The sequence below is a fragment of the Alosa pseudoharengus genome, unplaced genomic scaffold, assembly GCF_046254945.1.
Source record: "Alosa pseudoharengus isolate Yale_2024_CS ecotype anadromous, Long Island Sound unplaced genomic scaffold, YU_APseudo_1.1 YU_APseudo_1.1_scf_1, whole genome shotgun sequence".
Taxonomy (NCBI): Eukaryota; Metazoa; Chordata; class Actinopteri; order Clupeiformes; family Clupeidae; genus Alosa; species Alosa pseudoharengus.
This window is the reverse complement of record NW_027468564.1, coordinates 14,931,808-15,003,896: the sequence shown is the minus strand read 5'-3', so window position 1 is coordinate 15,003,896 and position 72,089 is coordinate 14,931,808. Positions and strand designations below refer to the sequence as shown.

Below are 72,089 nucleotides of genomic sequence, written 5' to 3'. Positions count from 1 at the left end.
GGTGGATCCAGAAGGCCTCTCTCTCTTTTTAGAAGCAGGTTGTCTGTGTCTCCTCCTCTGCGGTGTTGTTTTACATGTTCTATCCCTATAAATCTCAAGGTTGAGAGTGGGTGTCCTGATTGGTTAAAGTGAACCGCCAAAGGGCTCTTTTCATTGTTGTTTCTGATGTTACTCCTATGTTCACTTATTCTTATCTTCAGGGCCCGGCATGTTTTACCTACATAGGCTTTCCCACAGGGACATTTGATCAAGTAAACCACATTGGTAGTGCTGCATGTGATTTTACCTTTAACATGTAAATTCTTTCCTGTTGTTGGGTGGGTGAAGGAGTGACATTTGTATGTGAAGCTGTCTTGTGCACAACGGCCACAAGGGTAATTTCCATCTGGAATGTCGCTTAGGAAATGCTGTGGTGTTGGTGCTGGTGGACAGTCTGCCTTCACTACATAGTCCCTGATGTTGCGTGGCCTCTTGTAGATAAAAAACTAAAAAACTTGACCCTTTTTTTGTTCAGCACCTGGGATGTGCACAAAGTCTCCTTGGAAGTAAACATAATCTTTTTTTGAAGGCACTCCCATACATACCTTGGATTTTAATTGAAGCACAGAGCAAAATGGGGGAAGAAGGTAAGACTTTTGAGTTCACTCCTGAAGATTACGACCGCATCATTTTAAAAGATTCCCTGTTTGATGATGCAAACACCATAGTGAACAGCAACTGTGAACACCTTAAGAAGGATTTAAAACGCCTCCAGGATAAGGAAACCCGTCTTTATCTTCATGCAGTGACTCTAAGTGATTATTTAAGACAAAAAAGAATCCCGAGAGGCCTTCGTATCACAAAAGCCCCTACCATAGACAATGAGACCTTCTGTGATCGATGGTGTGAAAACACAAAGCAAATGTTCCTTCGATTTGATGATCTTGATAATAGAAGAGACAAAGAGCCAGCTAAGTAAAATTAAAGGCAATATCCAACAAATCACTGAAGAAATGTCTCAAAAAATGGATCAGAAGATGCTGGATGATCTAAAAATTGAGTGTGAACAGTACAAAATCCAGATGGAAAAGGAATTGAAAGCCCAGAAAATGCGAAAGTTTGAGAGGGATACAGAAGACTACAAGTCAAACACATGGAGATACCTTGAGAACACCAATTCCCAGGATGCTCCACAGAGAAGACCACCATCTGGACATTTTCAAAGGCAGTCCTCTTTCTCTTCACTGGATCGGGATTCTGATTCAAGCACTCATAATGACCGAGCAAGATCTTCTTCATTTTTACTGGATCGGGATTCTGATTCAAGCACTCATAATGACCGAGCAAGATCTTCTTCATTTTTAGGAGAGTGGGCCCACAAGGGAGGCCAAAAGACATCAATCAGAGGAAGAGGAAGAAAATCCGGCGGGGCAAAGGAAAACACTCAAAATGGAGGACCCATGTACCAGACAAGGAGTTGGAGAAAGCGAATGTGACAAACATCTCCAGCAAGCAACTCACTGACTCCTGCATATCAGCACTAGGTAAAGGCCTCTCTTTTGCACCTACATCTCAGTGTAAAGATTTTGATGTTTACATCAGCCTTCAGAAATTTTTCAGAACTTTAAGAATTCAAGATTTCTTTGGACCAAAGCAGAACTTATCACCTTCAACTCTGTCCACAGCAGCCCCCCCTATGGCAAGACCACGCAGTGAGCAAACATCCAGCCAGACAGCTGACCTTGAGAGTCAGAACACAGAAAAAACACAAGTTACGGTTAAAGGGAAGTCAAAGTTTATGCCCCCTAAGAATAAAAACATGTTTATTGAAACTTTTTGTCGGCTGGTCGAAAAATGATGTCTCACATTTATGCAAGAGTAAAAAAGAATATAACGTACAAAACAACTTAACTTGTTGAGAGAAAAGCTCTAGAAGAACTGATGGAGGATACCAGTGTAACGGTCAAACCATGTCATAAAGGGGGAGGTATATGCGTGTTAAACACCAAAGACCAATTACTTAAAACCCTTAACAGCACAAACGATAATTTTTACGTCACGAACTGGCACAAACGTAGCACAAACGAATAGCAGTGTTTTTAATCATTATTGAATAACGGGGGGCCAGCTTCACGCAGGTAAGAATTGGCATGCACATTGTACACACATTTCTGTGAGCATTTTAATGTAGGGCCTAGTGTGGCTCGGACATGCTTATATGGAAATGTGTTACTAATGTAACAAGGTCGGTTTGTTGGCCGCTCACGGGCCTCGAACCCGCCACACACACCGGCATGGGAGACGAACGCTCTAACCACTGAGCTAAAAGCCCAGGCTTCCAACTCAGCGGTTAGAAGCGTTCTTAAGGTTAGGGCCAGTGTTCGAATTATACCGTGAGCTTCGGGGGGTACAGCTATTTTGACTGGTGACGTCACTCTCCATTTTATATAGGCTTACACATGATTTCAAACTTGTGGTTCACAGTCAAATTTCCTTCGAAATATAGGTCATATGACCGTGGCTGGCTGGTCGACAAGTTAAAAGAAACTAATCATACTAGCAAGCACAACATACCTTGCACGTTATGGGAAGGGTTGAATTTGGGTAAACACTGTTTCAAGGTGCGCCCCGTGCGTAAAGTTGCGCGCCACAGTCAAAAAATATGTTTTGGTATAGCATTGCAATGCAAACATGGACATGCATAGACCAATAGCACGGAAATGGCAAACATACTACTTAAATTTAAGACCCAGAATTGTTTACAGATGGGCCACAGAAAGTCTCCCGTTTAATAGCCAAGTTCACCTAGCCTAATTCAAGGCCTGCCTTTGGTTCATTTGATTCTTTTTTCTTGGATAGCTAAGCCTACCAAACGTCAAGCAAATAAAAAAATGACTTGTTTGCGGTTGGAAAACAAATATCTTCACGTTATTTAGCCTAGGCATTTCATATGTAGCCTAGTAGTTGTGCGCCTGGTGTTCTATCACAAAACGTTTGTGCAGCAATACGCTTTTAAGAAAGGCTGATCTCTAATAATGGCAACAAGGAAAGAAATTTCAGGTCCAATTGATTCTTATATGTTCACCTAGCGTTTCAAACAAACTGTAGGTAACGTTGCAATTATGGGTGTATGGGCATTTGCTTAAAAAAGGTTGAGAACCATGTACATGCGAAATTCCCTGAATATTAGTGCAGATTCCCTCTTGTTAAGACATTAAGAATGAAACTGCACAAAATGATAAATCGACTCATTAAACCTCTCCCCATGTCAGTATATCTATGGAACTCCTCCTATGGCGTGTGATTGTAGGCCTGATTTTTAAGCTAAGCAGCAGCGATGGTCGTGACCGCTGAGTGGAAGGGAGACCTCCGGTTAAACCATAGCGATCTTGCTACTCAATGTTTTTCTAAGGTTTCTATCAATATGTTACAAAGGCAGTGAAATATCAGACAAATGTATGGCCAGTTGGCCACCACTTGTATATCAGGCGTTCGCAGCCTACACGGTGCATTTGTTTTTAATTCGTCAGTATTATATCATAGCAAAGAACACAGTCTGAACGTACCAGAGAAATGGTACAGCTCAATGGGGATGAGGGTTTGAAAATCGTATTTTATTAGATTATATCCTGAATTGTTGGTATGTGATGGTAATACATTTAATTACATGCAATATAGGATAACATTACATTTTATTACATTTTTTCAGTACCCCCCCAAACTATTATTATGACCGCCGCTAGCATAGCTAGCGAAGCGGTCATATAAGGGATTGGTAGAGTTTTTTTTTTTTTCCCGTCATCTACTTCCTGAATTTTTGGTCAACGAGACCTGGGGCACCGAAACACCGGGGCACATGAAATTTGGTGGGTATGTAGCCCCACTAGACTTTTACGGAAACATTTCGTTTGGTCCCCGGGGTCCACCCCCCCCCCCCCCCCCCCCCCCCGCGCTGGGCCCCCCGAAACCCAAAAATCCTAAATAACTACCTGAACCGTGGCACTGAGGATGAAGACATTTTTATGGTATGTTGGTTTCAAGGGCCCACATCAATCTAGCCCATAATCACTCATTTGTGTACCCCCCCGGTAAAAAATGAAAATGCAATATCATTCTGCTAATTCTTCAATTAAGATGTTCAGAACTGCACCACATTTTATGTGTATGATTAACCTGGCATTCTCTGGGGGTATGCCAAGTTTCGTAGAATTTCATCCATGGGGGCCCATACAAAAATGTGATATATGGCAATATATGTAAATCACATATATTATGTATATGTCAATGTATGCTTCACACATATAAGTCACATATATACACATACATGTCACATATATTTCAAAATATAGCAAAATTGGCTTTTTTTTAAATATGTCACATATATTTTCCCAGATATACAAATATAGTACAAATATATGGCAGTTGCATATATGTTAATATATGATACGTTATGTATTTGTACGCATACTAGGGATACCAATATATTGCAAATATATGTCTATGGACATATATTTGCACTCATATAAGGTAAATATATTGCAAAATATATGTAATGTTCTGCTATGTCACATTTATAGAATTATGTCACAATATATGTATCAGAAATATAACATTGTTGATGTTCCAAAGAAAACACACAAAATATTTGTTTAACCTTTTATTAAAGTTTAGTTTTTCCACACAAACAGTGAGTACACTCTCCAGGTAGAAACTTTTTTCCCCTTTATGGAAGTCGCACACATTGATTTGGCATATGATGCACTCAGTGTTCTCAGGGCAGCAGTCATTGTGCATTGACAATAAAGCTGAATATCATATGAACTAGATGACTAAACTTATGCATATGTAGAAGAAACATTCACAAAAATCCATGACATGACCTCTCTTCTTGATAGCTGTTGAAAACTGCATTAATAAATAAATAAATAAATGATGCTGCTACCTTCTGCTTTTCCCAAATACAATGTAGCCTACAGGTGTAAGTGACCTTTCATCAATCCAGTTGCAATGGATGAACTGTGATGAACTGCCCTACTTGTAATTGTTTAGAGATTTTAAAGGTTTTATAACAATGCTACAACTTTTTTGGCTATTCTACACCTAACCTGCATAGCCTAGTCAAAAACCTGGGCGTTCAGTTAGATGGGTCCTTGAATTTTAACAAGCAAGTCAGCAGTGTAGTCAAAGCCAGTTTTTACCAATTAAGAATCATAGCCAAGCTGAAGCCCATTCTGTCCGCAACTGATCTTGAAACCATTGTCCATGCCTTCATCTCCTCCCGCTTAGATTACTGCAATTCTCTGTACATTGGCATTTCACAATTAAATCTAAACAAACTCCAGCTGGTACAAAACGCTGCTGCTAGGCTCCTCACCAACACCAAAAAAAGTGAGCACATAACACCAATTTTAGCTCAGCTACACTGGCTTCCGGTCAAATTCAGGATTGAGTTTAAAATTTTACTTTTTGTTTTTAAAGCCCTTAAAGGTTTAGCCCCACCTTACATCTCTGAACTTCTGCCCCCACACTCCACTACCAGGTCACTCAGGTCACAAGACCAACTACTGCTTGCTGTCCCACGTACACGCCTCAAAACCCGTGGCGACCGAGCTTTTTCTGTAGCTGCTCCAAAGCTCTGGAATACCCTTCCTCCACATATCAAATCCTCCCCTACAATTACTTCCTTCAAATCCAATCTCAAGACATATTTTTTCTCAATAGCTTTTAATACAGTATGATGTTCTTGGTCTTGTTTTAATTTTCTTATTTATTTTTATTTATCTTATCTATTTTTTTTTTCTTTTTTTGTCACTGCTACTAATCACACTTAGTTTGTGTTGATGTATGGCCTTTTGTGTAGATGTATGGTCTTATTGTTATGACTTATTATTTAACCTTTACTTTGTGTTTGTTCAGCACTTTGGCTCAACCCCTGTTGTTTTTAAATGTGCTATATAAATAAATGACTTGACTTGACTACAATCTATTCACCTTTGCAGCGCCAGTAGGCTACTTTCTGTGCAGCCGCGCACACACAAACAAGCATACACAAACGTGTCAAGAGTGGGGGATGGAGTAAAAGATGGAGACAAATTGATTAGTGTGATTTATTTTCATGGAACGGATGTACAGGACTGAGCGGCGGTCATATTTTGTATAAAAAAAAAAAAAAAAAAAGTTTATGGCTTCTCTCCTGTGTGAGTGCGCTGGTGGGTTTTAAGATCGCCTGATTGGTTGAAGCTCTTGTCACACTCACTACAGGGGTACAGCTTCTCTCCTGTGTGAATGCGCTGGTGGGTTTTGAGACTGTATACTCGGCTGAAAGTCTTGTCACACTCACTACAGTGGTACGGCTTCTCTCCTGTGTGAATGCGCTGGTGGGTTTTGAGATGGCCTGATTGGCTGAAGCTCTTGCCACACTCACTACAGGGGTACGGCTTCTCTCCTGTGTGAATGCGCTGGTGGGCTTTGAGACTGCTTAATTGGCTGAAGCTCTTGTCACACTCACTACAGGGGTACGGCTTCTCTCCTGTGTGAATGCGCTGGTGGGTTTTGAGACTGCTTAATTGGCTGAAGCTCTTGTCACACTCACTACAGGGGTACTGCTTCTCTCCTGTATGAATGCGCTGGTGGGTTTTGAGGGCACCACTCTCAGTGAAAGTCTTGCCACACAGAGTGCAATGATATGGCTTCTCTCCTGTGTGAGTGCGCTGGTGGGTTTTGAGATGTTTTAATTGGCTGAAGCTCTTGTCACACTCACGACAGGGGTACGGCTTCTCTCCTGTGTGAATGCGCTGGTGGGTTTTAAGACTGTATACTCGGCTGAAGCTCTTGTCACACTCACTACAGGGGTATGGCTTCTCTCCTGTGTGAATGCGCTTGTGGGTTTTAAGACTGTATACTCGGCTGAAGCTCTTGTCACACTCACTACAGGGGTATGGCTTCTCTCCTGTGTGAATGCGCTGGTGGGCTTTGAGAGTGCCTAATTGGTTGAAGCTCTTGTCACACACACTACATTGGTACAGCTTCTCTCCTGTGTGAATGCGCTGGTGGGTTTTAAGACTGTCTACTCGGCTGAAAGTCTTGTCACACTCACTACAGGGGTACGGCTTCTCTCCTGTGTGAATGCGCTGGTGGGTTTTGAGATGGCCTATTTGTCTGAAGCTCGTGTCACACTCACTACAGGTGTACAGCTTCTCTCCTGTGTGAATGCGCTGGTGTATTTTTAACCTTGACATAACAGTAAAGCTCTTGCCACACAGAGTGCAGTGATACAGCTTCTCTCCTGTGTGGATGCGCTGGTGGGTTTTGGTACTTCCTCCAAGAGTAAAACTAGAAGGTGCCAGAGTCTCTGGTTTGATCTCTCCAGACCTCAGCTGGAGCACGTACTCGTCCGTGTGGCTCCTCTTGATGTGCTCGTGGAGGTAGAGCTGAGCCGTGTAAGAACATGGACACAGGGAGCAGGTGAACACCTGAGATGCTGTCACCTCTGAAAGAAATAATAAAGAGGAAGATACAATATAGGTTCAGAAAAGAAGCACGCTGCACAACATTGTGTAACATCATCAACATCAATTGAGAAGGGTCTGGCGTCAACAAGGCTATAAAACAAAGCAGCACAAGACATTAATGGCCCTTGGCTACCAAACTGTTACAAGTAGCAACGAGATTTGGTTGGTTTTGGCAACCAAAACCTCTTTATCCTCCTTGTATGAGCCATATTCATTTTGTATTATTTTATTTAATTTAGCTCGGTGCCACTAGGGGGCTGTATGTGCTTTGTGGCTCAGCCGACCTCGGGTCAGCCCAGGTAGGCCATTTAACCTACAGGAAACGCAGACACAGGTGTTGCTAATTTAGGAAGCAAACAGTTTTCGACTGTGCCTTTGTGCCTAGCCTTTGTGGTGAGCAATTCGGTTTGTTATTTTGGTTACATGTATTATTAGTTAAAGTTATTGCCGCTGTATGATATGGATGTAAAATAAAACTGCGAGATAATTGGAACAATTACTGAACTCTCCGTTTGCTATGTTCGAGTGCACTGGGTGCACGTCTAAAACTAATCCGCTATATTAGCAACCAGTACTAGACTTCGTTTAGGACTTAGTCAGTACACTCCTTATTACACAGCTATTTGACAAAACAAAAAAATAAACTCCACATGATATGACTCTTTCCATTCCCAAAACTCACAAAAGGGTAAGAGCATGCTCATGTTAACATCTAGGGTAGAAAATAAAACTGTAAACATCTCTACAAAACACATCTGGTATGATTACCAATCACTAAAAGATTACAAAACAGTTTAAAGTTTGTGTCTATGTGCCCAAGATCGAAAGTTACAGCATTCTGAAGATAATGGCAAGTGAAGTGTCGGGCAGTATCTTATTCTATTCTTGTATTCTAGTTAACTATTCATTTTATTCAGTTTATTGCTTTTAGCACACTTTGACAAACATCACAACAGCATGACCCTATGCAGTCTGTAAATATACCCAGGTCTAATAATTTGGGTCCTGCTGATCCTTGCCCTCCCTCTCATGTTATACAGTGGGTCCCCATTAAGTTTGGACGGGTTCCTTCATGAATCACGCACCCCATTTTTTCAGCAGAAATGGCACAAACTGCAGTTGACACAAACAACCACAAGGTGTCACTTGGGTGCCACTACTATTTTTGATGCGACTGACTTACTGCTTCCATGACGCAGCGGGGGTACGGGAACTTAAATTGATCACGGTAGTTTAAGCTTACACTTGACAAAACATTCTAATATGAAAATGTAGATGCAATTGTTGTAAAATGGTGCAGCTCCTTTAAGAAAGCACCGTGTGCAGGGATGGAGAGAGAGAAAGCGAGAGGGGATAGGCCTATGTGTGTTAGAATTTAGCGTGTGGAAAAAGTACGTGCTGTTGAGACTGGAGCGAGTCATATTCAAAATAATGCAAAAAAAAGCAATTATCCTCATTCATTGCAACCAAAGCATGCCTGCTTGCCAACGTTCAAACGAAAAATATATCAAAGCACCTTTTGCGTTTGAATGTAGCATGAAAAAATCTCCTTCACTGACGCCTATGGAAAAGGCTTAACGTCCCAAAATAACGATCAATGATCATCAAATTTCTCTCTCACATTGCTCCTCATAACCATCTATAAAAAAAGTGTTTTTTCTTTTCTTTTTGAGCACATCCGAATCCCAGGACATAACGCACTGGACCTTATAATAGGCTCGAGATATAATTCCAAAGGGGGCAGATAGGGGCCACTGCACTTAAAACTTAAAAAGATGAAGCTTTCCGAACTTTGTAATTGCGATCAGTGACTGGCATCGGTTGAACGAAGCTTTTCGAAGTTGAACAGGCTATTAAAAACTATTTGCGCACCTCCATGTCACAGGAGAGACTGGGCTCTCCCTTCTATGAAAAAGACGTTAGGCTACCTGCAAACTGGCCTATGATTTCATTGCTGAGTTTGCGGCAAAGCAAGAAAATGTTTTTTTTCCTGAGTCAGGATATGGCGAGGGCGAGTCAGTGTCATTTATTTGTCCAATGTTAGCCTATAGATACAGACCAGTACATCTTATCAATAGTTTGAATGTCGTGTGTGTTTCTGCTCATTGACAAATACCGTTCAGCACAATGATTCATGCCCAATTAATTCCCCCTGTTATAGTGTTCGCCTTTGTTACACTATTTGGTTTCGTGATGTAGCCTATGATAAACACTATATGGCCAAATATGTGACTCAGCTAATGTTATAGGCTATACAATTGAATTTCCCCTCTTAAAGGCATGCTGGTGTAGCTTATTAGACTAGGCTACTATTAAAATACACCGACGGTAGCCTTGGCTATGTGTAAAGTAAGCTGTCGCATGATTTCATGCACGTAAGTGAAAAGGGCCTTGCATCTGTCAAGTTCGCACAGGGCCTCGCATCCCCTTGCGACGGCCCTGCAGCTCCTCCTAAGATAGCGAGGAAAAAGTTAAAATACGCGATAAACCCGGGAAAAGTTGACAGGTTTGTTTCGGTCCCGGTGATTATTTGTGAAATTGTGCAAACGACAGCCTTTTCAAGGCATTTCAAGGAAGGAGTCGTAGCATGCAAGCTCCCAAATTGACCCAGTAGCCTAAGGCATCAATAAATTGTTGGGACTGGGGAGGGTCATGCGTTTTTCAATCACTTCGGAGGGTCATAGAAAAAATTCTTGCTGGCGAGGGAGGGTCACATCTTTTTTGACTAACGCTCCCAAAACGCCTCCGGTAGCCCCTTAATTAAATAAATAACGAACAGTCCCTAATTGATTAATAGCCTAGGCCTACACCAGCAATTGTTGAACATTGACCTGTACAGGACATTGACAGTAGCCCAGCCTAACAAGCAAATGTTGCAAAATACATCAAAAGACGCAATTAATCAGAAATAAATAATGTAATCTGCATCGCTTTATTTAACAAACTGCAAGCAACAAGAGCATTGAGTTCGCTGTAAGGCCAAACCCAAGAGCAAAGACTATCTGTTAAGGCAGTCGATAGGCTATATAACGAGCTGTGTGCCTGGAAAGACGATAGATGACGGCTCTGGTCATCCCATACCCTCCCCCCACTTCCTGTAGCCTACCATTATGAAGGCCTGTAGCCTAAAACGACTCGTTGCCATTTTGTGACATTAAGCTTTTTCACGTTAAGCCCCCCTCCCCCATCCCCTTCTTTCACAAGCAGTGGGGGAGCGTGGGGCACAAAGTAACACTTTTTGGTAGACAAAGGAGGGTTCTCCGAGCTTCTGTCGTTTGGCCACAATCCGTTGCAACCAGGCCAGAACAGATATTTTAGAGAGAAGGAGAGACGCCGGTGCAGCTCAGATGTCTTCTCAATTTTCTTTATTCTTTAGTAAAAGGTGCAGAACATTATTAAACTTTGACTAACATTTCGATGTGTCGATGTTTTTGACTAACGAACATCGAAACGTTAGTCAAAGTTTAATGACACTCAACGCATTTTGGCGCTCAACGCATGGGAAGGAAAGGCACTCAATGAGTCAAGGTCCTCCAGTAAATGTCTCCTCCCAATCCCCAGAATCAACACTAAGGCTGCACATGGTGCCTTCAGTTACTGTGCCCCAATCCTCTGGAATAGCCTACCTCTGGAATTAAGGTCATCACAAGCAATTCTCGCTTTTAAAAAGGGACTTAAAACGTATTTATTTAATTCATAACTCCAGGTCTCTGCTTTTAAAACACTCCATTTTATTATTATTATTTTTATGTATTAATTTTCTTTTTCTTCCTTTGTCTTTTCTTTTTCTTTTGCTAAGTGTGTTTTTTTTATTTTAGATCATTTAATGACAACTCTCCACTCAAAGCACATTGTGTTTATGTATGCCATATGAAATGTGCTATATAAATAAACTGACTTGACTTGACTTGTTTTATGAAGCACACATTTCCATATATACAGATGTGGTTTTGACATAAAAATTAAGAAAAAAATATATTTAAAGGGACAGCAGGCAAGCCTGAGAGCGTCTGTACGTGTCGATACGTGTGCGAGCCCTCGCTCGGTCTGAAGCTCTTTTCCTTTTCTTTGCATCTTCCGTCAAGGGTTTTCGCTGCTTCTTCGCCAGCTCTGCCATTATACACACATTTGCAACAAACACTAGTCGGGTTTCGTTAGCCTGCCTCTGTGCTGGTGATGCAGGATGTAAACTGATCCTGCTTCTCGCGATGTCTGAGACTTTGTGAGACTTAAGGTCGCGGGTAGGATACACCGAACTTGCAAGCAGGATATTCTTCCTACAGGCAGCAGGGGCGGGCGAGAGAGTCTTCACCCTGTAATGAGTCATTTAACCATATACCAACTTACGAAGATTGCCTGGTGTCCCTTTTAGGGATCGACCAATATGTTTTTTTCAGGGCCGATACCGATATCAATTATTAACAAAACAGGAGGCCGATAGCCGATATGTAAAACCGATATGTCAGTTGTCAAAAAGGAGGGTAGATAGTAAAGGCGATATGCTATGGGGGGTTTTTCCTGCCATTAATAAAATTAAAATGAAAACAGTGAAATTAAAATGAAAAACTCGTTTTGCCATTTAACTTTCAAAGTGTCAGTGCAATTATCCTGCCAAATTTAAAAATAAAATGAAATATATACATTTGGCTTTTAATTTTCCTGATAAACACGATACATTTGTGACAAAAATAAAAATAAATTGAAAACGTCTATTTGTCATTTCATTTTCATTACCATCCTGGTATATTACTGCCAAAAATGAAAATGAAAATGTTAGTTGGAAAATGAAAATGCAAACTTCACTTTGACTTTGCCTTTTCCTGACAATCCGCACAATGTATGCCAAAATGATAAATAAAATGAAAACTGACACCTGCTTGCGATTTATTTTCCATTTCTCGATTTTCATTTTCAAGTTCACAACATGCAAATGAGCTGCATTGTTAATGAGATGTATGTGGGTGCTGCTCTGGTGACGACAAATGCAAGTGGCTAAATTTTTCAAGTACAGCTCGCTGCAGCCTGCGGGAAGGCGAGGCTTGACATCAACCCATTTTAAATATTGATGACAATGTGTTCAAACGGAAAACAAGCCATATTTCATTTAATTTAGCCCTCAAAAGTAGAATGGTGTGTTGTTTCATTATCATGGACTATCAGAAACATGCATTGTGTAACGTTAACCGGTTAGATCAAGCTCGACATCCTCATCTCAAATATAGGCTACTGTCCAGATAGCAAGCAGCTATCGGACCACCGGTAGATAGGCTACTTGTCAGCAACCCGCGATGGTAACGTTAGGCCACCGGCAGTCCGCCGTATAAATGAATAAAGAAAAGGTTGTCAAATCTGAGGCTCGTTAGCCCAGCGGACCGCGGTAGACTATTGCCATCTGGGTGGTTAACTTTGCTGGCTAGCTCATCCACCTCCCAGTAGCAGCGTCCAGACGCCTCCTCTCTGCTCCACCTCCCAGTAGCAGCGTCCAGACGTCTCACTATCTGCAGAGGTGATCAGTAGGGCTGGGCGATAAAACGATAGCGATATACATCGCGATAGACATATCGATATCAATAAAAAATACAGTCTATGGGCTAGCTAGCCAGCTAGCTAGTTCCTATCTGACAAACGAGTAGTGTGACAACAGCGTTCTTATGGAAACGTTGGTGCTGTTGCGAGTTGCTGCACTGGTTTGAATCCACAGTTTATGTGTTGAATTACACAATAAAACGTGTTTTGCAGTAAGTTGCTGGTTTGTAGAACGTAGCACTAGCAGCTCGCCCAGTAGTCTCGTTGCGAGTCCTGGCTCTCTCTGCCGACTGCCTCCCTCCCTCTCGCCGCCAGCAATTAAAAATTTAGTCACTTGCATTTGTCGTCACCAGAGCACCACCCACATACATCTCATTAACAATGCAGCTCATTTGCATGTTGTGAACTTGAAAATGAAAATGAAAATCGAGAAATGGAAAATAAATCGCAAGCAGGTGTCAGTTTTCATTTTATTCATCATTTTGGCATACATTGTGCGCATTGTCAGGAAAAGGCAAAGTCAAAGTGAAGTTTTCATTTTCCAACTAACATTTTCATTTTCGGCAGTAATATACCAGGATGGTAATGAAAATGAAATGACAAATAGACGTTTTCAATTTATTTTTATTTTTGTCACAAATGTATCGTGTTTATCATTTCGTTTTATTTTTACATTTGGCAGGATAATTGCACTGACACTTTGAAAATGAAATGGCAAAACGAGTTTTTCATTTTAATTTCACTGTTTTAATTTTAATTTTATTAATGGCAGGAAAAAAACCCCATAATATGCTGCAAAAATTTCATTCAAAAGCATTTAATTATGCAAACTGTTTTTTTCAATTTAATTCAATTCAGTTTTATTTATAAAGCGCCTTTCGTGCAAACAGCAATATAAGGTGCTTAACAACAGCACTTAGAAATAAGGTAAAACAAAAAGAATGATAAGAGCAATAAAATAAGTGTAAAAATAAGAATAAAAATCAAGGTGCAAAAGTCATAAAATATGAAGAGATGTGTACACACGTGCATATGCATACAGAACAGACACATCAAGACCTAAAATTCCAGAACGGACAGGGATTTAAGAGAAAGCAAGGCTAAAAAGGTATGTCTTAAGATGTTTCTTAAAAAGTTCAACTGATTGGACCATCCTTAGCGCAAGTGGCAGGCTGTTCCACAGGGCAGGACCACGGTGAGCGAAGGCTGCCTCCCCATGTGTCTTGGTCCTCACCCTGGGAGTAACTAGGAGGCCGGAGTCTGAGGATCTGAGTGGCCATGACGGAAGGTACGGTGAGAGCAAGTCAGACAGATACACAGGCGCAAGTCCATTTAGGGCTTTAAAAACCAAGAGTAAGACCTTAAAATCAATTCTAAAACTGACAGGGAGCCAGTAAAGGGATTTTAGGATAGGGGTAATGTGAGCTCTCTTTTTGGTCTTGGTCAGCACACATGCTCAGGGTATCTGCACATTTTCCAAGTGCAAATTTAAAGACTTTTAAGACCTTTTCAAAACATCTAAATGGAAAAATTAAGACTATACCACGGCAAAAAGATACATACGACAACTTAAAACTGTTTTATGCAATAGTTTTTTTCCCCCTACTAATTTTAACCCCCACCCCATTTTGGATGTCTACAGAAGTTACCACATATATTTTGTCGAAAGAAAAATAATTGTGTGTGAATTACCTTCACAGCTATAAATGCCCAATTTTAGGGTCTGGGCTGCTTGCTTTTGAAGCTGGCTGTACATATCTGGTTGTGCTTACTGGCTGAGGCTGACTGTTCTTCACCTGTGTCTGTAGTAGCCTAGGCTACTTGCCAAAGACATGTGCACTGGACTGGATTCCTTTCAATATGTTTTTCAAAGTTAGACTAAGCTATTTAAATATTTTAATAGGCCTACTTTATATAATTTACTATGTGCATCTATTGTCCCATATGCAACACAGCAAATTAAAGTTAATCCACGACTTACATTTTGCAAACCAGTTGTATCTAAACCAACCAAAGCTTGACTGAAACATTGTAAAACCATTGACTTGTTTTAAATTAATTAAGAGACAGGTCCTCCTCGGATCCTGCTGAAAACTGCTGGTTTCATCTCAAGCATGCACGTATTATGAACGCACATTTTTTTTTTTTTTTATGTAGCCAGTCACTGACATAAAAAAAAAATGCAGCTATATTTCACAACTTTTGCTTAGTAGGTCTACTGGGAATGGCTGGCAAGAAAGCTGCTGACAGATATTACAGGTATTATAACTTAGATATTTTCTTCCCTAGGCTAGGCCAGCAACACACGCTGGAAAGATGCAAACAGATCAACTTAACATGTACAGTATTTCCTCCTCATTGCGAAAACGTTTGTTTTCTTTTTCTGTTAGTCCGTGGTTCCTTCCTTCGCAGCATATTATCAGACGAGTGACAGAAGCACTGCGCATAATTTGACCAGCAGTCTTCGCGTCCATAGTTTGTGAAACCATAATGCCCAGCACACTCCAAAAAGGACAAATGAGCGTCCGGCTTGAGGCTGCGCCGGACAGGGCTTTTAAAATCCATAGGCTATGTCCTGCCTAAATTCGAACGTATGGCCACCCTATCGCTGACTGGCTTACCAACTTTCTCCCGCTCATTCTACCACTCACGTAGGCTACCTGCGTATGTCTCAGGCCTCGGCTACACCACGAACACGTCAGGCATATTTGTACATATTATTACCGTTTTCACACATTTAACCACACCCGTGAAAAACATCTTCACTCTGCAACCACTACACTTCCTCCAGTAGCCGTATAGTCACTTATACAATTGCGTTTTAAATACACAAAAAAACGAATGGAGACATTTCACTCGCTCTCTTGCACTCGCTTACTCGCTGACGGTCCCATACGCAAATTTAATACCTACCTTTCAAAAATTCAAGACATCCCAGAAAATGTAAGACTTTTTTAGACCTTAAAAACCGAAAGTTGTATTTAAGACTTTTTAAGGATCCGCGGGAACCCTGGTGCTGCTGCATTCTGAATTAACTTATTAGTTAATAATTAATATATAATAATAAATATATATATATAATAATAAATAATTTAAAAAAAAATTTGATAGGCCAGTGAAGAGGGCGTTACAGTAATCAAGCCTGCTAGTAATAAAAGCATGTACCAGCTTTTCTGTGTCAGCCTGGGTGAGCAGAGGCCGCATTTTAGAAATATTTCTTAGATGGTAAAAAGCACAACTGGTGACATGATTTATATGTGACTCAAAGTTTAGGTCCGGGTCAAGGAGCACACCAAGGTTTTTGGCCAGGGGTTTGATGTTCTGTGCCAGGGTGCTTAAATTTTTACTGATAAGTTCCCTCTGAGGCTTAGGGCCAATGACTAAAACTAATGTCTTGTCTTTGTTCAGTTGTAGGAAGTTATTAGACATCCAGGTATTCATTCGTTCAATGCACTGAATGAGATTGGCAATAGGGCTGGTGTCGTTGGGGGAGACAGAAAGGTAAAGCTGGGTGTCGTCAGCATAGCTATGGAAGTCAATCCCATGTCTCCTGATAATGTTTCCCAGTGGGAGCATGTACAGACTAAATAGAACTGGCCCGAGAATGGACCCTTGAGGGACACCCACCGCATGTGATGGGAGTGGTGGCAGAGGAGTGGTCACTAATGGCTTCTACATACCTGACGCAACCGACCGGTAGCGCGACAATGTGACGTCAAAATGACGTAGATCTCTCTGGCGCGCCAGGGTTTTGGCCGTGTAGCACACGGTAGCGCACCACTCATTTTTTTTCAGACGAGCGCGACAAGGCGGAAACAGGAAGATGGACTAGTTCGAGGGCAAGCGAGTTGCAGTATTTTGTTACAGTCGTGAATTTTTAATAGTTTGCTGGATAAGTTAACAAAGTTACCAGTGAGAGTTGCAACACATGGAATTAAGAGTTAAGAATAGAAACGATTTATTTTCAAACAAAGGATATCTATTAAGGCCTGAACAAAATCTCTTTCCACTTCAGGAAATTACACAAACTCAGCCAGCTGCTAGCTAGCTAGCCAGCTAACTAAACTGTTTAAATTATAAAAATTTCCCTCGGGATGATAAAGTACCTATCTATATATCGATCGATCTATCTATCTATCTACCTGTGCACACACCTTGGAAACTACATGATAATGATGATGGTAGTTGTGAATAGTAGCAACCAAAGTCTGAAGTACCATCACAGAGGCTAGCTACTGGTGTTTCTTACTGCAGCTTCTTCTGCTGTGTAAGTAGTTAATGTTAGTCTTTTCACAACAGCGACACCTCTGTTCAGGAGAATATTGCAAGTAGTGTCGCGACCACCACGCACGAGTATAAATGGTTACGGCGCTTCTGTGACGTCACATTGTCGTGCTACAGGTCGGGTGCGTCGAGTATGTGGGACGTTTAAGGGAGACAAAGAAATCTTTGCCGGAAAGATATGTCCTGAACCAATTAAGGACAGACCCAGATAGGCCAACATGATGCTGTAACCTGCTGAGAAGCAAGGCATGGGCTACCGTATCAAAGGCAGCGATCAAGCAGTACAAGTATGGAGGGCAGGTTGTTGTCCATGTTTAATCTAATATCATTGACTACTTTAAGTAGGGCTGTCTCTGTGCTATGGTGGGGGCGCAAACCAGACTGTAGCTTCTCAAAAATGCTGTTCAAGTTTAAGTGGTCAGAAGTTTCTTCTTTTTTGATACACAATTGTCTATCAACTTGCATCACAAGTGTATATCCAGTGTATCATGTTAATCCAAGAGCTGAGTGATGGCAACTATTTCTGTTTTTATTTGCGTTTTACACAACATCCCAACTTTTTCTGTTTTGGGGTTGTATATTGGTCAAGAAAAAAATCAACATTAAATCAATATTTGCCAGGGGTATGAATAAACATAAATGGGCTCTTTTTTAATATTTGGAATGCTGTGTTGTTGTAATCAGTATTGGTCATTCAAGATAAATTAATTAAGTGTGTGTATGTGTTTGTGTGTGCACGCAATCTCTTACGGCAGTCTACTAGCACCACTGATACCCTCTTCAACTGGAAGACTGGAGACTCTGGGTCTGTAGGAGACAGGTCCATTTCTGTAGGGACAAGGCACAGACACATAAGAATAGAACATCATGGAACAATTCATGTATTCTAGAATAGTGGTGGTAGTGGAGTGGTTAAGGGGCTGGGCTAGGTGGCTATGTGATTAGGCTATGTGAAAGATGCTTTATTGTAAAACAGTGAAATGTATCATGACATGTGTTGTCACCAGCACTTACTCCTATTAGAAAATCAAAATTGAAATAATGTGAGAGAGAATAGGCTATGTTAAGTGTATTAATCCCCCTATGTGAAGCACAGAAGGGGGAAATTCCACCCATTTTGAATTTTTTACATTTTTAAGCCCTGAAACTTTAACAGTGGTTGGTGTAAAGCAGGACATTTTAGCATCCCGACAGGCTTTTGTTGGGACTCGAGACACGCAACTCAAAACCGGGACATTTTAGCATCCCGACAGGCTTTTGTTGGGACTCGAGACACGCAACTCAAAACCGGGACATTTTAGCATCCCGACAGGCTTTTGTTGGGACTCGAGACACGCAACTCAAAACCGGGACGGGACGTCACGTCTGGTCACCCTATTCTTTGTGCTAGTTGAATAACTTGCCTTTCCAGATTAAACGTCCATACTGGCTAAGAAAGGCATGTGAACAGTCTCTAAAAATAAGGGTAGCTTCCTCAGTAAAGCGTTTATGCATCTTTTTTTTCTCTCGCTCTCTCGATGGTGAAGGTAGCCTGCCGAGCATTTGCTCTGCTTGATTGCATTGCGTTCTCTACATTTTTATCTAAATTTTCATGTACCACATCAGCATTTTTATTCAGTGAATCTTTTGTAAAGTGCTTTACAATTAGCGCCGAGCCCTCGTTAGCAGCCTGGCTCTCCTCAGTTGGCAGCCATTCACTCCTTCCTCTGCATGTTCTTTTAAAAGCATCTTTTTCTCTCTCGTTCTCAGATTGCACTGCATTCTCCACATTTGTAGCTAAATTTTCATGTACCACATCAGCATTTTTGTTCGGTGAATCTTTTGTAAATTGTTAGCCGACGCTAACTTAAAGGAACCATATGTAAGGTTGTGGCCAAAACTGGTACTGCAATCCCCCTGACTCAAGGTGGCCAACCCAGATGCCAAAACACTACTGACTTTGTGATTAGTAGATAGGTAGAGGGTGGCGCATCAAGCCAAAACACAACATGACATAACAAAACAGAACATCAACATCAGTTGAGGGCTGCAACTTCACTTTTTAAATGACAACCCAGACAGCAAGGTGATATTGAAAATATATAATGTGACAATGTTGATCTATAGTTAGCGTATAGACCAACGCCGCCCCATTTCTGAGTCCATATCAGGTAAGCATGCATTTTATCTCATATTTGCTCAATTGTAGGCTACTAAATTGAATATTCATGTTTATTTACATGGTGCAACATTATGCAGGCATTCGTATGCCTATCATAAGTAGGGTACCATCATTAAAATTTACATAGTGTCACTTAAGCAAACAATTACATTTAGTAACGTTAGTTCTGCCAAAATTATACCGTGATAAGTTCACTACAGACACAGAGCTTCATAAACCTACAGTGACTTAATTAAGTTAAGCAAGAATTGCTTTCATCGTTTATTTTGTGGTCAGATGTTAGATGTAGGCTACATGGATGTTGCTGTCAAAGTTGTGGACGCTCCTGTAACGTTAACGCTGCTGCTAGATAACGGGAAACTAGGATCAGAGGCATCGTTCATCACGATCATCTGAACGTTTAAATGTAACGTAGCCTACACATGCTGTGTATAAGCCTTACGATGTTTGCAGTCATTGTCAAGTTAGGTTAACTTTTCTGATAAAGTTAGCATTTATGCTAGTGGAATGTCAGATGATCGGATGTTGTGCTTTTAAGTCGGTATAAAATGTTTAGCCTACATTGTCGAACACTTCCCAATATCATCACCACCATGTTATCCATTGTATTATTTCTGTGTTAACTTTGCACAATAAGTTAACCTAAATTTGACGGAAAGCCATCACAACCCACACAGTAGTAGACTACTAGGCGGATCCGCCTTCAAGTCGCCAAACCCGCATGACTGTCGCATTCGTTTTGGTGCCGCACAGAGGATCAGCTCCGCCTCCAGGCGGCTCCGTAAATTCTACTGTCAAACAGCGGATCCTTAGTGGACCCATGTCGGACGCGCCTTTACTGTAACGGTTGAACATGACTGTACACCAAGAGCCGAGAAGAGTCATACTAGTGGATATTTTCTTTGCTGGGACACGGTTGCGCTGAACCCTCTCGAGTAAGTGATATTTATTAATATATTGTGACATTCACAATAGCTAAACATTGGCCTTTGTGGTTTTATACTGATCATGTTTATTGATTGTAATGACGTTGTTTGATATTAGGACTAACGTTAACGTTAGTGCAACCAGAGACGTTTGTAATTTTGTGCAACAGGCTAAGTTAACGTTATTGTTAGCTGTGATGCTCATATGAGTCTGTAGCCTATTTGATTTAAAATGGGTTAGCAATTTCGGCAGAATATGTTATGGTAGTGTGATTTAAAAAACACACATTGTTATTTAACGTTAGTCTGGTCTTGTCTGTTTTAATGTGTTGCTGTTGTCCATAGTCCATAGTGCTACTATGCTAGCGGCATATAGCTGCTAGCTAGCATGCTGCTAGGCGCAATTGCATAAGTTATTGCTAATGTCTATTATATATATATATGTTTGAGATCACGTTTGCGATGCAAACCTTGATTAAGCTGATACATTGGCACTGGTATTTCAGTCAGTGAAGCACTCGTCTGCTATGAAAGCTACCTACAACTTTAGCATGTTGACTCACTGATAATGGTTTAGCCCTAGCTTCTAGCTAGCTGTGCATTAACGTTTGCATTTTGCCAAGTTTGGTCTCATACGTAACTTTAGTGTCCCTCTGCCATCTTTGTAATGAAAACCTCGGCATTTTAATCACTGTTTAAGTCGGTTCAGACAACTAATGGGTATTGGCGTCTGTTTGTGATTTATTATGCTAACGTAACTTAACTGTATGGAACTTGGTCCCCATCTTCTATTTTGTTTGTTCTGCAGCATCAACTTTTATCGGCTGGATTCTACCATCTAACGTTACGATTGCCTCTGTTGGGTTCGCTTGATGAAGATACTTTCTGGGTTGTTAAAATGTAATGTGAATACATTCCCGTAGCATTCCAAAATAGACCAGAGATGCTTGTACTATATGTATATTTGGAAATTCTGGGATTGCAATAACCATAATGATATGGTTATGTAACAGCCATCGTTTCAGGGACTCTGATGAGAGTGAAGAAGAGCCAGAAAATGGTGACTTTGCATCTCTGAGGTACCTTCCAACTCGCCTGGTATATCAGTTGAAGCCTCAAGCCCAAGCCAATTGCACTGGCAAAGTAAGTAATAATCTCTTAACATTGAAATAACTAAATCATAATATTAATATTAGAGATATGGTTAACATTCTTAGTGCTAAAGACATTCCCCTCTCCTTGTATCTATTCCTCCAGCTCCACCATCTTGCCGAGTGCCAGGCAGCCGAGTCACTACCCCTCAACCTGGAGAAAACTGTTAAGGTAAAGACTGATCTCTGAAATAAAATTGAATACAGTGGCCCCATCTATATTAACACAGCAGTAGTCACTCTATTAAACATCTCCATATAACTTTTTATTTATTATTTTTTATTTCTCCTCCATATACCCATGTCCTTGATTGTCTAGCCTCTCTTCAAGTAGACATCAAGTAAAATCATGATGCTAATAAATCGACCATAACGTTAACGATAACTGTTTGGGCCATCAACTGCATAACGTGGCTGATGCGTTTCTGAATTACCACCGGAGCCTGACGGCTTTTCCTTCATAATTCCTCAGAAAATGGCATGTAAAATATGGCAAGGACTGACCAAAAACCCTGGATGTAGACAGAACCGTGGCATTAGCCTACCATTATAAGTTAATGCACATGTGGCATCTGTGTAACAGGTCACATTTCTGTTTTATAATTACACAAAGATGTTTTTTGCCTTGACACACTGCCTTGTATCGCCAGTACAGTGAGAGTCCTAGTGGGCCTCCGTAGTCTCCTGCCCCCTCTAATGTATCAATTTTTCATATTCATTTCGCTGTGCCCTTCACCTCTTCCCTGTCTCTGTCACTCTGGGGAAGAGGTATGTTATCTGTCTATCCCTCCTTTCATATTATATTAAATATCTTCACCCTATACTGTCTTTCACTACTATCATATCACTTTACCTATATTTACTTTCTGTACACTTTGTTTTATCTATTATGGAGCTTTCTTGTATATTTCTTTATATTTTGTACTTTCGTGTCACATGGTGTAAAATGAACATGTGACTAGCCTGTGGCTGTAGTCTGTATCTTGTATGCTATGTTGCTAGCGATTAGCAATCGCGATTGCTTAGCATACTATTTGTAATTCACCACAGGAGTTGAGGGAAGGAGACAAACCCACTGCTTGACTGTACACTGTATGTCATCTTTTTTCTGTTTGTTTATCGCTTTGTGATGGTGTTCTCTTGTTTGTGACCTTGTCCAGCTAATTAGCATGCTAGCTCCCGCTAGCGTAGTTACTAACTAGCTTAGCTAGACTAGCTAGCTACTCCCATTAGGTCTCTATCAGGAGCTAGGCTAGGTAGCATAGTTTAATGGTTAAATCCTAGCGACCAGCTGTGTTGACCTTTTAAATGTAGTGTTTGTAGTGTTTGATGTTACTTATGTTTTATATCTTGTATTTTGTATTCAGTATGTTTTGTGTGGGTTACCTGTGTTATTTTGCCCTGTCTCGGTCACTCTGGGGAAGAGGAGTTGAGGGAAGGAGACAAACCCACTGCTTGACTGTACACTGTATGTCATCTTGCAGAGAATAAAAGCCCGCGAATACATCGTCATCCCGTGTCACGTCAGTCACTCAAATAGGGAGGGAAAGTGAAAACCAGCGCCCCAAGTGGTTGCGTTCCTATCGAAGAGCAGCTCCAATGTTAAGTCCCATAGACCTATTTTAAAAAAAATACTGTGAAGCCAAATCAGCGATCTTATCCACCAAAAATATTTTTCAGTGTCTATACAGTAATAATCTTCTAACTGTGAAAATGTCAGACCCTATTTTGCCTTATTTAAAAAAATTGAAATTGCTCTTTTGTTTCATAAACGAACTACAAAAAAGCCACGTGACTTTACCCTTCGACGTTACTCATGGTAGCATGGTTTGTTTATTAGCCTGGTTAGCATTGACACTTAACACTTACTGCCAGCTCTTCATGTGAGTAGAAGCACAACACCAGTTATCCAGACATAAAGGTTATCACCACGCGGTTTACATCACCTTCCGTTATTACAAAAATATGTAAGCCAGTTAAGCAAATTGCCGTATTGATCAGTTAGAGATTAAGCGCCCAAACCTGTGCACTCTAAAAAATACTGGGTTATTTTCTCAACCCAAACGTTGGGTTGAGGCTGTCAGGGCATTTTGTGGGGTTGTTTTTACTCATGTTGGGTTATTTTCTGTAACCCAGCTTGTTGGGTTGATAGTTTAGGATAGCGCCCCTCCTCTCTCCCACCTGACGTGGAGTACACTACCCAGCACCTGGGTGACTTTAACACAGCTGCATAGTTATTTGAGAGTTTGAAAAAACATCGTTATTCTTCCAACCGTCCAGTCCACCAGCTGTCAGCATGCAATGGAAATCAGGCGATTTCGTAAGGTATGTATCTTTAACTTTTTTTAAAATGTTTTATCCAGACTGATTTTAAAAGTCCACCCAGAGATGTAGAAGCTACCCTTCAAGATATGAATGGATATTCTGCCTGCCAATTTCGTTCAGCCTCAAACAGGTTAACAATTGTGTCATTCATGCTAACTAACGTTAGCTAACATTAACTTACAATTACTGTTCATGTTAAATATACACAAAGACAGACTCATAAAAACATAGTTCTTTGTTCACTGGGTATGAACTGCTGACAGAAACAAAACGAACTTTTACAACAAACTAAAATGAGCATACCAAGCTGGTTGACATTAGCAGACCATATAGCTAGCATCAATGCTAATTAAATATGCTTCGTGGTGTTTGTAGCCTAGACTATGGTTGCAGCTAACGTTTGTCAGCTAATATTAGCCAACACAGTTGAAGGTAATGTTAGTCTCTTCACAAGCCACACATACGGTAATAATAATGGCAAACAACATCTTATTAATTTATTCAGGGTAGCTTCATATAATAGCCATGTAACTTAACGTTACTGGGTGTTTTTGGTTGTAGCAGAGAAGACGGGCTCCGGTTGTAGTAGCACTATCAGACAGTCATTTAGAACTAGAAGCTACAAGTTATTATAACTGCATAGGTGGTCATGGTTTCCGAGTGTGTTGCGATAATATTTTGTCTCCTGGTGGATTTTTAATGTTTGTCAACATCATTCAATGATAATGGTTCATGAAAATCTTGAGATAAAGTTCTGTAAATAACAGTGATTAATGCACTCTTTTTTTTTCTTTGATTTACAGGGGTGATCCCCAAAACGGACGGTGGAATCTGCCTGCCTTCATGGAAGTATCACAAGCTTTTTCTAGCTATCTGTTCAAAAAACTGCCAAATAAATAAATGTCGAACTGTTTTATTTCATTGCATGGCTGTTGCCCATTGGATGGATTTTAAAACATTATATTGTAACATTAATGATTTGCAAACATTTATTTGAATTATTATTAATTAAAAGTGATTGGATTAAGGAGAAAAATAAGATCCTTAGAATAACCCATAAATTAGGTCAGCATAACCCAGAGATGACAGTGAAAATAATATAAATCCTGGGTTGTATAAAATAGCCTACCCAACAATTATGTAGGTTTAACCTAACCGTTTTGTTACGATAACCCAATGTTTGGGTTAGACTATCAACCCAACTCATTGGGTTAACCAAACAACCCAATTTTCGGGGCTAATATAACTCAGTGCTGGGCTCGACCACTATTTACCCAGTGGATGGGTTGAAATTGGGTTGTTTTTAACCCAATGTTTTTTAGAGTGTGACGTCACATGCAACTGTAGTTTGTTATGACCATGTTACGACAAAAACTCAAAACAATTCAACTTATCCTAAAAATAAGGTATGACCACTTGAAGCAATAGAGGTGACCCCAGTGCCTAACATATGGAAGGCATTAAATTAAGATCCCAATGTGCACCGAGATATATTTTTTCTAAAAAAAAATCCCATCCCCTCCGCTAAACTCTAGGAACGCAACCACTAGATGGCGATGAGATTACTTTCCCTCCCTATAGAGTGTGCAAGTGACGCCACTTCCACTTGCCTCCATGGGACCAGAGAATGTCTAATAAGGGGAGAACCTTCACTCTCGGAACTCTTCCGGTGTGGTACTGCATCTAGGGGCGCTCACGGGCGAGTCCAGAATGAATGGAGGTCTATGGAGCTGTACCCCTCAAAATCCACTTTTCTCGGGATATACATTTTTTTCAAGTAATTTGAATATTGTATTCGAAAGGGGAGGCAAAGACAATACACTTGGTTGAGTATTATATTTTTTAAAGTCTATTAATTGTTCTAAAAAGCCTTTCAAACGTGTCAATGACGTTATTCATTAGCGTGATCATAGCATAGCATAGCATCAATGCTAGCGTGTTATGGGCAACAACGACCCAACCTGTAAGAAAACGAAAGGACATGACTCCCGGATTATTTCACTTTTGATTGATAATCCATATCCATTTTGCGAAAAATAAAATAAAATCTGAGGGTTTCAGTTGTTAAATAGGTGAAAACAATAAATGTAGCCATGTAGCTCCATAGGACCCCATGTATTTTGGACTCGCCCGCGATCGCCATCTAGGTGAACTCTGGTGAACTGCAGCCAAATTCAGTTTGTATGGGATTAATAGAGAGTGGGGAGGCTCTCCGTAGACGGGCTCTGATGGGACCTATCTTTCAAAAAAATTTGAACGCCAGTCTATGGCGAAAAAGAAATTATTTTCTGGTCCCGGTTGACTTGTGCCTTGAATTACCCATTTGATGTTTGTCAATTTTAAAGACAATTTTTCATGTAAAGACATTTGCAGTTTGTTTCGTAACTATTGAATTACAACATTGTGAAAGATCGTAATTCCAACGACTACAAACCCATCAGTCGCGCTAGTGACGTTAGCTCATTCACAGCCACACTACATTGTACAAGCATACCAGCAACAGGTCTTAATTGGGCTTTCCTTGCCGATGAAAATACCATGAGTCAGAGGATTAAACACATCAGGTAAGTTGTATTCGTCCATAGACTGTACATTACATACTGTTAAGTGACAGCAGGCAGCAAGATGCAACCGTTAACTAGCATAACAGCTATCAGCTAGCTTCTAATCTTATCGTTTCATTACGTTGGTGACGTACATCGTTCGAGACGAGATGTAGTCCACTGAGCGGATTCGTACAAAACCAACATAACTTTTGAAGTCTATCGAACAACAGTACTTTCTTGACGTGAAAAATTATCTTTTAAATTCACACACACCATATGTGAAATTCGTGGCACAATTCAAACTGGACCAAAAAATAATTGTTATCTCTCCATTAACTCCCGTTCATATTTTTTTTAAAGACAGGTCCCTTGTAGCGGAAGTAAAACGGAAGTCACTTGCACAACGCAGAAGTCTGGATGTCCAGTTGAAAATGTTACGTCGTCGTAATCCAAAATGTTATTTACAATAACCGACTCCCGTATTTGCTTAGCATGTCCATTGGAGATCAAACCCATGCTTGTGCCTGGTTTAGCATGTCCATTGGAGATCAAACCCATGCTTGTGCCTGGTTTAGCATGTCCATTGGAGATCAAACCCATGCTTGTGCCTGGGTTAGCATGTCCATTGGAGATCAAACCCATGCTTGTGCCTGGTTTAGCATGTCCATTGGAGATCAAACCCATGCTTGTGCCTGGTTTAGCATGTCCATTGGAGATCAAACCCATGCTTGTGCCTGGTTGTGTAGCCATAACATTACATATGTCACATGAGCTGATTGGGCTCTTAGCATGTCCATTGGAGATCAAACCAATGCTTGTGCCTGCTGTGTTGCCATAACATTACTCATGTCACATCAAACCCATGCTTGTGCCTGGTTGTGTAGCCATAACATTACTCATGTCACATGAGCTGATTCGGCTCTCGCGATCATATCAGAGGAAGTTGCATTGGTATTTATAAAAACAAAGTTGGCTAATTTAATATTCAGAGTTACCAACGTTGGTATTGGTGATTGATGGTAATACACAAAAGAAATACTTGAAATATGATTTATTTATTTTAAGATATATTTTCAATTACTAATATATGAAGCAACATGCTCACACTTACTGACTTGGTGGTTTTAACTTAGGTGCTGAATCCCTCATATAGTGATAATGTATGAAGTAAGCACGGACAGCACTCACAGTTCTCTTTCAAATTGGTTGGCGATTACAAGTTTGAAAGAGAACTGAGTGCGCTGTCCTTGCTTACTTCATACATTATCAAGATATATTTTCAACAATATTATTGTTATAGGTGGGCCCACATGACTCGATCACATACAGAATAAGAGTGGAACATGGCATGCTTTTATTATCTTAAAACTGTACAAACAAATTGGCAAAAAAGTACTAGTTCCATTCAGACACTATAGCGTATGTGACAGAAAATTAGTAACATGATATAAGTACCTTAGATATAGTGAACGGAGTCCATTGTTCATGAATGAAAATTGTTCAGTCTTTAGAAAAATCTTTGCAAGCCCAGTTTAAAAGAACATGTCATCATCTGCTTTGTGGGGAAAATAGAACTAGTGGATGATTCTGAATTAAATTGCTGTTTACTGACACTGTGATTTACTTTTTGTCATTTTTTTTTCAGATCATTAATCCACATCGTTTTTCAAGTAAGCAAGTCTTTAGTATAATAAGCCTCATCTGAGAATCTTAAAATCCCTGTTTCTGATTCTGCACACCACATGCACTCACAATGGCATCACGCTGGTCAAAGAGGCGCAAATGTAGGTCAATGCTTAAGGTTACAGAGTCAGAGATACTAGAGCAGTTTGAGGAGACCTTTAATAATACAAATATACAAGGCAACACTGACACAGCACTGACACAGCATCGGAACATGTAGAGTGCCCAAGGGAAGTAGTGGATCCAATTGTTTCAACCTCTACTCAGTCAGTTGTAGAGGAGCTACCAGTTATAGGGAACTATGAGCTCCCTATGAGCTATGAGCTCCCTATGAGTTTAGAGTTCAACCTCTACTCAGTCAGTTGTAGAGGAGCTACCAGTTATAGGGAACTATGAGCTCCCTATGAGCTATGAGCTCCCTATGAGCTCCCTATGAGCTATGAGCTCCCTATGAGTTTAGAGTTCAGTGAGACCCATGAGTCAATAGACACAACTCATATTGATTCAGATGATACTGAAACTCCAACTACAGAGTTTTTGATGACTGGTCTGGGCAAAAGTGTGCTCGTTCATTTGCGATGCCCCTGCACGAGCCTTTATTCAAAATACCAAGGGTCACAATGGCTACTCGGGCTGCGATAAATGCATTCAAGTGGGTGAATGGCAGGGGAAAATGACCTTTCCTGAGGTCAATGCTAAATTAAGAGCCGACGCAGACTTCGCCTCCATGATCGATGAGGACCACCACCTGACTCGAACACCGTCTCCCCTAGTTAGTGTAGTGAAAATGGTGACAATGTTCCCAATTGATTACATGCATTCATGTTGTCTTGGGGTAACCAGAAATATGGATGCGGGGCAAATAAAACAATTGGGGAGATTTTTGTGAAGTTGAAGGCACTGACACCTTACACTCCAACTGAGTTCAGTCGCAAACCCAGAGAACTCGCAGAAATTGATAGGTGGAAAGCAACGGAGCTCCGGTATTTTATGCTATACGCTGGCCCTGTAGTGCTGAGAGATACGATTCCTTTGGAGATGTTTAACAACTTTATGTTGTTTTCTGTTGCTATGCATCTCCTTTTGTCTCCTGGGACATCAGCGAAAATGGTGGACTGTGCTCACGAATTGCTAATTTCATTTGTGAGTCACTTTGGGCTGCTATATGGCAGAAGTGAAATAACGTACAATGTCCACCAGCTGACACACCTGGCAGCAGAATATCGTCTCTATGGTCCCTTAGATAACATTGCTGCCTTTCCTTATGAGAACTATTTGGCCAAACTGAAACATTTACTGCGCACACCTCATTTGCCTTTACAGCAAATAGTTAAAAGGCTTTCTGAAAGACCTAGCCTGGCGAGCCAGACCCACATTAAAATGTAGGGTCTGGGCACTGACCGTTCACAGTGCTCAGTCCGAGGGGCAGGATAATCAGTTGTCTTTCAAATTCCCTCTGCACGCAATAGGACGCAATAGGATATTTGTTTTCAAGTAGCAGGGAATTCAAGCCAAACCGTTGCAACTCTGCCATTAATCATTATGTTAAGCCCAACTAACGCCTCTATACACGATTTCAATGCCTGATTAAGTTTCGATTTCTGGAGCTCACAAGTCAACGGAGAGTTGCTAGACTAGCCCTGGCAGCAAATGTAAAGGGGCACGTCTAGATTTCTAGGCTAAAAGAGACCCTCAGACACCCCAAATAAACAAAGGCCACAAATTAAATTCATGCACCTCCATCATGATGGTCCATTGGTGCCTCATTTGGGACATGGGGATCAGCATAGAAAGGTTGTAACTAAACATTTCACCTTGTCATGTAGGTTTGGGGATAATTGCATCCAGATAGTTGAGGACATCGCTCTTGTTGACAACATAGTAAAAGTAGCTGAGGAAACATATGTGATCTTCCGGAAATTTACAAACAAGGAATCTTATGTCCAATACCCCTTCGAATCAGCCAACATTGGCTGTTACAAAGTGTGGGACTTAAGCAGCGGTGTCGGTGTTGTAAAGCTCCAAATAATAAAAAACAAATATATACTTTTCCCCGATAAAAAAGAGTTCATAGCCATTCCCCTCATACATACAAAGTAAATAATTTTTCTAAAAATTCATAAAAAGCAGTTCATAAAAAGCAGTTCATAAAAATCAAAAATCAGTTAATGTGTTAATAACCAACCATCATCTTTACCATAAAAAAATAGCATGAAGCAGTGGTGCCTTGTAAGGTTCAACAGTGGTGGAACAGAAGTGGTGCCACACACATGGCTTCAGTGGTGGAACAGAAGTGGTGCCACACACATGGCTTCAGTGTTGGAACAGAAGTGGTGCCACACACATGGCTTCAGGGGGAAAAGGTGTTCAGGCCTCCATACCCTCACACACACACATGGCTTCAGGGGGAGAAGGTGTTCTGGCCTCCATACCCTCACACACACACATGGCTTCAGTGGTGGAACAGAAGTGGTGCCACACACATGGCTTCAGGGGGAGAAGCTTTAGGCCTCCATACCCTCACACACACACATGGCTTCAGGGGGAGAAGGTGTTCTGGCCTCCATACCCTCCAAAGGAGTCTGGCAAGGTCCTTGCTGCCATCAGGAGGAGGGAGGAACCAGATGAAAATTGGCAGACTTATGAGCCTGTCAGGGTCCTCATAAGCCGAGGTGGGTATTGTTATATATATTGACATTTTATCATAGCCCTTTGTATCAGTATCTCATAACAACTCTGTGTCTGCAGATACCTTCTGAGGAAGCTGAGAGATGCCTGGAGAGGTATTTGAAGCAGCAATGCGACACCACTGACATCCAGTCAGAGGAGGAGTGCCAACAGCCTCTGAAAAGGAGAAAGAAGTAATAATTTCCAAATTCACAGTGCAAAGTTGTTAAATTGTATGTGCACATGGCCATCCTCAGAAATATATTTGTTTGCTGTAACATCGGAATAGTTGACATTTTGAATATTTCAGCAACTACAGATGAACAAATGTAAATAATGCAGTGTATTTATAGTTTGTCCACGTTTACTTCTAGACCAAAATTTGGATGACTCTGAGGAAGATCAACCTCGGAGTAAATATCCCTGAGCTCCAAAAATTTTGTTCCCAGGTACAGTATAGTAGGTGTTACGGTTGTGATCCCTGTGTTGTCTGTTCTCCTACCATTCTCTACCTCTGCTCAGGTGCACTGCATCTGAGGACCTTGATTAGCAGCACCTGACCAGCTGACTGATTGGGAGTTAAAGGCTTCAGTATCGTGTTCTTGATGAGAGGCCTTTGGTGTGGGGACTGCTGGCTGTCTTGCTGCTTCTCAGCCCGTGATTTTGTCTGATTTTGATTTGGACTTTGTCACGTATTAGTTTAGTGTCTTGATCTTAATAAATCCCATTGGTTGGGTGATTTTAAAAGGTGTTATTATTAGGAATTTGGGTCAATAGTGGGTTTTTGTTTGCCCCTAAAGGGCTTTCTAAGGGTGGGGTGTAACATAGGCCACATTGTAGTTTGTGTAACAAAGTAAGCAGAGAAGCTAATTCAGCGTGATAACCTGTAACGTCTTTTATACCCCCCCCCCCCCCCCCACCCACCCCCCCACCCCTCTGTCATACACACCAACAGCCTCCGGCCCTCTGTAGTCTCCCTCTCCATCCTCCCAACTCCAACTCCAACCTCTAGCCCCAGTGGATTACCAGACGCTTACCACTCTGCAGTCTCCCTCTTCATCCTCCCAACTCCAACCTCTAGCCCCAGTGGATTACCAGACCACTTTTAGCAACCCAACCAACTACCAGACCCTGCCCACCCCAGCCAGCTGCCAGTCTCCGCTGCCCTACCCCAACAGCCAACCCATTACCTTCTCTGCTGAAGATTTTCAGTTCCCCCTCCAGTCATTCGTGCCAGTGCCTAACCATTTGTGTTCTGTGTACTTTATAACATTTTAAGGGCAATGGAGCGATCACAACAGAATAAGCATAACAATTCTTTTTATTCATTTTCATCTAAACGAGGCCATTGAAAGCCCTGATAGGTCTGGTCACCACTTTGGAATTGTTGTCTGATGGTTGAAACCACACAAGAGGGTAGAGGCTTCCTTATACTCCTGCCTAAAACCCCATAAGCCCAGCATATAGCCTGCCTGTACACAGTGTACCGGTATTGCATAGGGATAAGTAGGAAAGATTGTTCAGTTTAAAACTGTAAGTAGGTTGGAGACGTCATTTTAAGCCTGTGTCTTATGCATGTTTATTGTGTATGCAACACATCTCCTCTCTCCTATAACTGTTGGTTCAAAGAACTCCATCAAGGGGACCATGATCTTGCCTGAAGTGTGAGTATGCTATGTGTAGCACAAACGGATTCAGGCAGCATGCCTCAAATCCAGGACGCTGTGTTAGGCACGTTATTTGCTGGCCGCGGGGTGAGCTCCTCGACCAGCGACCAAAACGTGCCCTCCGTACAACACAAGCTCTCCACCACAGTTTCCATGGGACGACACCGCCCACACAGACACCAATTTGCCAAACACAGCGACACAGACACGCTTATTACTCTCTCCCGGTAAGCGGTACCCTGACGGTGTCAATGACAATGTCAATCACGGGGAAAACTAGCACTATAATCACACTGAAGACACGACCAGCCTACTCGGCGTCGGCTACGTTTGCAAACAACATTTTCACCAGAGAAAGAGGTAACCTGAAAGCTTAGAAATAAACACTAGGGGTTCACAGGTGGGTCAAGCTACATAGCTAGCATAATATGCCTTCTATTTCTAGATCTTCTGACTAAGTTTAGGGTACTTATCTGAGCCAACGACATAATCACTGTCACTAGATATAAAGAAAACGTTGACTTTCACTCGACAGTAAAAAAAGTTGTTATTGTAGGCCTTCCCACTGCTATTCATAGACTAGCTCTAGCGCTCGTTGCTGCGCTAGCAACTCACCAGGACACTTCACCAACTCTCCAGTGATTCTCCTCTGACCATGCATTTATTTCTCTTTGATGGCCATCAGCTCTCGGTATTTCCCCATTCGCCCTCTCACGTCTAACCGGTTCCAAATTATATGGGCCATCATAAATGTTAACTGTGGGTCTTGCCACCTCTTCCTCATCCCAGTTAGACGCCAGTGCTAGTTCTAGTAGCTGCTATAAGGCTGAGGCTACTTCCACAAAAGATCTTTTTTTTTTTAAGTATATTTTTTGGGCTTTTTGCCTTTATTTGTATAGGACAGTGAATAGTGAGACAGTAAGTAAGTGGGAGAGAGAGATGGGGTGGGACAGGGATATGACCGCAGGTCGGATTCCTTCTTATTTCTGCTTCCACCCATAGACTGTAAAAAATAGCTTCCACCACGTCTACCTCATATGACGTCATCGCCGAATAAATAAAAAATAACCGTTACTAACCAAAAACTACAAAAACTGGACTTTAACACCATTTTGGAGACATATCTAACTTTATATACATATATTGAGTGCTTAATGTATCCATTAATTGAAAGTGTTGTTTAACCTGCACCACAGGCTTTAAGTTCCACTTCGAGCTCTCCCAGATACAGCATGTGACGTCATCCACTCCACAATCGCAAGGCTTCAAACCCAACACAGTGATGCCTTTTTTGTGATCTCTGGCGACTTCAATCACATAACACTGGATTCCACACTCACACATTTCTACCAGTTTGTTGACTGCCCTACAAGGAAAAACAGGACAATAGAACTCATGTATCCAAACGTGAGGGATGCATACAGTGCAAACCCCCTTCCCCCTCTGGGGAAGTCAGACCACAACCTCATTCATCTCCAGCCAATGTACAAGCCCAAAGTACAGAGGCTACCAGCTGCCACACGCACCTTCAGAAAGTGGACACCTGAAGCAGATGAGGCTCTGAGAGACTGCTTTGAGTGCACTGACTGGAGTGTGTTACAGAATGGAGAGGACTTAGAGGAGGTCACACAGTGCACAACTGACTACCTGAATTTCTGTATGGACATTGTTGTTCCCACCAGAACTGTACGCTGCTTTCCCAACAACAAGCCTTGGATAACCAGCAATGTCAAGACCCTTCTTAATAGGAAAAAGATGGTGTTCAGAGAGGGGGACATGGCAGAGCTGTGTGCAGCAAGCAATGTGTGCAGCAAGCAATGTATGCAGCAAGCTCCTCAGGATGTTTTACCAGTCTGTTGTTGCCAGTGTCCTCTTCTATGCAGTGGTGTGTTGGGGAGGAAGCACAAAGAAGAAGGATGCGGGGCGAATTGACAGGCTGGTAAGGAAGGCTGGCTCTGTAGTGGGAGCTGAACTGGAGTGCATCACTTCAATATCTGACAAAAGGCTCCTGAACAAACTGATCAACATCTTGGACAATGAGTGTCATCCACTCCACAGCACTATTGTTAAGCAGAAGAGCCTGATCAGCTGGAGACTTCGCTCACTGCCTTGCACAACAGACAGACTGTGGAAGTCATTAATCCCCAGGGCCATTGAACTGTTTAATGCATCACAAGGGAAGAGGAGAAATAGACTTCTAAGCATAGTCTGTCTGCCTCTTCACCACCTCCATGTCTTGAACTGTCTGTCCACTAGCCACTTTACCATTGTCTTCTGCCTCACTGTTTGCATGCTTTATTAGCACATATGCACAACCCCTCCCTCCATGCCACAGCCGAACTGTGACCACACTTATACCTTTCTTAATATAGTTATTTATATATAGATATATAGACTTTATTCTTGCACTGTTGCACTGTTTGACTTACTTATTTGCACCATCACCATGACACCCATTCACAAAGAGCACCTTACCTTACCTTATGCACAGAGGACCACAGGCTCAGTCCCTGCTTCAGTCATTGCAAGCGCACCTGATTGATTATTCACCCACTATGTGGATACTGTTTTTTAGAATTGATTTAGATTAAGTTTTTAGTATAATTTGTATTTTAGTATATTTAGTATATTTATCTTCTACAGTCCTTATTGCATAGTTGTGTTTTTTATATTATATACTTTTAATTAGTAAATGTGTGTGTGTATGTTGTCTGTATGCTACTGTGACCTTGAATTTCCCCTAGGGATCAATAAAGTATCTATCTATCTATCTATCTATCTATCTATGTCAAACAGTGCTTGGGGTAGCCTGTATAGCCTAGACTAAAAATGGCAAAGCATTCTGCTTTGGGGAATTATTTGCTATGGTATGGCATGGCCATGGTATTCAAATATACTGTAGATATGTTCAACATAGGTTGAAAGTTATGTTTGATGTGCCATCTCCCAAAAATCTGCAAAGTTTTAGTTATTAATCTCTAAAGTAAGGAGTCAAAATAACGAACAACTTCAGGCGGCACTCTTCCACCCTCTAGCCTGGCCCAGCTAGATGGTGGTCTCCCCCCGGTGCTCTAACTCTAGCCTGGCCCAGCTAGATGGTGGTCTCCCCCCGGTGCTCTAACTCTAGCCTGGCCCAGCTAGATGGTGTTATCCCCCCGGTGCTCTAACTCTAGCCTGGCCCAGCTAGATGGTGGTCTCCCCCCGGTGCTCATGGTTCAGTCCAACCACAAGCGCAAAAAAGGAAAATTAGAAAAACTTCTGAACAGAAAACCGTAACAAAATAAGCAACAATAACCCATTTACTGTGCCGTCCTAAAGAATGGATAACAGATTTTTAAGCCTATTTTTATATTTTTTCATGTGAATTCTGCAAATAGAACGTTATACGCACTGCAAAGCGTTACTCGGACCTCTACTGGACCACTATGTAGGAGAAAAAGGATAGAAGTCATGGGCTGTGACCTGATACGAATAGTCGCCTCAAAAGAGCATAAAGTGATAAGGGAAAGGTAAGATGGATGTTGATGTATGGCTAATGAATACTTATTACGCGTAGATGAAACTTAGAATTGTGGAGGATAAGCCCTCACCTGCAAGGCCATCCAGAAGAGTTGAATAGTAATGCTTGCTTGAAACCTATATGACATGCTCTCAACCCAGGAGGCTAAATACAATCAACAAAACTAAACTAAATACAGAAACGCAGAGCAAAGGTTTGAACAGAGTTGTCTAGCCAGCCTGCTCACAGACCATTCTGCATTTCCCCGTCACATTTCATAGCCTTTCCCTATTCACAGCACATAGAGACACATCATTTCACATTTCATAGCCTTTCCCTATTCACAGCACATAGAGACACATCATTTCCCTATTCACAGCACATAGAGACACATCATTTCCCTATTCACAGCACATAGAGACACATCATTTCACATTTCATAGCTTTTCCCTATTCACAGCAAATAGAGACACATCATTTCACAATTCACAGAACATCAGAGTTCGTTTGAGCTTTTGCAAAAACATTGTTGTACCAAGCATAGTTGCAGTTCAAACAGTTCACATCTATTGCTGTACCCCAAGCACAATAATATAACATAATGTTACATAATTAATACTTTCTAAGTTTGCCTACATGATTTTTCCAACACCAATCTAAGAGGTTTAATCTCTTCAACCCATCTAAGGGCAGTTATTATTGCGGTCGCCTCCATTGAGTACACTGATAAAAAGTCAGTCACTCTACGTATATCCATAACTTTTTTTTTTCAAATTCTGGAATACCACATTGGCCTTTAGGTTCTTTGGGCCATCTGTAAATATTTTCAGATATTAAAACAACTTAAGCAGGCTCAGCAGAACTTTGCTTGGAGAGATGCTCATGTAACTTGGAAATTGGCATCTTTGCTGCCATCTTCAGGGGAAAGTCCGTATGAGTGTGGAGTAACATGTTCTGGAAATTCACAATTTCGTCGCCGTTTTTTTTATTTTTTTAAACATAGTCCAGTCCATACAACTTTATTTCAATTTCGAAAGAAATACTGGACTATGTTTAAAAAAAAAAAAAAAACGGCGACGAAATTGTGAATTTCCAGAGCGTGTTACCCCACACTCAAAGATGGTAACATTTCCGGAAAGGTACTGGCTTGATGAAATTCATTCTGAACTCTCTATCCGACCACATAAAGACCTCGGGATACTTTGGTTTGGCTTTAGGGACCCTCTACTCACTACCACATAAGTGTAATGTTGTTTGGAACTGTAGAAGAGGTATAAAAATAGCGTTTTGTAGCGGCGAAATGACATGCCCGCGTCACGTCCAGGCTAACGAGCTTTGACTAAAAACGGTAACATCGAACTTTCTCAAAACGCATCCGAATGACATGATTTGGGTGTCAACTCAACGTATGTACTCCCAATTATCCGTAAATTGATCTAAAGTGCATTTTACTCCGGATAATTCCTTTAAGGAGAAAACTTAAGGGTGTTTGTGCAACCGTTTTTATTTTAAGGGACCCTTAAATCAGATTTTAAGGGAAAAACTTAACTTAAGGTGCTTTGTGCAACCGGCCACAGGATCCCATGAGAAGGTCAGTAACTGTCAGGTCATCAGCATGTAAGGGGAGAGATTTAGCACATGCAAAGCACGTTTCTCACAAAGGGAAAGTTTGCGTTGGCCGCTCACCTTTTCACGTGTGTGAACAATGGACAGGCTTATGAGGCAATTAAAGTTATTTCGAGGAACAATCTTGTTTAATCTGACTCCATTTTATTAATAACTTGCATCTTGAATCAATTACCAAGTAATTAGTTTATCAACTATGGCAGAGTGTGGCATGGCATAGTCTATGAGAATTAGAGGCATACAACTGGTACACAAATTAACAATTTATTAGGCACTAAGCCTTAAAAGGTAACAGTAATCAATATCACATCAAATGAATAAGTAATTCAGGTAGGTAAAACTTAACAAAGTAACAAACAAAGGAAGCTTATCAAAAACAAACTTAAACTTAACATATTAACATGTTAGAATAACATACACCAGATGAAACTACCAAACGAGATTACAAACCCATATATTAAAAAGAGGGAGAGAGTGAGAGAAGGAACACAGAGAGAGAGAGAGAGAGAGAGAGAGAGAGAGAGAGAGAGAGAGAGAGAGAGGGAGAGAGAGAGAGAGAAGGGCCAGTGAGGCTGGGGGTCAGAGAGAATTGAAAGAGAAAAGACAAAGAGGTCAGAGACATACTCTCTTGTATGTGACCCCTTGCCCCCGTCCCAGCAGAATAAAGAAGAGGCCGAGCTGAGGCGGATCTCCCCTGTTATCAATCACTTGGGCCCCCCCCAAATCATCAGGGCCCCTGTTATCAATCACTTGGGCCCCCCCCAAATCATCAGGGCCCCTGTTATCAATCACTTGGGCCCCCCCCAAATCATCAGGGCCCCTGTTATCAATCACTTGGGCCACCCCCAAATCATCAGAGCCCCTGTTATCAATCACTTGGGCCACCCCCGAATCATCAGGGCCCCTGTTATTGGCCACCCCCAAATCATCAGAGCCCTTGTTATCGGCCACAATCTCAGCCTGTTTCCTGTGTGTTGGTTGTTGGATGGTAGCAGTGGGTGCGTTGTGGCTAAGGAGCTGGGCTAGCATGCAGTAGCCAAAAAAGGGTTCAATTCCTGTCTGCCAAGTATAGGGTCTAGTGTGAATGTGCAAAGTGAAAGTCAACCGCAGATAAAACATAACTTTTCAAACGTCAGAATGCCTTATAGTGTAACATTAAAGCTTGATAAACTTTGCTCTAACATCATGTACGTTTAACATTAACGTTAAGTTCCTTACACCTCGATTCAATATAGGTTAATGTTTCCACTAACGTCACATCAGTAAAATTACTATCGTGTTAATGAGGTCATCCTTAAAAATATTTTCGTTTGCCGTAACCCGACCGACCCTGTCAATTTAGAACCGACCCAAATATAATTTTTTTTCCCCTTTTAGTCCGACCGACTTGCCGGTTGTAAACTTGCGTTAATAAACCAATAGTCGTGAAGTGAAAGTAGGCCCGGTGCTTTATCTGATAATTTGACGAAAAAAGAAAACAAACGTTTCTGCTATCGATGTCATTAAACATGGAGCCCTTCAATTAAGTGGTGGTATGAGCATTCATTCAATGCGCGTCTGTGCGAGAGAAACTGAAACTAATCGATAACGTTGGTATCAAAGCTCCGCTTTAACCTGTTGGAAGGCTATTTATTTATTTATTTAATGAAACTTAATAGAACGACGTTGTTTTTTGGAACTTCCATAGAAACAGAGCAGAGACTGTATAATACACTGTATAGCATTGAGTATTGTATAGTCAAATTTCAATATAACATGGCCAAAAGCTATTGTAGCCTTCTTTCTGGGTACATGTAGATGAGCCCTATGACCCCAAAGTCTGCCATGACCGGGCCTCAGGTCAAAGAAGTTTGAGAAAGGCTGGTCTATATAACCTGCATCAGAATGAGGTTTGCAATGGTGCGCCTGAAGGCACGGGTTGAAGACCCAGCCAGTTACGTCACGATATGCACATTTGTGTAAATTCATTCCTACGTAATCACCATGACCAAAATTTTACTTTTTTTTTACTTTGAATCTTGCATTTTTTTTTTTTTTTTTTTAACATTTTTTTTTTTTTTTTGCCTGTTACTGCAAACAAGAATATTTTTAAGGATGGTCTGATAGTCAATCAATCACTTGCCCCAACAAGTGAGAGCGGTGGGTGTGGCCCAGGGGAATCTCTACCTATAGACTATTGTGTAGTTCTTAGTCTACTATGCACAAATACATTAAATGAAAATGTATCAATGTATGATAATTAATTATGTCTGGCACCCTGCAATTAGGAATGTCCTTTGTTAGGAATGGGGATAGCCATGTGGCAGACATTTTTGCGGCTTTTACTGAAATATTGGTAGTTTTTCGCCTAGAAATTCTTCCAGCAGCGGTGCTGTTAATCATAGGAAGGTTAGCATAGAACATTTTGAAAACAATACTCCTTAAATTATGACTTCTGGTGGAAATTGACAGATTGAGAGTTATATGACATAACCATCGACACAGGCATCTGCTGTGAAAAAAGATGTCAATTACAAAGCATGATTATTGCAGTACTTGAACTGGACAGGATTGTTAATGTTTTTCTTTCACCTTTTTCATTTACATTATTAGTAATTATTACTTACATTATTATTACACATTGAAATGAAACAAAAATGAAATAACGCACAACACAGAAAATTATTATTTACAATTATTACAAAAACTATATAGACTTCTCTTTCATGTCATTACACTGTATTGGTGCTGTGCAAGTTGAATTGAGTGCCTATCACTTTAATGCTGTGACAGCTCGTGAGGCTTGTTCGATTCTCATGGTTTTAAGCTAACTTAGTAGCGTTGTTGTGCATTGTGCATAAGGACGTGGATGAAATTAATTATGTTCATTGTACCAAATTATGTACAAGTGTACAAGTGTCTGGTAATGATAATTTCTATGATTTCGGTGAGCTCTACAGTAATTACAAATAACTATATCCAGATGTAAATGGTTGCATATCTTATTAAACCCACCAGTAGGCTAGACCCTAATTTCACAGCCTAGGTATGTTAGTAACACAGGACTTGAAAGCATTGACTGTATAGAACAAACAAAAACAAAACCCTGTGTGGAATTGGAATAGGCTATTGAAGGTAGGGGTAAGCTACCTCGATGGCATGTTTAATTTGGTTCCTTGGTTAAAATATAAAGAAACTACTTTTCTTGCACAAAATTGCATCTGCTAATAAAACAAACAAATGTGATTTCCTGTGAAATCTCTGACTAGGCCTTCAACGTTAGCCTAGTATTCATAAAGCAGTTTGGAAAAAGATCCCAGCTCCAGGCACTCAGTAGGATCATTTATTATTAGGGGCTAAACCATTAAAAAACACCAACGCGTGTCGGCTCACCAGCCTTCATCAGGGAGCATAATTATAGCATGGGTTTCAGGTGTGCCAATGAGGCACTTGCTATACATTTCTTCAGCCACTAGGGGCAGTCATTTTGGTCAAGCAGGTCAATAATCAAATACAACAAGACAGTTGGGAAAACACAATTGGGAAACTGGGTTAGCCTAGTATTATTAATACAACAACACAGTTGGGAAAACCCAATTGGGAAACTGGGTTAGCCTAGTATTATTTGGTCAAGCAGGTCAATAATCAAATACAACAAGACAGTTGGGAAGACGCTACATCTCCATTTCTAGAAATAAAACATGGATTTTGATGAAAACTAGCCACTGTTTAGCTTGGGATTTCTTAAGAACAGAGGCATGTAGAAATAAACAGTTTGTACCCACTGAGAGCTTAAAGTCTCACCTTTCAAACAAGCCATAGTATGTGTACATAGCTATAACATAGAATACGCTGTGGCTCTACAAAGATCGTCAACAATGATCAAGATTGCTGGCATTCTGGGCCAAAGCTTCCGAAAAACAGCGCAGCATTCAATGAGTTAATGTTCTTGCCACGCTCAGTGCAGTGGTAAGTAGATAGATAGATAGATAGATAGATAGATAGATACTTTATTGATCCCCAAGGGGAAATTCAAGAAAAGAAGAAGTCTCTTCTCATGTGTGAGTGCGCTGGTGGGTTTTGAGGGAACCCCTATGAGTAAAAGTCTTACCATGCTGAGTGCAGTGATAAGGCTTCTCTCCTGTGTGAATGCGCAGGTGGGTTTTGAGATGGCCTAATTGGCTGAAGCTCTTGCCACACACACTACAGGGGTACGGCTTTTCTCCTGTGTGAATGCGCTGGTGGGTTTTGAGGGCACCACTCTCAGTGAAAGTCTTACCACACTCACTACAGTGGTACGGCTTCTCTCCTGTGTGAATCTGCAGGTGGGTTTTGAGATGGCCTAATTTGTTGAAGCTCTTGCCACACACACTACAGGGGTACGGCTTTTCTCCTGTGTGAATGCGCTGGTGGGTTTTGAGGGCACCACTCTCAGTGAAAGTCATACCACACTCACTACAGAGGTACGGCTTCTCTCCTGTGTGAATGCGCAGGTGGGTTTTGAGATAGCCTAATTGGCTGAATGTCTTGCCACACTGAGTACAGTGATACGGCTTCTCTCCAGTGTGAGTGCGCTGATGTCTTTTGAGATGGTCTAATCGGCTGAAGCTCTCGTCACACTCACTACAGAGGTACGGCTTCTCTCCTGTGTGAATTCGCAGGTGGGTTTTGAGATTGCCTATTCGGCTGAAAGTCTTGCCACACTGATTGCAGTAATACGGCTTCTCTCCTGTGTGAGTGCGCTGGTGGGTTTTGAGATGGTGTAATTTGCTGAAGCTCTTGTCACACTCATTACAGTGATACGGCTTCTCTCCTGTGTGAATGCGCTGGTGTAGTTTTAAGCTTGACATAACAGTAAAGCTCTTACCACACTGAGTGCAGTGGTACGGCTTCTCTCCTGTGTGAATGCGCTGGTGTAGTTTTAAGCTAGACATAACAGTAAAGCTCTTGCCACACTGAGTGCAGTGGTACGGCTTCTCTCCTGTGTGAGTGCGCTGGTGTTTTTTGAGGGCACCACTCTCAGTGAAAGTCTTACCACACTCACTACAGTAGTACGGCTTTTCTCCTGTGTGAATGCGCTGGTGGGTTTTGAGGGCACCACTCTCAGTGAAAGTCATACCACGCTCACTACAGTGGTAAGGCTTCTCTCCTGTGTGAATCTGCAGGTGGGTTTTGAGATAGCCTAATTGGCTGAATGTCTTGCCACACTGAGTGCAGTGATACGGCTTCTCTCCTGTGTGAGTGCGCTGATGTCTTTTGAGATGCTCTAATTGGCTGAAGCTCTTGTCACACTCACTACAGTGATATGGCTTCTCTCCTGTGTGAATGCGCTGGTGGGTTTTGAGATGGCCTAATTGGCTGAAGCTCTTGTCACACTCACGACAGGGGTACGGCCTCTCTCCTGTGTGAATGCGCTGGTGTAGTTTTAAGCTTGACATAACAGTAAAGCTCTTACCACACTGAGTGCAGTGGTACGGCTTCTCTCCTGTGTGAATGCGCTGGTGTAGTTTTAAGCTTGACATAACAGTAAAGCTCTTGCCACACTCCCTACAGTGATACGGCTTCTCTCCTGTGTGAGTGCGCTGGTGGGTTTTGAGACTGCCTAATTGGCTGAAAGTGTTACCACAGTCACTACAGTGGTACGGCTTCTCTCCTGTGTAAATGCGCTGGTGGGTTTTGGTACTTCCTTCAAGAGTAAAACTAGAAGGTGCCAGAGTCTCTGGTCTGATCTCTCCAGACCTCAGCTGGAGCATGTACTCGTCCGTGTGGGTCCTCTTGATGTGCTCGTGGAGGTAGAGCTGAGCCGTGTAAGAACATGGACACAGGGAGCAGGTGAACACCTGAGATGCTGTCACCTCTGAAAGAAAGAATAAAGAGGAAGATACAATTTAGGTTCAGACAAAGAAGCACGCTGGACAACATTGTTGGATAATATTGCGTAACATCACTAGACATTAAAGGCCCTTGGCTTCCAAACTGTTACAAGTGACAACTAGATTTGGTTGGCTTTGGCCAAGTGGAGCAACCCTCTTTAAATAGGGGAAGTTGGGTTGAAACATCATTTGTCTTCAGCCTACAACACGGTTCTGAAAACCATTCCTAGGCGCTTTACAGATACACCATCCTGCTCCACCTCTCAAACAGGTGGAGGGGCATCATCTGAAGCTGCTGGGACACCATCTTCACTGGCAAACACAAATCTACTACATCTCAGCAGTCATGTGACTTCACGTCATGAGATCATGTGACTGCCTTGTGTATTAATGCCAGCGTTACTTCCGGTGCACACTAAACATCTGATGAGGTGCTTTGATGAACACTGAAACGTCTTATATTTTATACTTTTTTAATCCAGTGTTTTAAAATTAAACCTTTGATGCTACAGGTGAATAGGGTAAACATTTTAACTAGCAGATATCACTATGAAACTTCCCCAGTTAATTACTTACATTAATATGACAAAAGAATGTATAACAAGTTTTCTGTAATTAAATGTTTACATATGCAAAATAGGCATTGTCTAATTAAATATGCGCTAGTTAGCATACATTTTAAGGCGAGACACTACAGGTGAAGAGGGTACATTTTTTAACTAGTGTGGTCAAAATTAATCCAAGACAACTGATGTGACTGCAGCTTTATTCACGACGCCAGGAGCAGGAAATTGATCTTAATGCCTTAAGTCCACGGTTGTCAAACTGGGGTACGCGTACCCCCAGGGGTACGTGGACTGATTTCAGGGGGTACGCGAAAAAAGATCTAAGTCATATGCCTTTTCAAACGTTTTCTCTATACTTAACTTCCGCATTTGCACTGCACAATAAAAACGTATTTTCTCCGCATTAACAAAATATTCGAGAGTGGAGACAGAGAGGGTAAAACAGCCTTTCTCAAACAGTGGGTCGCGAACTGACGTTAAAAACAGGAGTTTATTATTTATTTATTTTATCTGTAGCCTAGGCCCAGGTAGCACCCGATGCGCAATGGACGCACTGTGTTGTTCATAGGGAAGCGCTCGTGTCAAGGCAGCTTAGTTAGTCCCGACCTGAATGAGCTTTTGAACGAGGTTGTGAGAGTGGTGAATTTCATCAAGACCCGGCCCTTAAAAACGCGTCTATTCTCCGCTTTCTGTCTTTTTTTTGTCCACTTTGAGAGGACATGGGAGCTGACCAAAAGGCTGTACTGTTTCACAGCGAGGCAAGGTGGCTTTCCTGAGGTAAAGTGCTGTCGCGTGTTTGAGCTCCGAGTCGCCTCTTCTTGGAGGAAGAGCGCATGTTTGAATCTGCAAGCACGTTCACTAATGAACATTGCTTGACGAAGCTGGCCTATCTTAGCGATATATTTGGAAAGCTCAATGAGTTAAATCTCCAGTTACAAGGCAAAGACAAGCACCTAGCAGATAAGATCACTGCATTCAACAAGACGATTGTGTGTGAGATTAGGTGCAGATCTATTTAAAATCATTATATTCAGCACATTTGTAAGCCTATCATATGTTGACTATTGATGAGATTTGTATCATATGTTTATGATCCTATTCACTATTCTCGACAAAATTTATTAAAAAAAATATTAATAAAACAATTAAAAAAAACTTGTTAACAATTGGTGGTGTTGGGGGTACTCCGGAAGATCATAATGTCTCAGGGGGTACATGCCTGTAAAAAGTTTGGGAACCACTGCCTTAAGTGAAAAATGAGGAAATATCTAACCTTTAAGGACAGCAATTTTCTTAGTGAATAAATAATGTATCATAAATAAATAAATGTTCTTTCTTAAAATACAGGGGTCATAAGTATTCCCACCCCTATGTTAATTTCCCATAGAGACAGGCAGATTTTTATTTTTAAAGCCCAGTTATTTCATGGATCCAGAATACTGTGCATCCTGAGAAAGTTACCTTGGCCTTTGGAATTAAAATAGCCCCACATCATCACATACCCTTCACCATACCTAGAGATTGGCATGGGTGTTATTTCAGTTAGCCTATTAGCTGGTTTGATGCCTAGAGATTGGCATGGGTGTTATTTCAGTTAGCCTATTAGCTGGTTTGATACCTAGAGATTGGCATGGGTGTTATTTCAGTTAGCCTATTAGCTGGTTTGATGCCTAGAGATTGGCATGGGTGTTATTTCAGTTAGCCTATTAGCTGGTTTGATGCCTAGAGATTGGCATGGGTGTTATTTCAGTTAGCCTATTAGCTGGTTTGATACCTAGAGATTGGCATGGGTGTTATTTCAGTTAGCCTATTAGCTGGTTTGATACCTAGAGATTGGCATGGGTGTTATCAGTTAGCCTATTAGCTGGTTTGATGCTCATTGAGCTCAATGCAAATCAATGCAGAACATTTTTTGCTTTCTGCTTACAAGGATCAGCAATGTTCCAGACTTACCGCATTTATGCGAGAAGGGTCTGGGGGGGGGCACAGAGGAATAGGAGAGCTCCTTCCCCCTTTACCGAGGGGGGGGGGGGGTGTTCTATTTGTTCTTTTTCTTTTCTTTTCTCTTTTGAATGGTACAAGGTTCTTTTATGGTCAGGTAGAATCTGTAACAACATTGCTGTTAGACACATTTAGGTACGGGACATGACGACTCCTCCATATCTTAATATAGTGTCTTGGAATGTCAGAGGTTTGAGCAAGTTCTAGCTAGGATTAAACATATCCAAGCCAAAATAGTGTATGTCCAAGAAACGCACTTACTATCGGACAAAATCATACGCATTAAGAGAAGATGGCCTGGGCAAGTTATTGCTTCTTGCCACTCATCACAGGCTAGAGAGTTGCGGTTCTAATCCATAAATCAGTTCCTTTTAGAACGCATAAAACCATCTTAGACCAATGGGCAGATTTGTTATAGTCAAGGGCTCTCTGCTAAATCAGAAAATTATCTTGGCTAATATATATGGTCCCAACAGCGATGATGACTCATTCTTTAATAACTTGTTTATGACCGTGTCTTCTTATCAGGGAGAAATAATAATGGGTGGCGATTTTAACTGCACACTTAACCCCTATTTAGACAGATCAACAAGAGTGGACCCTTCGCATACCCGATCCCGCAAAACGATTGAGCACTTTATGTCAGAGCTCCACCTCTGCGATATTTGGAGATATAGGAATCCTACCACCCAAGAATTTTCTTGTATTTCAAACACCTACTCGACTCAGTCCCGCATAGATTACTTCTTAATCTCCAAAACGCTGAAATATTTAGTTTGTGATTGTGGGCATAAAGGTATTGTACTTTCAGACCATGCCCTCCTATTTCTACATTACCGCTATAATTCATATTCGAAAGGACGGTCACTGTGGCGACAGCCCGAGGTGGCTACACGTCCAAGATTTTCTACAATATGTAGAAACTAACATTGATGTCTTCTTCGCTACAAATACACACGAAACATCAGCCTCTATCAGGTGGGAAGCGTTTAAAGCCTATATTAGAGGTCAGATGATATCCTACACGAGCCACATGTCTAACCGGACGCATCTCCTTATGACAGAACTAGAACGTGACATTAAAGACATGGAAAAGGAGCGCGTCATAAATAATACCCCAGAGAATATTCAAAGGCTTGCAGAACTAAGAGCTAAATACAACGACCTAACAGCTAACAAAGCATTATCAAAGATAACCAGGCTGAAGTAAAACTATTACGAACAGGGAGAATCAGCAGGGAAACTATTAGCCTGGCGTCTTAAAACCTGAGTCAGGAAAAGGCTATCACCGAAATAGAAACTGAAGGTGGGATTACAACGAACACATCAGAAATCAATGATGCGTTCAGAAAATATTATATGAAACTCTATACTTCGGAAGCTCATTATCCCAATGAGCAAGATAAGTTCTTAGATGAACTACCCATTCCACTCTTGGAAGACGTGGCAAAGCAAAAGCTAGACTCGCCCATCACGAAAGAGGAAATATTTGAAACTCTTGTTTTTATGAGCAGTGGTAAATCACCCGGTCCTGACGGACTTCCTATAGATTTTTTTAAATACTTCAAGAAGTGGCTGATTCCACCTTTGTTCGATATGTTAGTTTAATCAGTCGAAGCGGGACAACTACCACCCTCCCTATGCAACGCTACGATATCACTGATATTAAAACCAAACAAGTCGCCGACCAATTGCGCATCATATCGTCCAATATCATTAATAAATTCAGATGCTAAAATAATTGCAAAGGTTTTTGCAAGGCGCCTGGAAAAACACCTCCCCTCCTTAATAGCGCCCGATCAAAACGGCTTCATTAAAGACCGCCAAGCCTTTCATAACATCCATAGAGTATTAAATATTATTCATGCGAAGAAGGAATGCACAAATACGGCAATAGTTTCCCTCGACGCAAAAAGTGCTTTCGACATGGTAGAACACGGATATCTGTTGATATTCTGAGGCGATTTGGGTTTGGCGATTACTTTTGTAGCTTTGTGAAAATGCTGTACCGATCTCCAAGTGCAGCAGTCACAACCAATTTCGCCACATCAGAACCCTTTCAACTACAGCGAGGAACGAGACAAGGGTGCCCTCTGTCGCCCCTTTTGTTTGCATTAGCAATCGAACCACTCGCCATCGCAGTCAGACAAAACACTAATATAACAGGCATCAGACTAGGAGATGCTGAGAACAAAATAGGTCTTTTTGCTGACGATATAGTTTTGTTCCTGACACAGTTACGTGATTCAATTCCTAAACTCCTGAAGTTAATAAATACATTTGGCTCGTTCTCAGGCTATACAGTTAATGAATCAAAGTCGAATATCTTGTTTCTTAATCATTCTGAAAGAATCTCCCCACCAATACAAACCCCATTCATGAACACTAGCAGCTTTACATACTTGGGAATCAAAATTACACCCACACCAGAGGATTTAGTAACTTGCAATTATAAGCCAGTAATAGATGCTGTGACCAATATGATAAAAAGATGGTCAGCAATGCCAATTTCTATGGTTGGCCGCATCAATAGTCTGAAGATGACAATCCTACCTACATTTTTATACCTATTTCAATGCATACCACTTCCACCACCACCAAACTTTTTTACGAACATGACATTTTCCACATGAGATTTCATATGGAATAACCGCAGAACAAGACTTCACCTTACCCTTCTCTATTTGCCCTTTGATAGAGGAGGACTGAAACTTCCTAACCTCAAACTATACTACTGGGCATGTCAACTGTGGACAGCCTCTTTTTGGTTTAAATCTCATTTAAGCCTTTCTTGGGTTGATATAGAGAGATTTACATCTACCAATTTACCTCTTCAACTGTATCTATATTCTGCAAGACCAGGGAAGCTTAAGAAATCCACAGACAATCCCTTTGTAAGAAATACAATATATGTGTGGCATGAGGTCCATAAATACTTGAACGACATTTCTAAGTTATCACAGTTTACTCCCATTTGGGGAAATTAAAACTTCCCACTGGCAACAATGGATAAGGGGTTTAAACTGTGGGCGGATAAAGGTATTGCCAAAATAGCAGACCTCTTTCACGATGGAGTTTTAATGTCATTTGAAAAAATCAAGCAAAAGTTTGATTTGCCTGCTAAGCATTTTTTCAAATACCTACAAATCAGAGATTTTATTCATAAAACACAAAAGAATATCTCTTTACCCAAACTATCCGCAATAGAAAACATAGCTGTGTGTATGAGGCAAAGAGGGGTTATTTCTATGTTTTACAAGACACTGTTACTTGGGACCCAAGAATCCTCTGAGGAAAAGAGACTTGCATGGTGTATTGACCTGAAACAGGAAATAACAGAATGGCAAACTGTATGCAAGAAATCACAAACACAAACATGTAATGCCGGTCTCAAACTTATACAATATTAATGGGTCATGAGGCTTTATATAACGCCTGAGGTTCTACACAAGTTTAATGTTAACACTCCTGATGTATGTGTTAAGTGTGAAACATGTAAAGGTACACTCATCCATTGTCTATGGTCGTGCACAAAGCTACAGCCTTCTGGAGAGAGGTTATCCAAGTACTTTCTGCTATAACTGAGACGGACCTCCCTCTCTGTCCTAAACTGTGTACAGTATATTAGGACTGTTCCCTAAAGACATTAAGCTCAACTCCACCAACAGGAAGATGGTCACCCTCTGTTTACTACAGGCCAGACGGACAATTGCACAAGGGTGGAAATCCACATTAAGTCCGAGTGTGAAATGTTGGCTGGAGAACATTGTACAAATTTTGCCAATGGAAAAAATTACTTATTTAATGAAAGGAAAATACTCTGTGTTTGAAGATATATGGTAATCCTTTATGGAATTTGTTGGAGGCCCTCAATTTCTTTTAGCTCTGAACTGACATTCACTGCCTTTATCTTGAACCGAATCTGAACAGAATACTGCTATTTGAACTTAGCCTGGGTGTTCCCATGCTGCCTTGCGCGCGATTTGATTCACGCTGCTAAGGCAGCCTGGAGACCATGGAGCAAATATTCGCCTGAGATAGGCGACCAATCACAGAACAAGGGGGAAAGCAAGACGATGATGAGCTATGCACAGACGCATTTGATAGACATCCGTGGCACCCAATAAACGGATCTGGGCATTTTTTTCAAATACGAGAAAATGAATGTTTGGTTCCCAGACCACGTCTCATTGAGAAGTGGTGGCGCTAGCCAGGCTAATTTGAAGAAACTCCCGCACTATCTACTACCTGTACCATTGTTTGTACCTTTCATTTATTCACTTCTTGTTCCATTTATTTTCTTTGTGTGCATGTGTGTGTATGCATGAGTGTGTGAGTGTTTCGTATTTACTTTTCACATTTGCATTGTTATTATTGTTACTTGAAGAAAAAACAAATAAACATATCTGGAAAAAAAAAACATTTGAGCACTGCTGCCTACAGTGGTTTAGTTTTCAATGCAACACATGCCCAAACCAACTAGCCTGCCAGTCAACACTTTACCCACTTGTACTGTAGGTTGAACTTGGGCACTATCACTAAAATGTGTAGTCATTTCATTTCTGGTTTTCATTTCTGTTTTTCACCCCTCTCTGTGGCCTGTACCTTGACGTTGGTGAGAGGGCTTGCCACTAAACCAGGCCCTTCTTAATAACATGTATGTACCTTTTTTGTTGAATAATGAATTGTACCCATTAAAGTCTCGCTATCTGCAGATGTGAGGATCCCCGCATGGTGCACTGTGATCAGAATTAGATATGTTTTTTCCTTAGATTAGACATTGTTCCATTTGTATTCCATATCATTTGTACTTTTCGATACATGTCCATATGTCTTGTTTTACCTCTCACTTACAATGTATGTATTACGGTAATAAATCACTTTTTGTTTAAATGCACTTTTGGTGTGATATCCCCATTCATGTTGCTCCACGAGCCATGTGCAAAATGTCAGAAGATATAAGTTGCATACTACTGGGTAGTAGTAAACTATATATAACTAACACATTAAAAAATAAGTTTATATATTTGTCAGTTGATGTTTACAGAAACGGTCACATGCACTTTCACCTTGATGTTAACTCTGTTTAACATTGTAGCCTGTGCAATGGTTTCCCAAGGTTCACATTTCTTAAAATGCTATAGTTCATGTATGACAATATGAACAAAGATTTCTCCCTATGCTAGTTTTGCAGTAGACCAACTTCTCCAGTGTGAAATAACTAGACGATTATTGGTATTGTGGAACCGGGGACAAGAGGCAATTACAAAGAAATATAGGTAGGCCTAGCCTTCTTGCATGACCCATTCTGAATGAATTGTCTCCAACATAATACAATACACGGGCTTTGGCAACACTACTTCCACACACGTGACGGTAGCCTACCAATGTGTTATTATTACGGCAAAGGTGAGACGTTTTCTTCAATGTGCTAAAAGATGAAAGCAGAAGGCTGAACTTTGCAAACAGGAGTTGACAAAAGGTAGAAAGACGGCACTGTTGGTAAAAATATTGTATACCAAAGTGAAATATGAGATCCAGTCACAAAGAAGTACAAATCAAGATGCAAGGTTTAATTAGGCTGTATACAGGAGAGAGGCACAGTCGTAGCACAGCATACTCCAGAATATGCGTCTCTGCCTTGACACAGAATCATCCAGGGTTTAAGTACCCGACAGTAAAGAATAGATAATCATACAGTGATTGTGGCAAAGCCAGGAGACATTCAGTCTAACTTAATCAATGACGAAAAAGGACTGTTGACGCAGAATAGACAACAACAAGTGATATCCACTCTGGCGCCTTACATTATCATGTTTAAAAGAACAGTACAGATATTACACAGAGTCATGATGCAGACGTAGAATCATACTTTTAGTGTCAAAGTGACCCACTAGTGAGAAATGCAGAACATTAAACCACATACTGAATATTGGGCCCAATGCTGCACATTAAACCAACATATTAAAGTATTGGACATAATGTTCAATTCCATTTTCTCTCAGTCCCCCTTTTGCAGCCTTTATGGCTGGAACATTCATTAAAAACTACCACTAGGAAACACAAAAATATAAATGATTATACAATTGTTTCATCATAGTTACCCAGATCCAAATACGAAGGTACATAAGGTACCTAACTAGATTCATCATTAGATTTAACTGATTTCTTCATAAGTCATGAAAAATAATCACACATGATTGGTGTACAATAGCAACCACTGTAAATCAAACAGCAAATTGTCACAATAATCACAACAAGAGCTATTGCTCCAAAAATAATATATTTGGTCCATCCCCCTAAATTATTCAGAAATTCGTCCATATCATTTTGCCAAGAGGTCGGAACAATCCCAGTATTCTTTTGAATCTCCACCTCAGATTGGTGGATCACCTTTTTCAGATTATCAACTGATTTAGAGGCATCAGAAATATAAACGCAACATTCTTTACGACGCAACACTCGGCATAAACCTCCACGTGATGCATACAACAGATCCATACCCATGCGATTCTCAAGTGATACACCCCGAATCTGGGTGACCTCAACCTCTATATCCTGGACAGTTTTAAAAGTTTCATTTTCTGTTTTCTCATAGGCATCCCTAAGTCCTGTAGCCTCCTTCTGTCTCGTACACCTAGTGGAGCAAAGATGACTCCCAACCACTGCTCAGTCTCCCCTATTTCTCGTTTACGCTTAGGTAAGCCATCAAGAGCAGATTCAACCTCCTCCTTAGAGACAACTCGTGACGGAGGGACCAGGTGGGCTAAATAGCAAACCCTGGAGGCGTCTGCTGGTATGGCAGTATATGCAGTTTTACCACATGCAAATGCTGACCACTTAGGTGCAGCTAAGGGTGTTTTGAATTTTTGAACAGGGATGATTTTGTCACATTCTGAATTACCTAACTTCAGTCCTTTACCCTTAAAGGACAGGCAAACTCGTGAGGTTACAGAACTATTACTTAACTTCAGTCCTTTACCCTTAAAGGACAGGCAAACTCGTGAGGTTACAGAACTATTACCTAACTTCAGTCCTTTACCCTTAAAGGACAGGCAAACTCGTGAGGTTACAGAACTATTACCTAACTTCAGTCCTTTACCCTTAAAGGACAGGCAAACTCGTGAGGTTACAGAACTATTACCTAACTTCAGTCCTTTACCCTTAAAGGACAGGCAAACTCGTGAGGTTACAGAAATAGCTGAAATAGGTGCAATGGCTCCAGGGTCATTAATCTCTGGGCATTTAACTTGAGGTTAATGCATTTGGAGCCACAAGTGTGGGGTGTAAGTAGGGGTGGGCGATATATATCATCTGCGATAATATCGTGATTGTTGTTTTAACGATGTGCAAATTGACATTATCGAGTATTTAAATTACTTATGGGGAAAAAACACTCAAAATCACGCACTGAAGACTCATACATTCCCAGGAGGTAGGCTATGCAGGAGAAGTGCAGCAGAGCAAGTGTCACGTGATCACTAGTGGGTCACAACGTTGTCCCACTAATCTTTATTTTGTGCAGCAAGAGTAGCCTACTTGGGATTTTATGCGGCTACTTCTGTTCAAGTAGCATTGATGAGACACGTTTTGTCCTACACGGTATTATATGGAGAGAAAACATTAGCCTTTGAGTATTTTAATAGTCAGTTGTAAACAAATAACTATTCTCATGTAACTCTTTTGTAACTGGACTGAAGTTCGCTCTAAATATCTACGTTTACCGATTATGCTAACCGTTAGCATCTCTATGGGATTTCTCATATACATTAGCCATAAGCTAACGCATTAGTTTCTATTCTGTAACTTGGAATGCTAACCTACGTGATTGCTCTAAAACAAAAAATATAAGGAAATAACTGAGATGTAGGCTCTGTTGGTCTGCTCTTAGTTTTACAGTGAATCCTATGTAAAGGTTTGAAAGGAACTTCAGCTTCAGACTTTCTCTTAACTGTTAGGATTCATCTTCTCTAATGTAGCTGGCTAGACCATGTCATTGCCACACACACAAGTGGGGGCAGAATTGGAAATGTGTCATAGAGTGACAATACATTGGTTGATTTGGTTAAAAAGTCCCAGGTTAGGTTATTGGTTATTATTGTAATGATGCTATTCATAAACAATGAGCTGTAAAGTAACTCAGACTTTAACAAAAACAATTTTTAAAGGATATCGACTAATTACATTATCGTCAAAATCACCAAAAATATCGAGATATTATTTTTTGTCCATATCGCCCACCCCTAGATGTAAGCCTACTCATTTGTGTCCCGGAAGGAGTGATGATTTCTCTGGAGTGCCAATCGCACTGCCAAGGTCCTGTGGATGTGTCATAAATAAAGGTACCTATAAAATAATTTGTCAAGAGTCCAGGAGCTGGGTCATTTACGTGGGTCCAGGGTACCTGGATTAGTTGATGTTGAGAAACTTGCATACTGTACTACTCCACCTGTGTTGGCCCTGAATGCAATAGTCTACCCAGGTTAACATTTCTTGCACTTTATCACAATACTAGAGCGTCTGATACCTTAGTGATTAAGTTTATGTACAACACTATATGAACACAGATTTCTTCCTAAGATAGTTTTGCTGTAGTCCAACTTCTCCAGTGTGAAATAACTAGACCAGCACCTTGGAAAATCAATGCTTTCCCAACTTTTTTGCTGACGCAAATGTAACCAGCTGAACACCACATTTGCCATTACTAGTATACTGCAAAGATGAGACGTTTAGTCTCTGTGTTTTGAGATAAAATGCAGAAGGCCGAACTTCGTTATGAGGTAGGACACCATTGTTACTGTCTTGCTTCCCATAAGCGACATAAAGGCACTTTGTGATTATCTGAAGCCAACTGAGTACTGTATCCACCTGGAAATGTAGCTTACGTTATAACGGGTGTGGAGGGACTAATAATGTGGACGAGGAACATGAACAGTGCCTAGTAGCCTACGAACAGGTTGGCATATTTAGCGAACCGATTTGTAGCCTATCTTTAAGATACATTTATAACGAAACTCAATATCCAACATGACAGTAGCCAAGGCTATTTCAGTGTTTTCAAGCAGGCCTAGCTTCAGATAGTTAGCTTCAGACAATCCCAAGTAGGCTAGCTTATATTGGTCACAGACACGGTAAAATAGGCTACAAGTTTGACGTGCTGCGTAGCGCTCAATAAAACCTTAAAACGAAATAGTCAGGGCTAATTGTATTTCACCAGATACATATTCCATCTAAATCCAGTGTTAAATATAGGCCATCTATTTCGCACTGACGACTTAAATTCTCCCTTTTCCATACGTGTTTAGACAGTGTTATACGAAGATTCTAAGAGACATTCACCTAGAAATGTTGCTGTTTGGAATGTGATTATTACGTCACCCGGAACTTTTTCGCAAGCCGGAACTTATTGTTCATGACAGCGCCATCAGCACTAACGTTGGCAGGCGCGCTAGCATGGTCAGAGTTCTTAGTAGTAGCAGGCATAGTGGTAGTAATCATGTTCCGACATTTCTTCTCCATTCCAGCAAAAAAGAAAAAGGTTCTAAAACTTCAAAGATAAAAATACAGGGGTGTAACTATGTGTGAAAATATTTTTATAAAAAAAATTGATAGAAACACCAGGGAGCTCTCTCCACCTGCGTCTTGTTCACTCACATGCTCAACCGGAAGTCCGATACATTGTTTTATACGTAATTATTGGGTACTTATTATTGGGTGCATTGCATGGCCTCTTGGATGACCGGAGGTCAGCAGGCTTGAGTGACGCCGGTGTCTCAGCCCTGATGAGATGACACTGGCAGCCTCAGGCGTCTTAGCTTCCCATGACAGCCTTCCGTCGGACCCTGAGGACCCCGGTGACCGCTCTGAGTCTGAGTTCAGCGAGGATACCTCACAGAACTCTGAGCCAGCTCCTTTAGATCCGTCAGACAGAGCTGTGATTGCAAGGGCTGCAGATCGTGCCAAGTTCCCACCCCTGTCCTCTGCCACGGGGGCTTCTGTCTTTGACAGGGGTCCGTGCCGACGCAAGTCTGAAGGGCTTCCAGTCCTGCCTGATTTTACAACTCAGCTGCACTCTTCCTGGAAGGCCCCGGGCTCAAGCCCACTGCCCAGAACACAGCTGGCTTCCTTGGCTGGGGCTGGAACCTGGGGGCGGGCTGCAGCTCCTGTGGTGCGGCCTACCTTTGCTATGCTGGGGCTGGAACCTGGGGGCAGGCTGCAGCTCCTGTGGTGGGGCCTACCTTTGCTATGCTGGGGCTGGAACCTGGGGGCGGGCTGCAGCTCCTGTGGTGGGGCCTACCTTTGCAATGCTGGCAGGAGCAACAGCTAGGGCTGGCAGGAATGCAGTTCATCTGAACAAGTGCTGCAGGGCAACGTGTTCTGCAGCTGGATGCAGGCTGTGTTCCAGGCATACACTGGTGGCTTGCTGCCCTAGACCTGCAGGAGGGTGTACCTCTGGGCCAGCGGAGTTCAAGGGAAACTGTGACCACGGATGCCTCCAGCCTGGGCTGGGGAGCCATATGGCAGGGCTGTCCAGTACAAGGTCTGTGGGAATCCACGTGGCAGGGGCCTCACATGAATCTGCTGGAGCTTGAGGCTGTGCATTGAGCCTTGGTGTATTTCCTACCACGTCTGCAGGCAGGGGATGTCCTGGTTCGGACAGACAGCTCGACGGTGGTGTCGTACATCAACCACCAGGGGGGATACATTTTGTGTCCCTCCATCAGAGGGCTTACAAACTCCTTCTGTGGGCTAATGCGCAAAACCTGTCCTTGCAGGCAGTCTATCTGCCAGGAGAGGACAATGTGGCAGCAGACCTTCTGTCCAGAGGGGGGCCAAGACCAGGAGAATGGTGGCTGCACCCAGACATCGTGCAGGAGAGATCTGGGCAAGGTATGGACAGGCGTCAGTACACCTGTTAGCGTCCCAGGAAATGTCGCACTGCCCTCTCTGGTACTCCATGACCGGTCCCAAAAGGGCGATGGAGATAGATGCCCTTGCGAACGAGTGGCCTATCTGGTACCCCATGGAGATAGATGCCCTTGTGAACGAGTGGCCTCGGAAATGTTGCACTGCCCTATCTGGTACTCCATGGGGATAGATGCCCTTGCGAACGAGTGGCCTATCTGGTACTCCATGGGGATAGATGCCCTTGTGAACGAGTGGCCTATCTGGTACCCCATGGGGATAGATGCCCTTGTGAACGAGTGGCCTATCTGGTACTCCATGGGGATAGATGCCCTTGTGAACGAGTGGCCTATCTGGTACTCCATGGGGATAGATGCCCTTGTGAACGGGTGGCCTCGGAAATGTTGCACTGCCCTATCTGCTACTCCATGGGGATAGATGCCCTTGCGAACGAGTGGCCTATCTGGTACTCCATGGGGATAGATGCCCTTGTGAACGAGTGGCCTCGGGTCCTCCTGTATGCCTTCCCTCCGTTTCCGTTGCTCCCAGCAGTGCTGGCCAAGATACGGAGGTTGCGAGCTTGTGGCACCAGACTGGCCAAATCGGTCATGGATGCCAGATCTGGTGGCTCTGCTTGCGGGGTATCAGTGGTGTCTTCCCCTCAGGCGGGATATGTTAACACAGGGTCGCGGACAGCTCTGCCACCCGAACCCAGGCCTGTTCAGACTGCATGTTTGGCCACTACACGGCGCCAGCCAGGCAGTCTGGACCAAAATGTTTGACAACCTTGCAGGCAGCAAGGGCACCCTCCACCAGGGCCCTTTATGCTGGCAGGTGGGAGAGGTTTGTTCGCTGGTGTCATCCCAGGGGTGTTGACCCAGTCTTGTGTGGCGTGCCTGTTTTCTTGTCTTTCCTTCAGTCTCTTTTGGAAGATGGTCTGAAGGATTCTACCTTGAGGGGATATGTGGCAGCTATATCGGATGGCCACGATGCTTTGAATGGGTTGTCAGTGGGCTCGCAGCGCCTCTTGTTAGCCATTTCCTCAGAGGAGTGCGGAGGCTATGTCCATCGCGTTCCCGTATGGGATCTACAGATAGGGTTGGAAGCGATGTCATAGGCTCCCTTTGAACCATTGTCTGAGGTGGATTTGGAGTTCCTTAAGCTTAAAAGATAATTCCGGTATTTAGCATTTTGAGTCCCTCTTCTGGTTTGTTTTGGATGAACTAGAGTGGCGGACACCAAAATTTTGACGATGGGTCTTGTCTTGACTTTCTGACTCGTTTTGAAGCCTTTGACTGTTGCAGAGTGGCTGGCTATGGGCACGTAGCCTGGCGAGCCAGACCCACATTAAAATGTAGGGTCAGGGCACTCACCGTTCGCAGTGCTCAGTCCGAGGGGCGGGATAATCAGTTGTCTTTCAAATTCCTTCTGCACGCAATAGGACAGCGGCAGCGTTATGAGTCCTATGCGTTTCCCACCAGCGGAGCTAGTTGGCTAGTTCAAACGTTTGCCAACATAATAAAAGCTTAACTCGTGTCACACTGTTCGCCAGCATTATCATTATGTTAAGCCCACCTAACGACTCTATACACGATTTCAATGGCCTGATTAAGTTTCGATTTCTGGAGCTCACAAGCCAATGGAGAGTTGCTAGACTAGCCCTGGCAGCAAATGTAATTTGCTTCCGCTAGGGGCGCGTTTAGATTTCTAGGCTAATGGGCACGCACAAACGTCCTTAAAACAACCTTTAACGTTCATTTTTAAAACATGGGAAACTCACCGAGTGGTTAGTGATGTTCATTGAACAAGTAGCATAGCGAAACAGTTTCTGTTGTGTTTTATTTGCCATTTTGTAAAATCCCGTTGATTTCTGTTGGAAGACTCATTGCTCCTTGATATCACTGCGCTACCGAAAACGGAAAGGGGATCTGTTTACATTTGGATGTAGTATTTCCCTCGCGAGACCTTCTTTTACTGTCTATGCTTTAGACTCAAATATTGAGCGGAAGTTTATACGTGGTTGTGAGGTATCTGAAAAAAAAAGTTCTGTCACGTCCCACTGTCTAGGGGTTTTGTGGGACATGAACAAAAGATAGGAGATGGCCAAAAAACTACTGCGGAGGATCAATGCAAAAATATTTATTTACAAAAATATAAGAAAAAGTATTATAGAACACAAACTAAGGCTGCAACAAAAGTCCAAAACGAAAGGCCTCGAGCACAGGCCCAGGCAATCCCCAGCCTATTCCCGGACTCTCACTCCGAGAGCAGGCAGGAGCGACGGAGACAAAACTGCTGAAACGCGTGGCTTGCGCGAAGCAGCGTAGCGTGGCATGGCAGCGGCAACCTCAACCAAAATCCCAAAAGCAAGTGAGCGAGCGAACGAGCGAGCTCCCGGATGACGTCAGCCGGCACCTTTTATAGGCCGGCCCAGCAATTAAGCCCCCTGCTGGACTGTCTGAAACACAACAGAAACATACACAGGACAGACCAAAGCAAACAAACACTGATAAAACATACAGGGACGTAACACCCCCACCACCAAAAATCTAATGTTGATCAATTAATGAGTTGGAGAAAGCACAAACTGTCTAAAGTCTTGGCAAATAACATGGATTGAAATCATACATTGTGCCGATATATTTAATTTTAATAATCAACAAACACCACTAACCACTCGGTGAGTTGCACAGTTTTGAAAACGAACGTTAAGGGTTGTTGAGTCACTCATGAATATCAATCTCATATGTGGAAGAACACATAACTGAAACATCAGGACATAAGTTACTCATGAATATAAATATCATAAGTGCTGAGTCCAAAATTAATCACAATGTAGCCCAATGCATCTGCTGTTTAAAGGGGTAATTGGCAACTATTTCAACGTAATAAACCCGTTTAGAAATCATTTGGATGGTTAAGTGACCTGTTCCGGTGAAAATGGTGACTTTCCCCGCTGCCCCTAGTGTCCCCAGGCGGAAAACCAACCTTGCAACATTGAGACTACCGTCCCGAAAAAAGAAGTTAGAAACAAGAAACTCGTTTTAAATCGTGTTTCTTACCTTGTAACATCCACATTGTTCTGCCGAACTTATGCTAACTGTTTCTCTAGCATGTAAACAAATCCATGTGCTTTATCGTTACCTTTTTCCACAGTTTGAAATAGCATAATGCACAATTTCTCCAGCAGAGGGGGAAACATAGCTAATCCTGCCAAGTTTTCCTTTAAGTTATTTAACTTCACTTGATTTCCATATTATAGCCTATTAGTGATCTGCGATTGTGGAAATAATGGATAAGGCTAATAAATAATCTGTAATCGATAATCTTGATTACAATTTTGATCAAAAACACAAAATAATCTTGATTATGAATTTTCCATTATGCAATAACTAGAATTAAACTATACTCAAATTTAGCATAAATTCACTGAGTGAGCTGTGTGTGTGTGTGTGTGTGTGATCTCTTACGGCTCTCGGATTGTTCTGCATCTGTGTTGTTCTCTCTGTTCCTCCCTCGTTGTTCCTGTGTTCTACAGCAGTCCACCAGCACCACTGATACCCTCTTCAACTGGACCAGAGACTCGGGGTCTGTAGGGGACAGGTCCATTTCTGTAGGGACATGACAGAGACACATAAGGATAGAACATCATGGAACAATTCATGTATTCTAGAATAGTGGTGGTAGTGGAGTGGTTAAGGGGCTGGGCTAGCATGCAGTAGCATGAGAAGTTGTGGGTTCAATTCCCAGTCCCCACCATGGTGCCTTTGAGCAAGGCACTTAACGCCAAGTTGCTCTGGGATCAGCGTAGTCCTTTGTAATGTAATTGACATGTGTAAGGCACTTAACCCCAAGTTGCTCTGGGATCAGTGTAGTCCTTTGTAATGTAATTGACATGTGTAAGGCACTTAACCCCAAGTTGCTCTGGGATCAGCGTGGTCCTTTGTAATATAAGTATAAGTATATATACTCTTTTGATCCCGTGAGGGAAATTTGGTCTCTGCATTTGATCCCGGCGCAGTGAGCTGATTGAACAACAGCGGCGCTCGGGGAGCAGTGAGGGGTTAGGTGCCTTGTTCAAGGGCACTTCAGCCATTCCTACTGGTCAGGGTTCAAACCGGCAAAAAACAATTCACACCAAAGATTTGCAATGACACGAAACCATTGCAAAGGAGTTGCAGCGGTGTGAATTAGATGTTGCACGTCATTGGGTGGCAGGTTCGAACCCCGACCAGTAGGAATGGCTGAAGTGCCCTTCAGCAGTTAAATAATTAACATTTAATTGTTTAATTGTATATATTTTCATATATAAGTCGCACCTGACTAAGTCGCAGGACCTGCCAAACTATAAAAAAAGTATATATACCGTAAAACTCCAAATAACCAGCAATGTTGCATCAAGTTGCTGGTTAATAGAATGTTGCAGCTCATCTCGTCACAAATCTTTAGTGTGATTTGGGCTTAAGCATGGTGCAGTCTGTGCACGTTATGAGATGGCATTAAAAGACTGTGTTGGGGAAAAGCTAGAGTTCCAAATTGTATAACTTTTTTCAATATAAACTATGCCCATGTGTCAGACTTCGTCATCGTTCAATTCATCCCATGTGTTTAAAATTTGCGGATAGGCCGATGCTAGCCTAAGCTTGTTTTTATGCTGGCAACAAAACAAAAGGGTTTGCGAACATTATTCTTTATTCTAAATGTGTACTGCCATGGCAATAACGAGAAAGAAGTCAGAAAAGGAATTAACCTTAGGTTAATGATGTAAAGTCAAGTGCGCATTTATGGGTCTGGTGTGTGCAAGCGCAGTTTTATTGATGAGTCAGAGTGGCAAGTGTTGCGTAGTTGCAGTGGAATGTGGCTGCCCAGGGCATTATAAAACTTCTCACTCTTAGGCCTACTCATACACGGCGCTGAAATTGCGTATTTAGCTGTCTAAATTCGAATCATATGCTGGGGGAGAAATCGTCGGACATTTTTTGATTTTGTTATTCAAAAATGTTTCCGTGCGCCTGGAAGTAGGCTATGATTTGAAATGTAGACGGTTGTCAAATATGCCAAATAAAATACGGGAGAAACTATATGGTTCATGCTCTCTCATGCTGTTTCATTCATGCCGAAAGGAAGGGAGAATGAAACATTACGCACGTTCCACTTTTGCATAAATAATTAACGGTTTTGGTCAGGACTGATAATGCAACTGTATTTGACAAAGGACCGATATAGGCTATTTGCTAGTGACAAAATATGAGCTTTCAGTGTGATACGATCTCTTTGTAAAATATAGCTGCAAGCAGCAATGTGGGGGCCAAGCAAATAAGCAGAAGTTGGGATTGGACTGGACTAGACTAAGTAAGACTAGACTAGACTAGACTGGACTGGACAGGATTGCATTGGATTGAATTGGACTGGATTAGATTGGATTGGACTGGACTTGATTGGATTGGATTGGACTAGACTGGACTGGATTGGATTGGACTGGACTGTATTGGGATTGGAATTGCAGAGATATGAGCCTACTTCATGTGATTGTTGATTGGATTGGATTTAATTGGACTGGATTGGATTTGCTGAGATATGAGACTACTTCATGTGATTGTGGATTGGATTGGATTGAATTGGACTGGATTGGGTTGTACGGGACTGGATTAGATTGGACTGGACTGGACTGGATTGGATTTGATGTGACCGGATTGGGATTGCTGAGATATGAGCCTACTTCATGTGATTGTTGATTGGATTGGATTGGATTGGATTGCATTGAATTGGACTGGACTGGACTGGACTGGATTGGATTGGATTGGGATTGCTGAGATATGAGCCTACTTCAAGTGATTGTTGATTTGGTTGGATTTAATTGGACTGGACTGGATTTGATTTGATTGGACTGGGATTGCAGAGATATGAGCCTACTTCATGTGATTGTTGATTGGATTGAATTGGACTGGATTAGACTGTACTGGACTGGATTGGATTGAATTGGACTGGATTGGATTGTACTGGACTGGATTGGATTGGACTGGACTGGATTGGATTTGATTGGACTGGATTGGGATTGCTGAGATATGAGCCTACTTCAAGTGATTATTGATTGGATTGGATTGAATTGGACTGGATTGGATTGGGATTGCTGAGATATGAGCCTACTTCATGTGATTGTTGATTGGATTGGATTGAATTGGACTGGATTGGATTGGGATTGGGTCTTGAGTCCATGTACAAAGTTTGGTTGCAATCCATGAAAGCGTTAGTAAGATATGAGCCTAATTCATGTCATTATAGTTTCCCCTAGTGGTCAAAAGATACCAAATGTATTGTAGCTATTCAGGATGTGTTCATTAGTCCATGTACCAAGTTTGGTGTTGATACGAGAAAGTCTTGCTAATTATAGCACCCCTAGTGGACAAAAGTCACCAAATGCTTTGTGTGTCCTCAGGCTGTGGCCACGAGTCCATGTACCAAGTTTGAGGTTGATACGAGAAAGTATTGCTAATTATAGTGCCCCTAGTGGTCAAAGTACAAATGTATTGTGTGTCCTCAGGATGGGGTCCCAAATCCATGTACCAAGTTTGGTTTTGAAACATGAAAGCGTTGCTGAGATATGAGCTAACTTCCTGTAACTTTAGCGCCCCCCCTAGAGGTCGAAGGTCACCAAATTGATTGTGTGTCCTCAGGTAGGGGTTCCAAGTCCATATAGCAAGTTTGGTTTTGATATGTGAAAGTGTTGCTGAGATATGAGGCTACTTCCTGTGATTATAGCTCCCCCATAGTGGTCAAAAGTCGTAAAATTTATTGAGCCTTCTCCTAATTGGGTCCTGAGCCCATGTAGTGGGCGAGTTTGGTTTTGATACGTGAAGTCTTGGCTGAGATAACATTTCACTTCCTGTTTGGAGGCTTCGCCGCCAATTTTGATTGGTCGTCACGGCCGACCTCTTTTGAATAAAGGTCAAAAAAGCAATGCGTTTGTGAGGCATGGTCTGAAGATCATCTGTGCCAAGTTTCATGAAAAATGGATGAAATTTGTGACTTGTGAAAACTTTTAAGTGTTTTTGATGAAATCCAATATGGCGGTCCAATCAATTATGTTAATGTCAAAAGCTGATATGTGTCAGCCTAAGGACCTCCCAAAGTATGAATAGAGATCACTAATATGTTTTAATTTCAAACACATCACCCCATACAGGCCAAAACATATTTTTGTTAATTATAGCGCCACCTGTAGGTCAAAAGTCATGAAATTTATTGAGCCTCCACCTAATTGGGTCCTGAGCCCATGTAGTGAGTTTGGTTTTGATATGTGAAAGCCTTGCCGAGATCTGAGTTCACTTCCTGTTTGGCGGCTTTGCCGCCAATTTTGATTGGTCGTGACTGGCGACCAGTTTTGAGTATGGGTGTCAAAGGCAAGGCAATTATGAGACATGGTCTGAAGATCATCTGTGTCAAGTTTCGTGAAAATTGGATGAAGTTTGTGACCTATGAAAACTTTTAAGTGTTTTTGATGAAATCCAATATGGCGGAGGTCCAATATGGCGGAAAGTAAGGTAATAGGAGTCATTGAACTCAGGTCGGTCCAGGGGTTCCAACTATAAAAAGTTCAAAAGTTCAAAAGTTAGGTGCATGGATGCAACGCCAACTTTGACCCATTGGTGGCGCTAAACTGCCTGGTGTTGAGACTTGAAAATTGGTGAAATGGAATATGGGAATGTATGGAATGAATGTGCCAAATTTCACAACTTTTTACTGTACGGTTCTATGGGCTGCCGCGATAGAATCACTATGGGTTGATTAAATTAATGATTAAAACGTGTTTCATCTGTTCTGGCTTAAAAACACTAAATGAATAATGATCCGTAATTGTCATCAGATAGCCTAGTCATATAGGTAGACTTTCAGTGTGATTGAAATAATTAATTTGATAATATTTTCCATCTTTGCAGAGGAAAAATTTTGTGTAAAAGGAATTAAGGGCCTGTCTCATATAGACGCCTGTCTCTTATACTAGCCGGTGCAGTTTGGCGATTTGGGAAAATAAAAGCCCGGGCTATTATTTGGAGTTTTACGGTATATATACTTATACTTACTTATACTTTTTTTTCATAGTTTGGCAGGTCCTGCGACTTATATATGAAAATATATACAATTAAACATGTTTTAAATGTTAATTCATATTACTGACATGAACCCTACATGAAACATTACCGTCTAAAGCCGTGAGAGAGTGCTCTCAAATGCACAAGTTCTGTGCACTTTCAGTCAGAGGTAAGTGCTTGCACTATGCCTGAAACACACATGCATACCTAAATCCTCAAGTCATGGCCGGGATTCTAATTATAGCCGGGCCTCAGATTCGGACAAATAAAGGCCAGTAATAATTGTCTACATTGTTTCGATTTAACTCAATAGCTCCTCTATTTTAGATTGTTGGTTGGTTTAATATTGTTGCCAATGAAAAGTCGTTGTCCTACACCATGGGTCTCCAACACGTCGCTCTCAAGCTACCAGTCGCTTGCCGCCCCCTTCTGAGCTTGCCAGAGGCTGAAGCAGTAGCCTATTTAAACACAATTGTTGCTGTGAGGCATTCCAGCCTACGAATTTTATAAAAAAGTAAATCATGCATAATTAAAAAAAAACATTAATTTAGACTATCGTAGACCTATTTGGCTATACGCAATAAGGTTTCCATTACAGGACAGTGCACGTTCCATGAATGAATGAAAGCGGATGTCTTATCTCACAATAAGCGGATGGAAATCCCGACACTCTTTCAACTGCATCAAACTTAATAGTGAACCATCAAATACCCCACAGATTTCAGTGGCCATCAGTCCCAACATTTAGTAATATAATCAAACAGTCCAAACGTAAATTAAATCCCAAACCAAACCGCCTACCGTTAAGCTGCTCCAAACAAAAGGTATGTCTCACGATAAAACACACTAGTAAGAAATAAAGGCTTGCCTCGTATACAAGCTTGCCCCAAATAAAGGTGCTGTGCTTTATGCAGCCTAAGTAAATAAAAGACCCCAGCCATATTATATGGTGGCAAAACACTAAACTGCTTGACTGCTAGATAACGGGGCTAAACAATACCCCAATGACTAATATGAGTCTGAAAACTAGTTTGCAAGTTTTGTCAACACATAATGACCTGACTCGCAAATACATGTAGCGACCATAGAAATTAAAAGGGCAACTTAAGAACAAAGCTAAATCCACTGCGGGCAAATTCCTCCATTCAAGACAATGACAAAATCAGGAGATGCAAGACGTGAGTTTGTGGAAGATTGTTGAAATGTCTGCAGAAGCTGACATACCACTATGTCAGTTTCTTGAAACATTGCAAGCAGTCCCATTCCCAGACGTGAATGTCAGCAGCCTCAAGCAGACGCGCAGACAGACCATTCAAAAAGTGCTGCAATAGATTCTCACTGACGAGAGAGCGCAACACCAAGCCCCTTACCATCATGTAGCCATACTTCAATGGAGATGTGTGCTAACGATGGTAGGCTAAATGTTCTAGAAAGCAACACATATTTAAAATGAAACATGAATCTATGAAAAAAGTAGCCTACTTTTATGTAGTGGAAAATTTTGAAAGTGCCCTTTTATTGCAGCCTAGTTATGGCCATGTAGCCCTTGGCCCTAACTGTTGTTTTTGCGCAGAGATTTGTTGAATATTTGGCTAAATAATGGAGAACTTGGCTTTGCTGAATAATTAAAAAGCTGAATTGTGTCTGTCATTGTTTTTTTTTTATAGGTGGACACACAAAATGGTAAGCTCTGCTTTCAAGTTTATCCAGTGTAGGCAGCGTGCCATAAGGTATGTTAAAACCGCTTGCCATGGAACTGTCAGGTCATGGACAACGACATTTGCAAGCAAACTATGTAACATTGAGGGACTCTGCTTTCAAGTTCATTCATTGTGTTCCCAAATGCTTGAAGAAATTTGACGTCTTCCCCCTTAACACACAATAGTTTTAAACATGTTACATGTGCCGGTGTTGAAGTGTTAAGATTCCCTGCGCTAGTAGGCCTTTTTACAGCAACTATGTGCTAACAGGCCCCAGTCAGACCAGCTAGCGCTAACAGGCCCCAGTCAGAGCAGCTAGCGGTAACAGGCTACCCCAGTCAGAGCAGCTAGCGCTAACATACGGAGATATTACATATTATGTTTTTGCAAGCCAACTTTTAGATCTTCATATTTATTTTGATGCTATATGAGCCTCATGCACATGAAAGATTAATGTCGTCATGTCATTATGTTTTTCGTAACACAATGTGAAATAACGTTTTTACCTACAACTTTGCTGATAACATTTCATTGGGCTTCGTCAGTGGTTCTCAACCTTTTTTGAGCAAACGCCCCCCTGACCTTACTTTGATACTCTGCCCCCCCCCCACCCCCACAATAAAAAAATAAGTTTCATGTGAAAAGTTTCATGTGAAAAGGTTTTGCGTGCGCACACAAAATTTGCGCACATGAAAGTTTCGCGTGAGCACATGAAACTAAACTTTAGAATTTTTTTTGCTCATGTCCCTATGAGCCTATTTTATTATTAAGCAGATTTAGCCCACTGTTAGAAGCACATAGCCCATTAAGAGCATCCCTATGAGCCTATTTTATTATTAAGCAGATTTAGCCCACTGTTAGAAGCACATAGCCCATTAAGAGCATCCCTATGAGCCTATTTTATTATTAAGCAGATTTAGCCCACTGTTAGAAGCACATAGCCCATTAAGAGCATTAAGAGGGCAGTTGTTGTCGGCAGTTGTTGTCTCGTCAAGCTGGATACTGAAGGGAAACACGCTGGCACACAGCTTCTGCTCAGTGTCGAGTGACATCTCCCGTATGCGCCGGGGATCAATAAAGTATCTATCTACTATCTATTATTAAAAATCATGTGCGCACAGGATTGTGGGTGAAAAATGAATGGGAGTCAATGGAGCTAGACGGCTAAATTTGTCTCTTTCACCTGATTGTCATTGAGAAATGTCAGATTTGATTGTAGTTTGTATAAGTTCAACATGGGTTATAGGTCAAAAGTTGAATGAATGAGTACTTATACCCTTTTGACTTCTTACAGGTTGGGTCATTGTTGCCCATTATGCGCTAGCATTGTGCTAATGAATGACGTCATTGACATGTTTGAAAAGCTTTTTAGAACAATTAGGTGACTTTAAAAAATATAATACTCAAGTGTATTTTCTTTTTCCTCCCCGTTTCAAATATTCAAATTACTTGCAAAAAAATTATATTCCGATTGAGTGGATTTTGAGGGGTACAGCCAGAGACTTTCTAATGAGGAGACACAGCCCTTGGGTCATTCCATGTCAATTCAACCAGGGCCCACGCACTTAGGTCTCAACAAATTCAGAAAAAAATAGCAGGTATACCTATTAGGGGTGTAAAGATTAACCGATACGTATCGGTATCCGTTTTTAACGTGTAAGATACGGCTACATCGATATGTGAAGCCCCGTATCGGAATAAAACTGAAATGAACCGGTCGTTATATCGATTTACTTGTTACAAATCGGTTCATAACCTTTTCTGCTCGCTTAGACTCTGATTTACGTTGCAAGCAGCGCGTTCATCCCACTTCCTGTTTTGAAACTACACGTGGCACGGATTTGTGGGTAATGAAGTTCGTTTTGGGCTACACTCATTGCCCAAAGTAGTCAAAGAACTTCATTACCCATACATCTACTGCAACTTAAGCACGTGACAACTTGCACTCTGTCGGTGTTTGACAGTTTTTACTCTTTTGTTTGTCAAAATCTAGCGCGAAATTAAACACTTACTATAGCATTCCTAAACGGCAACGATAGTCTGTAGAGTAGCCTTACGTTTGATGAAGGGATTTCCTTAAAGTTAAAGAATAATTTGACCCTTGCTGCTAAAACGATGTAGGCTACAAATTATTATTATTTTGCTCATATTCACTCAGACTTGATTTTATTTTGGTATTGTCTTACCTCAACAATACAGCTCCTTGAAAACAATCAGATATAACTCTAGAAAATCTATAAAGTCTATAAAAATGTATTTTTATGTTGTATTTGGCTGCTTTGTTTGGCTGAAATGACTATTCTTTTTTTCATTTCAATATAGTATATGATACAAACCTTAGTTTAGATAATCATATTCACACATTTGTATTTGCCTAATTGACATGACCATGATAATTGATAATATAAAATTAATGTGCACCTTAAGCAAATGATAAAAAATCTTTCAGAATGCTTTCCATTCTTCAACTGCATCGAATCGCATCGCATCGAATCGTACTGAATCGTTTTTTATGAACATGTATCTTTTCTTGTATCGAATCGTGCCCATGTATCTAGATGTGAATCGTATCGTCTTTTACATGAGAGATTCACACCCCTAATACCTATGTTACCCAGGCGCGCGGGAACCTATTTTTGACCAGGGGTGCTGAATAACAAAAATAATGGATGTCCGACAATTTCTCTCCCCCCCCACTCCCCTGGACATGTTTTGGATGTTGACTGCTAAATACGTAATTTTAGTGCGGTGTGCAGGTGATAGCGAGAAGTTTTAGAAAAGTCCTGGGCTTCCAATGTTCCGCGACAGCACTCCACGCCAGTCCACTGTGCCCACCCCACAGAAGCGCACTTGACATCATAATGACATCATAATGACATCATAATGACAGCCTATATCAGTATAGCTAACTGTGCCCACCCCACAGAAGCGCACTTGACATCATAATGACATCATAATGACATCCTATATCAGTATGGACCCTTTCAACAAGGTAAACACAAACAATGCTTGAACATTCTATTTGGGCCCCAATCTACTTCCTCTGCATTAAGATAACATGGAATGTTAAAAAGGAAGTCTTGTGGGGCCAACTATGATGCTGATAATGGAACTCTCTTGAAAGGGTCAATAGCTAAAGAAAATTACTTTTCTGATTGTCAAAACCACACCAGAGATGTTAGGCTTTAAATATAGGCTAATAATCAGGCTGCAATGATCTCAAATAATTTCTGAATATCCTAAAGTGTGTCATCTCCACAGCAAGTATGTGTCCTAATAATTTCTTTCTTAGCAACTAGGATAGTGAAATGATTTCACTAGCTATACATTTATTAATTTTGCAAAACTGTAAAACACAATTAAAGTTTCTTTCAGCTTATCCATGCTTTTTTTGAATGTGTAAATCGCATAGAATATGTAGGCCTATATCAACCATAGACACACTTGATCGCTATCACATAGCTGAAACCACGCTACGGTTCTTACAGTAACTGACTCACGTTCACGTTGATCTCTATAACTGTTCATTTTTAGTAGCCTATATTCGAACCTATCCATAACCCTTTTTTGCTATTTGACTCATGTCAGACAGCGAATTAGTAATTATTTAAAAAAAAATATATAATAATTCTTAAAAATCTATGCTGCAGCACCCCCCTTCCCGCGCCCTTGGATGTTACCCAGGAGACGCACTGTAAAATTACTTTTAGGCCTATGTAAGATCAATAGCCTACTTTCCAAGATACAGCCAGTTTTACAGGGGGAGTGGGGTATCGATTTTGTTCGGCCTCTTTTTTTGGTCAAAGTTCACAAGCCCATAGCACAAGAACTAAACTGTCATAGAAATGTTTAATAAAGTTATCATTGCTTACATCATATAGGCCTACACATATCAGTTTGAGCAAGCTGTAAATAGAGTGTTCCAGAGAATGCAGGATGTCCTTGTGAAGAGACGAAGACAGGAAGACACCCCAAGTGTGGTGGAACTGATAACAGATAAAGAGGAACTGACGAGCACTGGCAGGAAAATAACAAGTTATGAAACTGATGACTTTTGCTATTCTGAAATGAACTGTCTATGGGGTTTCTATGCCAACCTCATCCAACACGATGTGATGTGGGCTATTAAAAATGATAAAACATGAACACTTCGAAGTGTATGCCTATGCTTCTAGGCTAGATAAATGGCCATTAATGTCAAGGGAAGCACCCGATTTGGTTCCCCATGCAATTCGTGTTTCCCCAACATATGCAACATGTGCAAATACTAAGCTAACTTATGCAACATCCTGACTTTGCTATAATGACTAGGCCTACCATTTCGTCACATTGACGAATCCTTTCATGCTTCATCTTCGTATCGGGAACCTACCTTTCAAATGACAACCACGGTGTTCTTGGTTACTCTCTTCTTCCTCCTCCTCCTCCGCCGCCGTTGTTGTTGTACTGGGCTAAGTGTGGAGTTGACTTAATTTGTTAAATCTTCTTTCGTTTCCCAGTTAAATTAAAACGGGACCATGCGCCAAATCCCCACTTCCTCTTATGCTAGACGTCAAATATCAAATCATGAGCGGAAGGGACATTACCAAGGAAATAACAAACAACGTAGTCCCTAGCAATAAATTAAGTGACTTTCTTGTGCAGGGACGAAGTCGCATTATTGTAATGATAGGACTTTCTACCGAGCCGTAACGGATCACTCCCGCCGTCCGCGAGCGATATTTTTTTCTCCAGGATGGTCGGGGAAGGTACCGCCTTTTTCGTCTCTGATTGGCTAGAAGGGCTCTCGCCCAATTGGTTATTTGATTTGGCCGTGAAACGTCATGTAACGGTAATGGCAAGTGGTCGGCTAGTCCATAGACATAATCTACATATGGGCTAGTCTGTTTTGATCGTCTTTACAATAGTCAGGAGGGCAAAACTGATAATACAACTTTGTCGGACACTATTTGATACAAGCATACAACCTATCCAGTATTAGGCTAATATATAACCCCTCAACATGTGTTCTAGCCAGGTTTTCAGCTTAGAAAATGATTTTTTTGCCCATTCTTAACACAATATTCTTAAAAGTGGTAAAAGCGGATTTTTTCCCCCAAAGTGCTTTCATTTTCTTCCATACTGTAATTTTGGGCAAATGTGCAATATAATCCCACTTATGTGCAAATGTGCCATATAACCCCACTTATGTGGAATATAATCCCACTTATGTGCAAACATGATTATTTGGTTGTTAACCTGATTTTGTTTTGTGTGTGTGTGATTTTAAGCAATATCAGGCCAATGTGTTGGTATCCTGCTCAACACGACATTATGTTGAATATCTCCACAACCGCAAGGACCATATACATAGCAATGAGTAGGCCTATGGAGTCAGAACAACGGCAAAAAGATTGTGTGCCCGTGAAAAGATATTCTCATGTG

The 72,089-nt window shown here is 41.5% G+C and overlaps 2 protein-coding genes across 4 annotated transcripts; both read right to left on the bottom strand.

Moving 5' to 3' along the window:
* Nucleotides 1-6,158: 6,158 nt before the first annotated feature.
* LOC143121787 (uncharacterized) lies at nucleotides 6,159-7,297 on the bottom strand. 2 transcript variants are annotated; one of them, XM_076282392.1, is made up of 2 exons: nucleotides 7,043-7,297; nucleotides 6,159-6,961 (listed from the first exon to the last, which is right to left on the bottom strand). In XM_076282392.1, exons 1-2 carry the CDS (start codon nucleotides 7,215-7,217, stop codon nucleotides 6,159-6,161), a joined length of 978 nt encoding a protein of 325 aa, XP_076138507.1. In that variant the 5' UTR covers nucleotides 7,218-7,297. The 2 variants fall into 2 exon arrangements, with proteins under 2 accessions (XP_076138507.1, XP_076138498.1); XM_076282383.1 differs by having other exon boundaries at nucleotides 6,159-7,297.
* Nucleotides 7,298-28,971: 21,674 nt separating this feature from the next.
* On the bottom strand, nucleotides 28,972-71,394 carry LOC143121770 (uncharacterized). 2 transcript variants are annotated; one of them, XM_076282360.1, is made up of 5 exons: nucleotides 71,038-71,394; nucleotides 70,538-70,651; nucleotides 60,346-60,486; nucleotides 41,642-43,387; nucleotides 28,972-30,936 (listed from the first exon to the last, which is right to left on the bottom strand). In XM_076282360.1, the coding sequence occupies exons 3-5, from the start codon at nucleotides 60,482-60,484 to the stop codon at nucleotides 30,818-30,820; spliced, it is 2,004 nt and encodes a 667-aa protein (XP_076138475.1). In that variant the 5' UTR covers nucleotides 60,485-60,486; nucleotides 70,538-70,651; nucleotides 71,038-71,394; the 3' UTR covers nucleotides 28,972-30,817. The 2 variants fall into 2 exon arrangements, with proteins under 2 accessions (XP_076138475.1, XP_076138465.1); XM_076282350.1 differs by lacking the exon at nucleotides 70,538-70,651.
* Between the last annotated feature and the right edge of the window lie 695 nt (nucleotides 71,395-72,089).

Excerpts from the sequence above, each read along its gene's own strand:
- LOC143121770 (XM_076282360.1), bottom strand. The coding sequence starts at position 60,484 with ATGGACCTGTCCCCTACAGACCCCGAGTCTCTGGTCCAGTTGAAGAGG. Across the intron at positions 43,388-60,345 it reads TGCAGAACAATCCGAGAGCC|AGGTGACAGCATCTCAGGTG; the intron begins GTAAGAGATCAC and ends TCTTTCTTTCAG. Across the intron at positions 30,937-41,641 it reads TTATCACTGCACTCAGCATG|AGGCTGTTGGCACTCCTCCT; the intron begins GTAAGACTTTTA and ends TCTCCTTTTCAG.
- LOC143121787 (XM_076282383.1), bottom strand. The coding sequence starts at position 7,217 with ATGTCAAGGTTAAAAATACACCAGCGCATTCACACAGGAGAGAAGCTG.